The sequence below is a fragment of the Molothrus aeneus genome, chromosome 12 (assembly GCF_037042795.1).
Source record: "Molothrus aeneus isolate 106 chromosome 12, BPBGC_Maene_1.0, whole genome shotgun sequence".
NCBI classification, from domain to species: Eukaryota; Metazoa; Chordata; class Aves; order Passeriformes; family Icteridae; genus Molothrus; species Molothrus aeneus.
This window is the reverse complement of record NC_089657.1, coordinates 3,881,370-3,953,111: the sequence shown is the minus strand read 5'-3', so window position 1 is coordinate 3,953,111 and position 71,742 is coordinate 3,881,370. Positions and strand designations below refer to the sequence as shown.

General features: G+C 45.6%; 3 protein-coding genes across 3 annotated transcripts; 1 reads left to right on the top strand and 2 right to left on the bottom strand.

Annotated features, from left to right (window-relative positions):
- Positions 1-18,402: 18,402 nt before the first annotated feature.
- Positions 18,403-43,058, bottom strand: EIF4E3 (eukaryotic translation initiation factor 4E family member 3). The gene is made up of 7 exons (XM_066558184.1): positions 43,030-43,058; positions 24,633-24,705; positions 22,654-22,748; positions 21,647-21,707; positions 20,341-20,407; positions 19,157-19,312; positions 18,403-18,650 (listed from the first exon to the last, which is right to left on the bottom strand). The coding sequence occupies exons 1-7, from the start codon at positions 43,032-43,034 to the stop codon at positions 18,619-18,621; spliced, it is 489 nt and encodes a 162-aa protein (XP_066414281.1). The 5' UTR covers positions 43,035-43,058; the 3' UTR covers positions 18,403-18,618.
- A 304-nt stretch (positions 43,059-43,362) lies between these two features.
- On the top strand, positions 43,363-45,447 carry GPR27 (G protein-coupled receptor 27). The gene has a single exon (XM_066558026.1). It carries the CDS (start codon positions 43,425-43,427, stop codon positions 44,565-44,567), a length of 1,143 nt encoding a protein of 380 aa, XP_066414123.1. The 5' UTR covers positions 43,363-43,424; the 3' UTR covers positions 44,568-45,447.
- A 10,963-nt stretch (positions 45,448-56,410) lies between these two features.
- PROK2 (prokineticin 2) lies at positions 56,411-64,342 on the bottom strand. The gene is made up of 3 exons (XM_066558166.1): positions 64,237-64,342; positions 60,360-60,485; positions 56,411-57,360 (listed from the first exon to the last, which is right to left on the bottom strand). Exons 1-3 carry the CDS (start codon positions 64,333-64,335, stop codon positions 57,235-57,237), a joined length of 351 nt encoding a protein of 116 aa, XP_066414263.1. The 5' UTR covers positions 64,336-64,342; the 3' UTR covers positions 56,411-57,234.
- Positions 64,343-71,742: the final 7,400 nt, after the last annotated feature.

Here is a 71,742-nt window from a genome sequence, read left to right as displayed (position 1 = left end):
AGTGCCACTGAACAAACAAACTTCAAAGTAAAAAGGAATGTCAGAGCCAGGGAGACATGCCTGGGGGTGAGAGAACTGGGATAATAAACTCACAGCATCACCCTGGTGCCAACATCCCAGTACTTTTTGTGCCTCTCATTTATGCAGTTTCTTGGAATGGTTTCCTAAGCCACCATTTCATTTTAGAGATGAAAGGAACAGGCAAGGGTTAAATTGGAGCCACCATCCCCCACCCCAGTCTATTCACTGCAGAAGGAAATCTGTCCCTCTCCCACCCCTCAGCATCCTGTCTCTGCTGCCTTGGAAAACACACAAGTCCCTCACAGCTTCCTGAGGGGCAGAGATCTCAGCCTGCTCCCAGCCCTCCTCCGCCCTGGTGCACCCTGCAGCATCCTGGTTTTCCCAGGGCAGAGCACCCTTCCTGGAGGGCTCCAGCCACAGCAGCTTCTTCCCTCCCACCTGGCCTGGCCAGAGGAGCTGCTCTAGCAGCAACATCTCTGTCTCCTGGGTTTTATCCAGCAGCTGCTCAAACTTGGCATTGGGTACAGCAGGTATCCTGCAGCTATCACAGCTTTTCTGTCACCAGGGACTGAATAATTCCCAAGTGGCTGCTTCTCCCCTTTGTCCCCCTTTACCAGGTATACCCCACTGGCTCATTTTCTTTTTTTTTCTGTACATTTGATGGGGACAGCCAAAAGGAACTTCAAACTGCTCCCTCAAGGTCATCCCATCCTCATCCAGTGTGCTCCCCACTGGGTGCCAAAGAGTTTCCCCATCCCTGTGACTCCAAGAAGCCAAGCCATACTCACAGTAATCTGAAGGCTGGGAACCCACAGGCAAGTTCCAGTGTTAAACCAAGTCACACAAGCCTCACAAAGCCCCCCAGAGGTCACAGAGGGGTTGCTGCTTTCCCTGCAGGGCCCTTGGCTGCAGCTGAGCACATTTGCTTTTACTGCATGGAAAGGTCGGCTCCAGAGCCTCAAGTCCTCACCAACAGCCTCAGAAAATTGGCCAGTTCAGTTTCCCCTTCAGATACAAGGGATGGGTGCCAGAAGGAGGAGGAGAAGCCAGTCCTGGGCACCTGAGGAGGCTCAGCATCACCTGGAGCACCCAAAGGTATCCCAGGCACTACAACCACACAGCCCAGCACAGCTGGGAGGTGCTCAGTACCCCCACAGCAGCATCACCTCAAGCTGTGTCCATGCCAGGAAGTGCAGTTTGAATTCCAGAATGGCCCTGCTGCCTTCAGTGCAGAGCTGGAGCAGCTTGGTGTGAGCTCTAGGGCTGGATGTTACAGAGCCATGCCCTGAAAATGCTTCCAAAGGGCAGGTACTGCACACTGTGCATCCTCATGGGGAATCTGTGCAACCTAACTAGGGCACTGTGAATTCACACCCTGGCTCTCTGGGCTGGAACTTGTCCGTGGAGACGAGCCCCACATGGCTCCTTCCAACATTCCTGGTCCTGGGGAAGCAGCATGGAGAACTACAGCATTGCCAAATCTAAACATTGAAAATCATGAGTCATAGTTTCCAAAAATTATCCCAGTGGTATTAAAAAAAACCAAACAAACAAAACAAAACAAAACAAACAAAAAACCAACAAAAACCAAACAAACAAAAATTTAATTAATTCCATTTTTCATCTCTCAGATGACACCCAGAAGTTTCCCCACAGTTCTCAGGGCTAAAAACTCAAGGGAAAACAAACACATGACAGAAAGCAGGAGTAGAGATTTTCATGCATTCTTATGATTCCAGAAGCTGGAGTTTTAAAGAAAAAGAAATAAACAACAAAAGGCTTATGATATAAAGATTATAATTTGGCTAGCAACAGAAGTAAAACTTCATGGTTTATGTGACAAACCTCAACTGAACAACTCAGCTCAAAAACTTGGAAAAAGAAGGTGAAACATTCCAGTATCATTTTGGCTGCCAAAATAACAGAAACAATTGTGCAAAATTTCAACACAAGGAAAAAACAAAAATCATTGAGATTTTTTCCACTTTCATGAACTTGGAGACAAACAGATGTTGACAAAAAGATGTTGCAAATAGTTCTTTCTGTTGCTCAGCTGAGCTTGAGTTGCAATGCAAGTGCATCTCTCGTTCATTAAATCATCTCTCTCGCTCACACACAGCAGCCAGTGCAGTGTCTCTGCACCCTTGGTGCTCCTTTACAACTTTTACCAGCACAACAGGGTTAACAGCCTCTTGTCCCATGTTAACAGTCAGAATGAATTATTCTCATTTCTTTTGCAAGAACATACCCATACTGCCCTAAAAGGGGCACAGACCCTGTTTCCGACATATGGAAAATCCCTGCTCCTTGGTAACATCTGCACTTTTTAATATAATTCTACAATTTGGACTACAAGTATCAAAGGGCCCAGCTGGCTCCTGTGTGCTACTTTCTGTCCTCCTTCAGCAGAGAAACAACCCTTAATTGTATTTACTCTGGATTAGACCTGTAGGACCCAACCTAAATCATACTAAGATCCAAGAGGTGCTCTCCTGGAAAAAGCCTTCCAAAATGGATCCCATGTCCAAATTGCAGATGACGCCATCATTGGTTTCATTTCAAGGCCATCCAGATGTTCAGTAAAGTGATTAGGAAGTGGTGTGTATCAAATATAAGATACTCCACATTGAATTAATGCATTTATTTGCTCTGAATGATTTTCCAGGTCAGGGCAGCACTTTGCCTGTCACAAGTAAAGTGCTTTGACAGAACACATGGACATTTCTGCTGCTTAAACCGAGCCAGCAAACAGAATGGCCAGCAAATCCCAAGTCTCAGAAGAGTCCAAAGAACTACTCTCTCTGATATATTTATTTCCTGGCTCACTAAATGCATGAGTTCAGATCCCATTTGTCAGCATCCTTCATAGGAACAGCCATTTGAAAGGAAGCAAATAAACATAACAACGTTATGGTGGGGTCATCGAGTTTTCAGCCTATTACTGGCTAGCAGGTGTGCAGAGTATCACTCAAATCAGTTGATATAGCCCTTTGCTTTGAAGAATGAAAGCCAAGAATTTTTCTTGTCTCTCTGTGGTGCAGCACCTCTGCCCAGACAGACTTGGTTGTTCCAGTGGTGTCCCCAAGCCAGGTGTCCATGCTTGAGGCACAGGGCTCTGGTACATAACCTGACCTTGGCTCTGTAACTGGTACAAGGTCAGCAAAACCTGCCCAGGACTAGCAGGAGCTGCTAAAGCCTTGTCTCAAACTACTGCAGAGTATAAGTGCCTCCTACCTCTCCCACAGTGACCTACTGGAGGTTTTTCATTCCCTTCAAAGAGGAAGAACAAGGACCAAGAACAGCTGAGAACACAACATGGGTGGCTCCTCTGTTTTATTTCCACATTTAGCCATCCAAGAGAATCAGTAGCCCCCTTCTTCCTCCCTGTCAGAGAAGCATTCAGTGGTCATGTTGACTATTACCCCATCTGCCACAGTTTTCTAGGGAGAATTTCAGAAACAAAATTGTCAGGCAATCACAAAACAAATAAATCCAGAGGCATCACATCCTCTGCTAATGGAAAGCATCCATGGACATGAGCAGGATCTCCATTGTAAGGGTCCCTTCTGACTTCAGGCCTATGTCTCTTTTTCTCACTTGGGTTTCTCCTTACACCTTCTGCTTGTGAACAGGGGAGGACTCACAGGCACACGGGGGGGAAGAAAATCCAGATAAGAGAATGCAGCTGGGTTGTAATTTGTAGTTTCACAGTCCTCTGTGGATAAGCCCCAACACAATACATCCATTTGCCTGCAAATTCTGAATTGTGTTAAACCCACAGTAGTTCTAATGTAACAATATCTTCATGCTGAGCAACTTGAAGACTACTGAGAAATACAGCACTTAAGCTGAACAAAAAGCAAATTCCCAGCAGCACCTTCCACCCCCATGTTTTTATTGAGTTTTAGTAGAAAAGAATTCAAAAATACAGAGGGCCTGCAGACCAGACTAGTCATTGTCTGCATTAATTTGGGGTTTACATTACTTTCAGCTGATACTCAGATGAAAAATTAACCCAGCATTCCTCCATGGTTTAGGATTTTGTGAATGAGTTTTATAGACACATCTCTGCTCCCTGGATCTGGTGATCCCAATGATTTCCACTAACATGGGCACTCAGGAAAAGGAGGAACAGCTGTGTGTGTGTATGTTTGTTTGCAAGCCAGTGTCCTGGATGAGGAGGGAACTTGCAGAAGAGTATCAGCTCTGATCCGAGAGCTCTGGGTCATGGTAACATGACTTTTCACCAGCTTTAGTGACATAAAAATCTGGCCACCAAGATCCCCTATCTTTTGCCATGCTGAGACAAATACCAGAAACTGATTTAAGTAGCATCATGATTTTTCATTAGTGCCTGAAGCAGTGGAACTCATATCTTTCTGCTTGTAAGTGGTGTTGGGCTCCTCAGTGTTAGGTGTTTCTTTAAGGTTTTATCTCAAGTTTATCCCTTAAGGCAAAAATAAAAGTTTTTCAGATTATGAAAGTGCTGGGCTTCCAGCTGCACTTATCCCATTAGGAAAATTGAATTCTTAAAATATATAACTTCATAGTTGTTGTTTCATTAGGTTAGGTAGGATGCAAACCAGAAAATTGCATTTATAAAGATTCCTTAACATAACAGTTTACAGTTCCTAGTTTATTTCTGATGGAATAAACATTCCTCAATGTAACAGTTTACAGTTCCTAGTTTATTTCTGATGGAAGCTAAGTTTTAAGCAGCCACACATAAATTCCAAACACATAACACATGAGGCCTTTCCTTATACCTGGGGCTACAAACTTGAGCCACTTCTAAGAACCTCCAACGTCCAAGGACCAACCAACTCTTTCCATACAGGGGAATAAGCAAAAGCTCTATCTGGGAATGAGCAGGAAGAAATCCACGATTGTGGGAGGATAACGGGTCATCAGCACACCCCAGCTGAACAGAGCACATGTTGAGAGCTCCATCCAGACACCTTCAGCAGCAATCCCACCTGCTCCACCATCCTGGCAGGATTCTGCAACACCACTGCAGTACTGCCACCTCCCAGGAAAAGGCTGGTGGCCTTCTCCAGTAACATCTCCAGCTCTTGGGAAAGGGAAACACCACCAAAAAACTCACCGAGTCCCACTGTAATGACTGTGGCCTACCACAGCACACAGATCACTCCTGACTCCATCAAAACTGCCTCCCACTCAGTTTTTCATGATAGCCCCCTCCTAGCAGCCAACCCCCAAGCAGAGCCCAAGGAGAACACCTACCTCCCCACAGCAACACATGAGCTTCCCTCTCTCCTGTGGCTTCATTCCAACCAGCCTTGGTCCATGACTGGCAGAGAGCTGAACCGCATGGGAGCCCCTTCTCAAGGGCCATATTTCCCTTTTTCCTTTCCAAACCACCTCCTTGGAGGGGAGCTTACCTTCCCTGTGGGCTCCTATAGCCTGAGGGAGCTCTGGGAAAACAGCTTGTGCAGATGGAGCAGGTCAGGCCCATTCCCCTCACTGTCTGCTCACAGGTGTAGGCGTTTTCCTCTCCTGAGCAGGAGCTGGAGGTTGCACAAACACAGTGTGAAGCATCTCCCTGCTCTGCTTCCTTAGGTGGGATGGCTGGCAGGAAAAAAAGAGACCTCAGCTCCAGGATTTCTTGTCTGGATACATTCCACTTAAAGGAGCTGGACCTTCTAACTTAAAGGACTAAAAGGCGTTTATATGAGACAGGGTGGCAAAATTAGAATTAAAGCAGATCAAACATTAGGTTTTCAAAAGTTACAGTAAGAATAACATTAGTTGTAAGTGACTGGCAGGAATTAACATGGGCATCCTCACTGCAACAAGGTCTACAAGCTGTAGCACAAAAATATGGGCATTTCTATCAGGCATTGCTTTATATACACTCTGCAAAAGCAAATCATTGGGTGGGAAATGAAAATCAAGGAGAAATATATATGTTTCTGATTATTCTATCCCTAAAGTTGTGTTCTGTCATTATGGCAGATTGCTTAATTGTGCTGCTGATTACTTTTCCTGAATTCTTCCAACAGCTGTAGTTTTCGCAGTGCCGAGAAAACACTAATTAGCAGGAGGAATGTTGCCTTAAATTTTTTACACTATATATACATGTTAAAAAAGAGAATTCCTCAGCATTTACCTATTTGGTCCTGGCTCTCTTGTTTATTTAACCCTTCTCACTCCTTGTTGATCCATCCCTGCTGTACATATGGTTGGTCTGAAGTGGGGAGGTTGCAGGAAGACAAGTCCCATTTCCAGCTGAAGGCAGCTGTTATCCCAGGCAGCGGCAGCTCAACTCAGTCCCCCTCACCCCTCAAAATTCACCTTGTCCAACAATCCAAATGTGCAGTCACTGTGGGATGGGTTGGTCTTTGTGCTCATTTGCTACTAGGAACTACCTCTATACCTCTCAATATGTAAAATAAGTCGTGGGTGTCGGAGCATCTGCACGATGCTGTAATTTTACCACACATTTAGACTCCACATCCTTAATGATCCATCACAGGGATGATTTGATGTTAACTCTTGTTTCTCTGTGGCATGCATTTGCCCTGATTGTCCTGTCGTATATTCCTGCAATATATCCACTCAATAAAGAGAAATGCTCCTTATTTTGTGTGAATTAATGCTGTGGCACTACACTTTTACATTTTTTTTGTCCTTCAGTATTAACTGCTGGTTCACATAACCTTCCTCCTCCTCCTTCCCATCATCCCCTCTTCAGCAGATGCAATGCAAAGAGTGCAGTTGCTCACTGAAAGAATGTGTGGAGCTCTCACACAAGTTATTTTAAGAGGGGTCGGAGGGGATCCCAGTCTTACACTTCCATAAACCCACCAGTATAGGAATGTTGGGATTAACAGAAAAAATTGAGGGGGAGTAAGCAACACATGGCTGCTGTTTGTAGGTTTTACCTCTCTCTGAAGTGACTGATGCATTGACCCCATCTAGCACAGCATTTTTTCTGTTTCTCTTGCACATTTAACCATGGTCTGAGCCTGCACCTCGACTGTGACCCAGGGCCAGCCAGCTCTGTGTAATCAGCAGTTTAAGCCTCCAGCACCAGGAGGTTTTTGCTGGGGTGCTTGAGGCTACAGCTATTCCGTCAGCTCAGTTTGGGTTTGACTCTCTGGGAGCTCGCACAGCCCACACACCCCAGCACAGCCACCCTGCTTCCCAGGAAAGGAAACTTGGGTGGGATGAGAAACCTCTTTAGGCGCCCTCGCTGCCCCGCGGCGTGGCTGACTCATGAGCGATGCCCGCAGGGCTGCCACCTGTCACTGTGAAATTTCGGTGGCTTCAGTGACTTCCCCAGTCAGCCCTGCCCTCGACACGAGAGATGGGTGTTTCGGTTCAGCAGCAGCACCAAAAGTCAAGACAAAGCAAACCAAAAGCAGGTTGGGCTGAGCTGTTTAACAGACCGAAACCCAAGGTGAGGAACAGCTCGACTCAGCAACTGTGGTGGGTAAGAAGCACCCAAAACTCTCTGAAACGGGGTTTGACCACCTGAAAGGAAGGAAATTAATGAGAAATCTGGGTAAAGTCAAGGGTAGCTCATTAAGTCCCATTTGTAAGGAAAAAGCCAACTTTGGGGCTTAGAGCATGTGCTCGAGGAACAGCAGCTACACACTGCCACAGACCTGAAGAGTTACCTTCATGCTTTATGTGCATTCACAAAGACATTCCTGGCTTTTCCCTGCATGTTTTCCCACCACTGTATTGCTTCTGAATCTCAAATGACTTGAACAAATAGTGCTGCCCGCTAGGACAAGGACTTCAGGATGCATCACAGTGACTGAAGCTGGCTGTGCTGCTGGGATGGGCTGCAGACAGAATCCCTGGCATCTCCTGGGCTTCCTCCACACTCTTCAAAGGGCTGGACTCCGCGTGCATGCTGGAGGCACTGGGCTTGCTTTGAGCCTGCAGTGAAAGAGCTTCTGCATGCTTAGCAGGCGAGGTCAGCGTCACTGGACATCTGGCAGCTCCCAACAGGCTGCCAGACATTGGGAAATCTGAGACAAACACAAAAAAAACCTCCAAATCTGCCTGTAAACAATGTTCAGGTGGGTAACCAGCATGTACAGTAACTCTGGAGACTGCTTTGCTTTAGCTGTAACTGGAATGTAACCAGTTCTGGGTTTTGTGGAGTCAAAACCGGGACCTTCATCCCTGAACCCACTCCAAAGCCAAGTTCACCAAGGTATTTAGGTACAAGAATTCATTGAACAACTCAATCCCATTAATTTCACTGGACCTCTGTTCACAGGGAGCAGCTCCTATCCAAAAGAGCTTGCAGATGAGAGGCAGCAAAGTCAGGTAGCACAGATTGTTAAAAACCAACAGCAGACACTGTTTGCAGACTACTAACCCAGTCTCTCCTCCAGGAGAAAAGCAATTTTATCTGCCTATTCCTGGTAAGTACAGAAAGAGGTTTAATGGTCATCATAAGCATTAGGATTGAATAATGTTTGTCTACATTAATCTAAAGTGCATAGCAAGGAATAAGGTAATTTTTCAATCCTTCTGATTATATGTAAAAATTTTATGCAAGCTTTTTGTGGATTTGATTGCAGCAACTTTGAATGTTTCCCAATTTGTTCTTCTCCCAGGACAGTTTTTCTGGAGCAGTTGCTGATGAGCGCTGGTAGAATACATGGCATAAAATATTTGTTGCTTTAACATTTCAACCAACCTAGAGAGAAGCTCACACTCTCCTGGCTCATGTGCAGTGCCTTTGCTGTCTCAGAGGCCCTCTGTTAATATCTGCTGCAGCCGAGCAGCAAGGAGTGGGATGGTCCCACAGCAGGGTGTTGTCTCACAGTGACACATGTGCAAACCAAAATCCATGCTTTCCTGCTCCAGCACTCTCCTGGTGACACCTTTCAGTTTGTTTAAAGCAAGGACATGTTGGCTAAGAATGTCCTCACCCACTCTCTAAATGGCAGAGCACATAAATCACTGTTACCTACAGTCTGTATTTCTTTATCAAAGGAGACGCTGCAAAGTACTTGAAAATAATGTTGGCTGCTGTGAACTGTGGTGCCCAATCAATGAGAGACATGACAGTCAATTACCCCTCCACTTACTGATTGTCCCCAGCAATCAGCCTGGATCAATACCTTCAATCTCAATTGATAGCAGATATCAAATCTGAAATAGGACATTTCAGTGCTTTGGAAATACTGTCAGAGGGTGTGCAGTGGTCACCCCATTTATTTAATCATTCATTTCACTTCCACCTGCTCCAATTGGCATGGGGATGGGCTCTCCAAATGGCTCATGCCCATCCTTTCATCAGGAGTGCCTGGCCAGTGTCAACAAGGGGGACAGCTGGACCACAGCTCACTGCCCCAGTGCATCTTCAGTGCAGAGAGAGCTTGTGGCAGAGAGTAGGGAAACAAAGCTCAGGCCAATGCAGTAGGGCAAAGCGGGAAAATAAGGAGGGATACTTGGATACTGAAGCAAGGAAGGTGTTCCACAAGATGCTGTTCTGCAGCAGCAACACCTAAGCAGGGCACGTGGAGATGGGCTGCAGTGCAGCCACCACAGCCTTGCTGTTGTCCCAGGTGGCATCTCCATCCATTGCTGCCCCTCGTGTCACACCATTCAAGCAGTGACAAGCAGTCACCATTCAAGCAGTGACATTCTCTCAATACACACTGGTAGAGCACTCAGCTTCACAGGAGGGATGGAGGAGAGGAGCAGGAGGTTGTGCCTGTCTTTGTTACAGGAGACTTAGCAAAGCTTCCAAATATTTAAAGAAGAGCTGTGCCAGGAGCTCTTTCAGAGTTTCCTTCAAGTTGCCAGTTCGAACAGGCTTTTGTAATTGAGAAGGATCATTTGCATTTATAAAGATTTAAATACAAACCCATACACACCGGTATGGGTGAGGCAACAGGGACAGGGCTGACTGGGATGGAAATGGTCTGGGGCAGGGAAGAGCTTTCCTGCACTCCTGCCTTCCCATTCAAAAGCCTACTGGGCTTTGATTTTGGCATCCCTCAGGCATCCCTGAGACCATAGACTGCATGACACCTCCCTGCCACTGGCACCTAAGGGAGCCTGGCCCTCTCACCATGTCAGACCTGTCCTTTTGGTGGCCCTTCAACACCTGTCCTTTGCACAGCAGTATAAGTTCCTCCATGGAATAACCACAGCAGCCAAAAACCCCCTTGCCAACTTCCGGATCAGTGCTTCCAGACAGCTCAACTGTGAAGTCAGAGGTCTCTTGCCTGCACCAATTTCTTCCCACAGGTGACTCCCAACCCCATGATTTATCACCATGGTGCTACCAGCTCCTGCAAGCTTCACTGCAGGGAACTGGCTCCTTAAAACACCATGTCCTAGGGTCAGATAGCCAAGATGCTTGGCTTTCCCTTAAAATACATAGGAAAAGTAGGAGGGGTACCTGCTGCATCCTTTGAGTCATGGAGAAAAATCTGGGAAACTTGAATGCAAGAGCTCAGGATATAACCAGCAAAAAGCATGCTCTCTTAAACATGGTTTACTATTGGGGTTGGCTGTTAATGTCGTTTCAATGTCCACATGTGGCAGAGGCAGGAAAGCAGCTGAAAGATAATGGAGATAAAGCATTATCCCTAGGATCACAGTATGGCCAGAAGCCAAGGCATTCCCCTTTTTTAATACACAATCCTTGTCATAAGATTGAATATCCATTTGGGGGCAGAATTCCCCTACTTTACTCTGCACACTCCCCTCTGAAAGCTTTGTAATGCTTTACTTATTGGCATCTTATTTTGATGAATAGGCTGCAATTGGTGCAAAAATCTCCTGAATGGCTTTAGGAGACTCAGCATGTGATCGTTGGCCCATTTGTACTAAGTACCATCACTCAAAGTCTGTATTACTCACAGGATGCTTAAGCCAGAGTATTTTCCTAACAGGCGCAGTCCTCTGAGGGGACAGCTAATCATGTTGGGGACTTCTTTGAAGTAGCATAAAGGCTAATTATTTCCCAAAGTCCCATTTAAAAAACACCCTTAAAAATTAAGTCTTTTGCCTTTGGAGAAAAAAATCCCAAGCCCAAGTACGGCAGTGCCGGCAGGAGTGGCTGCCTGCTGGGCTCAGAGTGGCACGGGAAGGAGACATGTCCTGTCTCTGCTCCTTGTCTGGAGTGAAATGCAGATATTGAGGATAAAAATAGGAAAGAAAAAAGGGACCTCGGAGAAACGTGGGTCAAGTACGAGAGGCTGCTCTTTTTTATTTTTTTATTAATGTAATGGGCAGGGATAACATAGATCATGGTGCCTGGGAAAAGCGGACCTCAATCAGCAGTGGCAGCAGTGAAATCTCTGAGCTCAGGTGGATTTCTGCATCCTGTTACAGCCCTGAAGGAGCTTCTCTGCTGACAAGCTGGTCCCAATAGCAGACTACTCCTTACCAAAGCTCTTTACCTCTCAGAATCACAGGAAAATGAAGGTGCCCGGGGTGGTTTAACATATGACCAAGGAAAAAATCCCACTGCTGGTCCCAGTTACCAATCCCTCCTCATGCTGTGGAGCATGAAACAGGAAACATCACCCCCAGCCCACTCTCCTGGATGGGCTTTGCCCTTTTCTTCAGAATTGCTTCTGACCTGGGCAGCACCATAGGGAAGCCATGGAGATGCAGCCCACTCTTTCTGAGTGCAGAATGCATCTGATGAGCTGTGTTCACTTTCCAAGAGCCAGACCTGGACAAGGGCCTGTTTGAGCACCAAAAGAGCTCGTTCCTAGGTGAGGAGAAGAGAGGGAAAGGCAAACATTCTATTTAGCTCACAAGAGGGGAGAAACCACTCACAGCATATAGAGGCTCCCTCCACTGTGTAGTATTTCTAATTACAATTGATTAGAAATTGTAGCATGCTCCATCCCATGCTTTCAGCCTGGCTTTGAGCAAAAGGGTTGGCAAACATTTTTTCAAGAGTGTTTCATTTATGGTGTCAGAGATGTCACCTGACACCACCAGTGTTGCCTGGACCTTCATAAGGAGCATGCTGCTTTACCCCACTATGGACACAAAAGTGCTTTTCCTATGTCCTACCAGGAGTTCAGAGCTCTGGGAAGAGATCCCATCCCTAAGGAGAAACACCAGGGCAGCACAGCCAGCCCCACTCCAGCTGCAAACCTGCCCAGCCATGACAGCTTCTCCCTGTTCCTACAACTTGTTTCAAACTTCTTGTATGCTCAAAGAAAGGGAGAAATACAGAAGTCCAGAAAAAAAGTCACACCATTACTATTTTTAGCATGCCATTGTGTTCAGAAACTCCCCAGAAATCAAAGACTTTCTGAATTTGCCAGCAACAGTTAAAGAAAATCTATTTCCTTACTGCTATTCATAATTTAACCACCCTCCCCTCTTATTTGCACTGTTTATACATGAATTCCTACACCATTATGTGCTTTGTATAAGCAGGAAAAGTCCAGTCCAGACACAGCTCCATGACAGCTCCTCCTGACTAATAGCAGAATTATCCTTACATAAGTCCTTTCTCTTCCTTGGCATTTTTTCTCCCTCCAGGAAGGTACTTCCCCGCGGGATGGAGCTGCTCAGTTCCATGCCTGATGTCGCAGTGCCATCTCATGGCAGCTCCAGTGCCAGCCTTTCAAAGGAGATCCACTTGCTTGCAGCTCTTTCCAGGTGCCTTCTTGTTGAGCTATTGAGGCCTTAAATTTATAAACTCACAAAAAGAAAAAAAAAACAAAACAAAAAAACCACAAAAAACCTGAAAAGATTACATGAAAGTTTTTGGTAATGACTTAAAAACTTTAGAAACTTAAGAGCCTTCCAAGGAAGGAAAACAATCAGCAGAGATAACTTCTTTTCTTAGAAGCAGGAAGGATGGAGATGAGGACAGTGAAGGTGCTCACATCACTTTTGTAGTTAGCTTGACTCCAGAGGGAGAAACTTTACCCTGATTGCCTCTGAAAGCACAGAGAGGGGCTGCCCTGTGCTCCCGTGGTCAGGCTGGGAGAAACTCCAGGAAAGTCACCAGCTGAGAGTCACAGCAAGAGGGTGACACAAAGCCAGAAGAGTGGGACAGGGTGTAAATGTGGGGAGTGACTAACAAGGTGGCTGGGAAACACTGAACACAAAAAACCCAAAAGAGTCTCCCCGAAATTATTGCAAAGTGAAAAAAGAGCCATCAAGCTTTCTATGCAGACCATGCTTGTGCCACAACACAGATCATCTCCCAGTTAACCTGGCAGGCCATCCTGTCCTTTCACAGACAAATATTATTTTGAAAGGTTGCTAAGAGCCAACAATGCTAATGCATTTGGGTCAGGATTTTCCTACTCCAAACCCCCTATTTTGTGACCAAAGACATGCAGGAAAAATCTCTTCCATCTTTGATGGGATTTACAATATGATCCACCCCATGGCTGTGACAGCTCCAGCAGGGAGGCAGGGGTGCCAGGATGGGTGCTTCCCTGGTGGGAGGCCATGGAACATGATTACCCAGGGAGGGCACATCGTGGCACAGGAATACATGTACAATCCATCACTTGCTGACTGGGTTGTTTTCTCTTTGCACACTTGTATGGAAATGTAACTACAAAACATTCCTCTGAACTGTTCACTTATGTGCAAATATAGCTTTAAATGACTTCTCTAGGAAAGAATCCTCACTATTTTATACAAATTGTCTTGCATGTTTATTACACAGAATCATGATCCAAAAAGAAGGGGATCCATCCCATGCCTGTTCATAACTCTGTTACACATTATGAGCTGAACATACTCCAGGCCCTCTCACATGATGAATGATACCTCCTTCACTTCCAGCCTGCTCCCATGTGCTTATTTATTTATGGAGCCTCAGTGCTGATGGATATGCTCCCAGTTCCTCCATGAGACAGAGCACATCACAGGCACTGCCCTTGCAATGGGCAGTTTGGAGAGGGAGCAGTAAAAGCTGAAACTCTGCTCCTGGCCTCACCACAGTGCAGGAACACCCCAGGACTGCTCCAGAACTGCTGCGTTTCCCCTGACATTGTTCCCAACAGCTGGTAGTTTCTCCCCCACATTTAAAGCCCCTTTTCCTGCCCCTTGACTTGGAGCAGAGCACCAGGCTGGACTCAAGAGCCATGCAGGTGCATGGATGCCCACCTGCCCACTGCAGGAATGCTGTGCCTGGGAGGTACCCACGGGATGTCTCCTGCTGTATTTAGCTTGGCTGGCTTGGCCAGCCCATTCCATTGTCTGCACAGCCTCGGGGAGAGTGGAAGGAAACAATGTACTGCCCAGCCAAGCAAAACACAGGGAGGTCAAAAGCTGCCACACGGCTTCTTGGAGATGACACATGCTCCCGAGGCAGGTCCACTTGTCTCCTGGCACGGGAGCATCCTGCAGAGCCCTGCACCAACACCACAGCTCCCAGCCCTGGCTCCTGCACACACCACCTCCCTCCCAGGGATGAGGTTCTGTAACCTGGGTGGGAGGAAGCTGCTGGGGTGGGTAGTCCCCGTGCAGAGCACAGCCCCCATTCCCCTGCGCTGTGGTACATAGGGCTTCAGAAATAATCCACTGTTCATTACCTTGTCAAATTAAGAAATTGAGAGCTGTCAAATTGTAGCAAAGATTGGAGGTGGCTTTTATAGCAAACCGTGGAATCTCCCACTGTTTGTCTAATCTAATTTCCTCATCCTCATTGCCCTAAAAGAATCATTACAAGACAGGGAGAAGTAGAGAGATGAAGACAGGAACAATTTCCAACGAAGGCACCTCCCCCTTCTATGTGTGTGTGCAGATGAGAGAGTTTATATAAGCTGTGTGGGATCAATAATTTCCCTCTGTCAGATTTATGTTTTAAGACAACTCTTAGATTTCATCCTCTCTGGTTAATCTGCCATAGAAAGAATATAAAAATAAAAATACTCTTTTGTCTGGTGGCAAATACTCCTGTCTTCCAGCACTGGCATTAAGAAGGCAGTGCTAGAGAGAGCAACATGTGGTACATCTCAAGCCCCTTCAGCTGAGATAAAGCCCTAGAGGAACCAGCTGCTGTGACAGCAGAGGGTGAACAAGCTGTCCAACAACAGCAGCAAACCCAAATAAATTAATAGCCAACACTGTCTCTGCTGGGGAAGGAGAGGTTAAAACCATGCCAGCAACTGGTTGGGGACAGGCTTTTGAGGCAAAGCTGCAGTTCCTTGCCTGCTAATTGTAATGTTTTCCAAAGATGTTATCAACTAAGTTGTGTTCAACAAACTGCTATTTAATTACTAGAGTAAAATCCTGTTAATTAGCCAGCCCCAGAAGACAATCCCTTCATCCCTGTTAAGTGAAATTCCCAGCTAATCCCTCCAGCAGTTATTGTGTTGCAGCCCAGAGAGGAATTAGTGATGGCCACAAAGGTGAGGAGAGCATCAAAGTTCTGTCCCCACCTGCTGCCAGTGGCTGTCTTCAGCCCTGGGAAGGTGCAGACCAGCACAAGTGGAACACTCAGAAGTAAAAAACTGTTCATTCCTTTTACCAATCCACGGCTCTCCTTCCTGGCTCCAATTGCCCAGGTGGCTTCAACCACAGCCTGGCCAGCCCCTCCTCTTCCCCTGTGCTCCCCTGGGCTGCATCCTCTTCCTTCCTCTGTGCAGTCCATGCCTGTGCCCATGCAGGAGCTCCACACCACCTTCCACCCTGCAGCACCCGAGCTTTCCCCAGCAGGATGCAGTGAGCACTTTTACAAGGTCCTACAAACACTTCTAAACACAGCCAGAACTCTCCTCTTAGCTCTCATCTCACCTGGCTTCCCAGGTGTATCAAGGATAGTTCCACAAAATTCACAAAACAGCCTGGATAAAAGTGACAAGTGCTCCAGTTACAGGAAGATCTTCAGCCCTTCTGGATAGTGCCCAAGGGCACCATTCCAGTGTGGAAAGGATCAGCCAGGGCTTGTTCCCACCCCAAGACAGAAGCAGGTTTCTTTCATTTCATTCTTTCATTTCATTCACTCTGGAGTTTCTTTGGAAGTTAAATGTTTTCCTTTTATATTGAAATGCCAGCAGAAATTAATTTTGATAGGAAGTTATAGGCGCTTCTCTGACATCCATTTAAACAATTTAGAAGATTTTGAAGTACTAGGGGGCTCATTTAATCAAGTTCAATAAAGCAAATCTCCAGGTGAAAATAATTAATATTTAAAAGAGTATAAAAATTAACTGTTCAACATGATTTGGTATAAATACATCCCTACAGATGTAGGGATGAAAGGACAGTTCAAAAATTCTACTAAGTCTTAAAATCAATGGTTGCAAAATTCCAATATGCAATTTGTCATGTTCCTGTGAACTTGCCCTGCCCAGTTTGATCCAAGCCCAGTCCTGGATTGTGGCATAAGAGACACTGAATTTCAGTTGAAAAGATATCCATCAACCCTTATTCTAAGTAATACTAACAACTACTATCAGAATTAAGGCATCTGGAAAAAAATAGAATCCCTGATTTTATAGATTAGGAACTTAGAAGAATAAAAAATTTACAACAATTTAAAATATGGACCTTGATAGTCAAGACCTATTAAATTTAGTCAGGACCTTATTAATTTTAAATATGGACCTGTAGCTACCCTACCCTACAGCTAGAATGATGTCTCTAAGTCTTTATCCAATGTTGAAGCAGAGAGGTTTTTAGTATTAAAGAGGCACACAAGGCAACAACATAGAAATATTTGCCTGCAGTTGGATGAATAAAGGAATACCTTAAACTGGAAAGTTCCAGTGACATCACCAGATCAGCCCTTCTGCCAGCAGCTCCAGCTCTACCGGAATCAACATCCGTCCTGAAAACAAACCTGGGGAAGAAATAAGAGGCTGTGGCTTGTTTCCAAAAGTAAAAGGAAGCAGAGTGAGAGGTGCATGATTAATTCTCCATTAGTATTCCACTTACATTTCCTCCAGAGATAGGGAAATATTTCAAGTGAGAAATCTTGCTCATCAAGCAGTTGAAAACATTTCTCCTCACTGTGTTCTAACTTCTCTGAAGTCACCTTTCCCCTCCATCACACAGGCTTGGAGGCTGTCCAGGTACATCCCTGCAAGTATCCACTGGTACTTCACACTTCTTCACTGAAAAAAAATTAATCTAAGAACAAAACAGCTTTTAAGAGAGTAAGTTTTAATGTAAAGTACACAGGTTTGAAAAAGCAGGACTAGTAACATTTCATCCCAGAAAGCAATTACAGAAGCAAGACGCTTGGATTTTCGAAAATGTGTTTAATTAATAATGCTCATTAACTACACAGTTTTAATCCATAAATACAAGTTAAAGTCGTAAGTACAAGATAAAGTTGTAAAAAAAAAAATCTCAAATGTGTGATACTTATTTTTAAATTTATTTCATTTTTATGGCTGCCTCTTAATATACTAAAGATGTGGAAATCAGTGCAACTTAAAGAGCTACCAGACAAAAACCTCTAAAGGATGAAGAAGGGATCAGCAGAGGGTATGTTCATCTCTACCTTGCACCTTCTTGTTAAAGGAACCACAGCAATCTTTGGTAGTGTATTAAAACACCTCAGATAGTTCATAGAGACAAACATTTAAAGGTTAACACTGTTTATATTCCTAATGAATCTGCAACACATATTTCTTTTCTGTATTTTTGTTTATTTTAAAAAGGACACTTAGGACGTTTTGAGGGCTTGAAACTACAGACAATGGGATCTCTTCCTTTGCACTGAAGTCAGCAGCAATTCTGACACTGTCCTAGTAGGTGCAGACATGGGCCTGACACATTTAAGGAAGTGGGAGGAATGGATCCAGTTTGTACAATTCATTAGAAATGATTCATGACACTTTTTCATGGATGGACAGAAAGATACCATAAGAGAGCATACAATATAAAACCATAAACACCCTATCACCCTTAAATAAGAAGTGTTGAGTTTACAGGGTTTCCTACAGAGAAAATTCTCATTCTAACCTGAACAAGGGCTTTCTGAAATCAATACAATCAAAAGACATTAAAATCATCCTACACAGGGTTAGTCCCAATATAAATGTGTTCTCTTTAATTGCTCATTTAAGGTACCTTTTTCTATTTACAGTATGTGCTGCTGTCACCGTAGGACCAGATTACACTGAACATTAGAATAAATGCAGTGCAATTTCTTTCTCTCTTGGGACAAACTAGTGAGTAAACTTTAACATGATAGGAATGTTTCAAAGTGAAAATTGAAAGCACATTTCCCCAAGCCAGGGTTTCTCTATGTACAGCACATTTAGGAAAAGCAGCACAGCATCTCTGCGTGTTTGCTTTTCACTAAGTACAGCACAGAAGAAGAAGCCAACTATCTTTAAGAAATGGGAACAAATATAATCAGGGTGAACAAACAAGTGGCCAAAATATTTTTTTAGAGAAACAACTAAGAACTAAAAACACCAACTCAACAGAAGCAATGAATCACGTATTTAATGGTCAAGGCAACTGTTCAGGGTCTTTTCATTTTCAGTAGCAATAGGCCAGTGTGAAATGTCAGAAACTCAAAAGGGCCAACCCCATGTAGCACTTCTGTAGGGCTTCCACCATCCTCCTCCTCGTCCAGACCATCTCAAAACACCAAATAACAACACATGATCTTGGCATACAATGCACTCAATGCTTGCCACATCAGCCTTCAAAAGCATGATGCTCTCTGTGGGCTAGGGAAGAGAGGAGGAAGAGAAAGGAAGAGAAGAACATGTAAACTCTGTCAAGGAGTTGAAAAGATTAAAAAAAGGGAAGATAAAAATGCATAAATCAGTCAAGAGAGAAGACAATGTGCCAACAAGGGATCTTTCAGAATAAACTGATAATACATTTAGAGAGAGCCTAAAATATGAGATCCCTTAAAATCCTGATTGCAAATGCTTCCTCTAAATTAATATTTAAATTGGACAGTATGTAGCCTTGAGCGTTATTAAGAGATTTGTTTAATTTGTTTTGGGAATCAGGCACATTAAATACAAAACAGATTGTACAATGAAATTTAAAATATCTTTTGAATGATAGCTAACTTCTACATTGAAGGGACATAATTTTAATGCAATGTCAGCTGCTACATTCCTAAATGATTAATGATGAATCAGGCAGGATATTTCCATAGAAATACCCTACCAGCATCTTGTTTTTCTAATGAAGGTAGAAATAAACAGTACAAAATACTTACATTTATAAAAGACTGCTTTAAAAGACGTGTGTGGAAGAAGTTTATGAATCTTTTGTAAAACTTTTGCTCCACTTGCTGAAGAGGAATTCATGTTCCAGACTTGCACAACATCTTCACGGTCACAAACACTGACGCTAACCCCTATTACTTCATCATCTGCACAGAAGGGGAAGAACCATCAAGAAATACTTTAAAAGTGAGACATGTCTAATTTGCTACTTATGTATTATGAAACAGTGCCCAAAAGCTGGAAAAAAAATAAAGATGTGAAAAAAAGAGCAATCTCCAGTGAGGAAAATACCAATGTTCAAACCAGACAAAGTAGTTACCAGAAAGAAGTTATTGGAAATATTACCTCATGGTGGTTTTTATGAAGTGCCATAGGATTATTCATCTTTGCTATTAGCACTCTTAGACTTGATTAGAATGGAATCACAAGATTCCCTCCAGTAAGGTCAGCAATATGAACTACTAAAGACAATTTACCCACAATGATGTCTACAAGCGGAAATGGGAGGATGAGAGTGAAACAACTAAAACCCTAGGAAAAGTATCTGGTGGAGATCAGACACCAGCTTTTCCAGACTTTGCTCTCTTTTTCCTTTATATTTTGTCAAGGCAGCAACAGAAAAAAAAAGAAAACAAAATTAATGAAATTAATAAAGCCCCAGTCAGGCTGCTGCTGCTGCCAGTGCTGGTAACTCAGTGCTACACTGAAGAAGCCCTTTCTGGTGTGAAGTTCTCAGGATGCAGCTTTGTGGAGAGCTCCATGGCCATGCCACAGCTGGGAGCAGTGGCTGCTCCAGCTGTGAGTTCCATGGCACAGCTGCTCTGTGCACCCCAAGGAAATGGTCACTAACAATGCACAAAGGTGGTGTCAGAAGCACAAGGCCAAGGGCAAGAACCACATCTCTGGACAGCAGAAAATCATATGTTTGCTTGAAGTCACCTCAGGACAACCCTATCAGTGTATAAAGGGTCTGAGAGTCTATTTAAAAGGTTATTTCTGAAGTGCTCTGTAAACTTGAGAAAGGCCATTCTTTTTTGTGGAATAATAGCCAGTGAAAGACAATTCCTACCAGGATATTCACTGTCACTGTAACAGCCACTTTTATCAGATATTCACGCTTAGAAGAGAAGCAAATATGGTGAAAAGAATGATGGAGAAATGTCTCAATCATTACCTGCTGCACAGCAATCTGTAAACTGCTCTCCAATAGTTGCTAGCAGTAGCTCTTTCCAAGCTGCAGCCTAAGGAGGTAGAAAAATATTACATCACATTATTATTTCTTAAATTGAAAGTTAGGTTTTCTAGCTCAGTTTTGAGTGTCCTCTCTTTCTGAGGTTGTCTAGACAAAAAGGAGTATTTATTGTAAGTGCATGCTGTGTTATATAATTAAATGTTGGGTCTGTACAAGATGGTTCATCTTAGCCAAGGAGATGCTGTGCCCACGTTTGATGAAGAATGAAGCAAAATAAAAGAGAAACAGGCATAAAGGTGTTATTTATGCTATTTACAAGGCACTGAAAGCTGGCTGAAGTTCACCTTCAAGCAAACCTTTCAGAAGTGACTGAGGCCATGTGGTGCATAGTTGGAGAGATCAAAAGTATCTTCATGTCAAAAAGGGGCTGTCATTCAGCCTCTGAAAAACAAGGCCTCTGGGGTCCCTAAATTCACTGCCCAGTAATTCAGGCTCTCCAAACCACTTGTCACTTCTGACAATCTTCACACCTTGGATTATAGGAGGAAAAAGACAATTTCAATTTCAGTCTTTTGTGACCACTTGGGACTGCGGGGGAGGAAAGCTGCAACTCACAAGGAAAAAGCCCACAGGCAAAAATCAATTAACTTTTGGCTGAAATTTTGACTACCATCTTTCAGCATTTAATGCCTTCTGCAAGGCTGTCACATTTTTCTGACACTTCACTTTTTCTGTTTAAAGGCCTGATCCAGAGCACACTTACACACATAAACACCATGTGTGAAGAGGTCAAATCTCCTTTCTGTGGCAGTTCACAGAAGTTACTCACATGCATTTGATTAGAGAGGCAAAGAGAAACACAGTTATTTCATTAGAGCTCAAGGATATGCCTGAATAGGCTTAATCTTTCATACTTTTAAATGAAAATTTATATAATGTAGCATAGATTATCAGGAAAAGGTCTTTCTATTTTTTCTTTGTATGCCTATAAGCAAACAATCTCAAGAACAAAGGTGATTAGGAATTACCATGTTCCCAAATTGAAACATTGTAGCTTTTATTATTATTTGTAATACATTGCCAAATGTTATCTAAAGCAAGGGATACGTAATTATTGGAAAGTAAACTTCTGCTCTTTGACTTAAAAAGGTTATGAAAGTTAAAGTAGTGTTTGGTTGTTGTGTTGGGTGATGTAAGAAGTAAAAACCTTTACAACAGCTTTATCAAACAGAGTTTAAAGAAACTCCCTTATTAAACAAGGTTTGAGTAAAGAGTCCATGTAACATACCGTACTTTCTTTAGGGACCTTCATTTTCCATATACCTCCTTTGGCATTGCTTTTTTCTTCCCTGTTATGGGAAATAGATTAGTGAAAATACACATTCAAATCCACATCTAGATAACCCTATGTTTGTGGTTTAATTTTCCCAGAAAAATCCCATCTGAAATGCAATTACTAACTCCAGGCAGCATGACTCTGACTTCTGACATCAGAGATAATTCTTTCATTGTTCATATGAAGTGTATCTCTCAACACCTAATCCTTTTCCTAAGTTTTGTGAGTTGGAAAACGCTTGTATTTTCCCTGACTACAGACAATCTTTGAAGTGGCTGCACACTGCATGGGAACAAGCCACAAAACAATTTTACATTTTACTATGGTAACCTTTAATTTTGGAAAACCTCTGGCATATTTTCACAGAAGCAGCTTTTTACTCTTCCGTTTATTCTGTTTAATAAAAGAACATGAGCACACTTCATTTCAGTTTTGTGACAGCTAGAAATTAATTGCCCTTATTAAAAAAAGACTGGAGCTGCTGCGGGTCAGGGCAGATGTAACCATTAAACTGCCTTGTAATGACAAAGGCACAGAGCACTAATCTGTGAGCTTCTCAAGTTTATTCTGTCACAATGCTTTTTCTAAGACTTTAAATTAGGGCTTCTAGTTTCCTGTGAAGGCCATATTAAAAGAATAACCTAAAAATTTGTCTTTGGATTATCTATACCCAGTGTGATTCCTATAGATTCGTCAGGATCAGTGGTCTCCCATCAATCCTGACAGATTGCACATTTACATCCAGAGGTGGACAGTGAAGTTATAGTCTGTGTTTTAATAAAGACTCTTTGGTACAAGTCACTTTTAAACTGAACAAGAACCTCGGGGTTTCTTTCATTGGTCTCTTGAGTTCAGGTGTTTGCAGCCAACAGAAACAAGACCCTCCTGTCCCAAACCTTTCACTCGTTCAAGTTATTCCAGTGCCCATTCCCAGAAACGTCTGATGACAGCACACGTACCAAAGCAGGCGTCTTTCTCCCCGCATTAAATGGTAGCTACATCTCAGAGGCAAGTTTGTCACAGGAGGAATGTTGTTGTAGACACTCCAGAAATCCTTGAAAAGGAAAAATATTAGCTGCATTAACATAAGAGAGTGTTTCATGCAGATTTATTTCCTTGCTAATTTCCTCTGAACCAATTACACATCCTTCTCCTGTAGAACGGGCACCTTCTATGTTATAATAAAATGCTGTGAAAGGAACTTCTTACAGAATCATTTCTACTTTTATTTTTTTTAGATGCCAATCCTGCATATGTGAAAGTGGAAAAAAAGGGAAGCAGTATAAATGTGGATTATCCTTTTGAATCCGGAGGGAAAAAATCATCAAAACCAGAGTTACAGTGACTAGAACAAACCAGTACATAAAACTTCCTTAGCATATTAAAAAGATATATTTATATCAAATATCCACCTTGCTTCACTTAAGACTTCACTTAAGCATCATTATGATTATCCTGAGTTACAAAAACACCACAAAAAATAATGCTGGTGAACTAAATGTCTAACCAGCAACCAACTAGTTTATCTGAGTGAAAGGTTTCAACCAGATGCAAAGAACCTGAAATGCACATGTTAATACAGGAGTGGGGAAGAAATGCAAAGATTCAAGTTACCAGGAACCATTGGATTATTTCCCAATGTTTCTGCCGGTAAAAGCAGAAGCTGTCAGGGAGGTTTGGGGTGGATAAAAAGGCACCCAAAAGCAGAGTGAGCAACAGGGAGGGATGATTGAAAAGATTCCAATCTCTTTACTCTTTATCTAACAGTTGGGAATAGAAAGGATTTTAAAGACATAAATTGCATCAACACGTGGTGATGCTATATTAATCATTAGTGCAACTCATTAAGTATTATCTAGACATAATATGTAAGTATTAGCTAATACATTAAGTAATATCTAATTCTTAATCACTAGTACAACTTTAGAAACAAGGATTGCAACATTATGTGATAAAATTTTGTGGCCCTTGGCAACTCTGCCTAACAGCCATTACCTCTACCCAGCCACAAGAAGAAATTGAAGACTACTAAAAATACAAAAACTTGGTATGAAATACCCATTTCAACTATGGTCTTACTCTTAAATGGTTGTGTACCCAAACCCTAAAGCTACTTGCAGAAGAGGGAGCAGAGAGTACACTGGTACATGGCTGTGGAAACATTTGAGAGCTCTTTTTGTCCTGAACTAGGGACATGGTTTGGAAATCTCATGCAGTGTACAAAGTTGTGCAGACCTTCATGAGAAAGCCTTATTTAAAACTTCAGTAGACTGCTACAGGTGTGCTTCTCAAAGAGAAAGGTCTAGCATTACCCTAAAATTTCAGAGATATAGTGAAATAGTCAGCTTAGCACTAAGGTGAGACAAGTGCCACTTTGCTACACACGTCATGCTAACTGTGGTATTAAAACAGAAATACAATTTTATTTGCAAGAGATACCCACTGCTAGGCAATGGCAGATGACACAGTATGCAGAATTTCTTACTGCTGCAAGTATTACACAGTTTAAGGGTCCTTTAATTCAGTTTGCTAGAATATTTTTTTAGACATACTCAAGGAAAGAAACCCCACCCCAAAAAAGCCACATGCTGCAATTTTTAGTCTTTGTGCAATTAATTTCTGTACTAGAAAAAGGAGAAAAGGCTGGAAAGATATTTAAAATACATCAAAAATTCAATGTACTAGCAGAAACACATGAAGGTTTAAGAATCTACATGCCCAATCCAATATTCCTCCTCCTTTCCCCATCCAGAAAGCCAAATGAAATGCAAACACTGACTCAGAAATACAAACACACAACACCAGGACCACTCACGTTTCACATCTCAGGTAAGCAAAGCCACAGGTGTGACTCATCCTAGGAGGAAAAATGAAACTTGAGGTGTGAAGTTACATTAATAGCATGTGGCAGCTCCTGTAGCAGAGCCAGGCGCCTTACCTGCACTGTTTGTACTGTATATATCTTCTTCAAATTTAATGCACATTCAGCCGCTGTTGTACCAGGAAGTGACCTTGAAGACAAAGCACTGATTAATTAAAATATTTATTTTATCAAGGAGGTGGAGAAGGGAGATGGAGAAGGAATGTGAATTGCATGAGTGTGAAGTTGAAATGTTCACATGTCAAAGGGGAAGTCCAATTCCAAATTATCACGAATCATTTAAGCATAGGAGTTAGAGTTCTTTAATACTTGTGAATAAATTAATATTTTCCAGACAATTCATAAAACTAAACAGAAGTATCAGGAATTTTAGCCAAGCAGCACAGTGCTACCCTCAGAGCTACCACACACCATCAAAGCTCTGCTGTTCACAGGCTACCAGAAGGGAACCGCATTATCATACCCCGGAATTATTTTCAATTGCATTTAATACACCCCAGCCCTCGTTTTTAGCATTTTAAGGCGCTGCCGGTGCTTCACACTTTGAAAATGAAGCTCATCCGCACGCCTTGTGCTGCCGGGCCCTCAGAGCGGGCCGCTAGGTGGCGCAGGCGCACAGCCAGCGGGGCAGGCGGGCACGGGCACGGCGGGGCGCGGGCACGGCGGGGCAGCGGGCACGGCGGGGCACGGGCACGACGAACACGGCGGGGCGCGGGCACGGCGGGGCAGGCGGGCACGACGAACACGGAGGGGCGCGGGCACGACGAACACGGCGGGGCGCGGGCACGGCGAACACGGCGGGGCGCGGGCACGACGAACACGGCGGGGCACGGGCACGACGAACACGGCGGGGCGCGGGCACGGCGGGGCAGGCGGGCACGACGAACACGGAGGGGCGCGGGCACGACGAACACGGCGGGGCGCGGGCACGGCGAACACGGCGGGGCGCGGGCACGACGAACACGGCGGGCACGGCGGGGCAGGCGGGCACGGGCATGGCGGGGCAGCGGGCACGGCCGCACCTTCCCTCAGCCCCGCACCGCCCTCACCAGCGGTCACACCCGCCACGAGCTCCTCGCTACCCCTGAAGGGTGGGACAGGCGCATGGCCTGAGGGGAAGCACAGGCCCCACAGGTCGGGCTATGGCACCCAACGCACCCAGGGAACCTCCACGACTCCAGGCAGTTCTTCCTCACTGGCACTGATGCCTTCAAGCCACATTTACCATCAGCATGCCCTGTAAAGCCAAGACATCCTTGAGCATCCAGTGAGACAGCCTTGGGCTGGTCTCATTGCCAGACAGCCTGGTACACCAGGCGTGGTTCAGCTTCTGTAGCTCACCCTCACATTGACCATCACCAGCTCCCACCTGGAGCTGCTCCTCTCCCTCTAGGGCCTTCAGGGGAAGCCATAAGAGGAGTGGTTGAGGTCACTTGGTCTGTTCGGCCTGGAAGAGACTGAGGGGAGATCATTGCAGACTACAAGTTCCTCGTGAGGGGAAGCAGAGGGGCAGGCACTGATCTCTGTGGTGACCACTGACAGGACCCAAGGGAATGGCTGGAGCTGGGCCAGGGGAGGTTTAGGCTGGATATCAGAAAAAAGTTCTTTCCCCAGAGGGTGGTCAGGCACTGACCTGGTTCTCCAGGGAATGGTCACGGTCCCATGGATGCCAGAGCTCCAGGAGCACTTGGGCAATGTTCTCAAGCACAGGGTGTGCCCCTTGGGGATGGTCCTGTGCCGGGTCAGGAGCTCAGTGATCCTCATGGGTCCCTTCCAACTCAGGATACTCTGTGATCCTTTAAGCACACACAGCACCAGCTGCATCCCATCATCTGAAAGGTCTTTTCCAACCTAAATGGTTCTATTTATAATCTTTTCCATGATTCTTCAGTGTGTGAGACATGGGACGGTGCCTCCCACACCCCCAGAAATCCCTGTGTTCCTGTCACTGCACTAACATCCTAACACCCACCTTACAATTCCCAGCACACAATCTCACAGGCACAATTTTGGGGGAATGAGGTCAATATCGCTAAGGCACATTCAATTTCTTAGAACTAGAAACATTTTTCTTTCCCTTCAGAAGCTGAAGTAGGATTTCTAAAGAAAAACGAAGATCAAAGACAAAAGCAACCTCCCATTGTGTCTCAGAAGAGGAAACAAAAATGTGTAAAATTACTAAATCTGGAAACAGAAGCAAGAGAGCAGGTTTAAGGAAACAGAAGAAAACGCAGCTGTTGCTTGGGTACCAGCTGAAGAAAGGATAAAAGCAAACCAGATCTCAGCATCCCTCCCTGATACATCTGATCAGCATGAAATATGTCCAGGGAAACACTGAAGTTACTCTCAGTTGTTACAGATATAATTGAAGCTCTAGGCAAACCCTAGATATTCATGTAGAGGAAGAAATTTAATATGCAAAACTCCTGAAACAGCATCACATCTTCAAAAGTCTAATAATAGCTCTAAGGTTTTTTCAAGGCTCCTATTAAAATAAGCTGCTTTAAAAATACATACAAAACCAGCAGAAAAATACCTCCCAAGTTTTTCAGTATAAAACAGGCAAACTCACATCTGCTTTACTATTTGCCTGTTAATTACCCGAACTAAGAGCACATTACCATGGTGGAATTGGCAGGAAACAAACAAAAAAAATCAACAAGAAATTGCCATGGCACAGCTGGTAGTCCAGTGGCTCATGAACTATCAGAGCTCACATGAAAAAACTGATAAAACCAGCAACAAATAAAATCTGTCATCGACATGATAAAAGGAATTATCATAGTAAGGTTTGGAGGTCTGGGATTTTTTCATGTATGTGTTTTGGCATTTTTTATGTACACTTTACACTCAGCATTAAAGAGCAAAAAGATAAATTTACAGTATTTTACAGAAACAGAGCCAGTCAGATTACTTCTGAAAGCACACAAAAAAGGTAGTAAGTTCAAACAGGCTTTAAAATTTATCAAGTGATCTAACTATTTGTCAGTAGAGAGAAGTGGATTTACAACCAACTACCTCTTGTTCTTTTCTTGCTAACCATACTAGCACCTCTCTACTAAGGCTTTGTTCCATGTAGAATGGAACACAAACAGGCAAAACCTGAGAAATTTTGCCTCTTTTTGTCTCACCCCACTGCCCAAGAATTTACCTCTCTTCTGGACTATTTCTGCCACTGGTGGCTTAGCAGTCACCAAGGCATCTGGCATTACATATGCTGTACAACAGACACTATCATCACTTGATATCCTGGTGCTGATACTGCCACTGAGTTGCTTCAATAGTAAGGTCTACTCAAACAGAAGATTAAAATGTATTCTCCAGCCATAGCCTTCAAAGGTTACCTAGATCATCATGGTAGCCATTTAACAAATTTAAAGCCATTTAAAAGAGCAGCTAAGACAGGTAGACAGAATGTACCACTTCAAGGTTATAAAATGGTTCATTTTGATAGTTGCAAATGATGTTTTCCAGAGAAACTGTGACCAGCTGGCAGAAAGCACCAACCAACCAGAAAATTACCTATTTTAAAAGTTATGGTGAGTGACCATTTATTCCTAGTACCCTGTCTGGTAAGTGCTCCAGGCCCACCAGATTACAGTGTTATTTCAGCCTTTCATTCAGCTCTGGAAAGTGTAAGTCACTTATGGATATGAGCATGAGCACCCAAATGTTTTTATCTGAAAAACAAACAATCAAGCAAAACCAAAATCCTACTAAAACAAACAAAATTGAGAAAATTATGATGCATCAATTTAAAAGTTCAGGATCATTTGCTCCAGAATTTACACCTGCACAAATTTGGTTGAATGCATGAGTATAAGGCAAGGACAGTATTTTAATCAGACAGACAGAAGAAAAAAGCATTGACTTCCCTACAAAATTCCAGACTGCTGACAAATCTGAACTGTAGTGTTTCTGTTTCATCCAGAAACTCAGCAGATCCACACAGATGACCACTCAGAAGTTTTGTGCCTTGAAACCCATGAAATTGGGATTTATTTTATTTTTAGTTGAGTACACATTTTAGGTTAAGTTTAAATTAAGTTAGCAGAAATGACAGATAATTTTCAAGTGACAGAATCTGTAGAAATTCCTATTTCTGTAACTCTCCATCAAAAACTTGCACTTTAAGGTAGGAGCAGTGAGACGATTGTGAACTTTACTAAAAACCTCAGTACACATGATACTACAAAACAAGACCCTGCAAACATTGACCCTCGTAATGAAGCCATTATTGGATTCTTCCCATTCAGATAATACTGCCATCAATGATACAAATAATCCAATATGCCCTACTGACCTGTCAGTTACTGCCATGGTGAACAACTCATTTCCAAGAACTCAACAGGCCCTGCTAATCCCCACGAGCACAGGAACAGGAAGGAGCTGGATCACGGCACCAGCCTGGCACTGACAGATCCTCTGGGGGTGGAAATACTTGTTCTGTCACCACTTCACCTACAATTATGCATCTGGGTTTCCCATGGAGAGTCTGCACATAAAATATTTCTGTGCTTCTCCTGGTCTGCCTGTTTCGTGCCCTGTGATGTTACTGCATCGTCAGAACATTTATAGGAGAAAATTTAGTGCAGTATCAGGACTAATTGAGCTGCCTAATCAGGCCAGACCCACTGTACAGCATCTCGTGGTGAATCACACAGGAACATGGAAAGAGAAATAATCTCCACAAAATGAGTCCTAATGCCAGCTTTCTTTGCTACTCTTTCATTATTCCAGCATGAATAAAGAACAAAGGATACAAAGATAAATTCCATTGTTTTATCCATGAATAAACCTCCAGGTGGTTACGCTTATGTTAATTTCTGATGCTGAACTGTAGCTTTTCTTTTTTTCTGAAAAGAATTAAGTATAGAAGTTGTTTCATATGTGCTCACACTGGCCTTTGTTTCCCAGTGGGAATCTCATCACAGCTTTAGCGGAAGCTTTAAAAGCTGCCAAGCAGTTTTGAAAATACCCCTGTAAGTGCTTAGCCACAACTGCTTTTGGTATAAATAAGCAAAATATTTATTTACAAAGCATAAAGTCAAAAACATGCTGTGGCAACTAAATAAATCTGGTAATCCATTCTGAATACAAAGACTGATTTCAAGCCATCAAAGCCTGTCAAAATGCACTTACTGGATTGAACATTCTTATAATATTAACCATCATTTTTCATTGTAAGCCACCTACTCATAAGCTGTAATAGATGAAATAGATGATCCTAGATAAATAAATTTTGCTATAGGGAAGAAGGGAAATTATTAAGTTTAGTTTCAAATATCTGATGTGTTCAGTTAGGAATATTAACACATTATTAAAATGGTTCAGTTATCAAAATGTATCTACTCAGCTTTATAAAGATTTCATCTACAACATCCAGAGAGAAAAATCAGCACATAAGGGCAATACCTTATGTAAGAATATTTTGTCTTTCCTGGAGTAGACAGATAACACTGCTTGTTTGACAAAGTTTATATGCACATACTTCCCCTCACAAAGATACTGAAGAGTTAAACTATTCTTGCAAGAGAATTAAGATTGTCTAAAGGGCATTGTTTGAAGTCAGGCAAGAAAACAGGGCAAGCAGGCCATGGTCCTGCAAAATAAAACTGGGAGGAGACACAGCCAGGACAGCTGACCCCAGCTGACCCAAGGGATATTCCAGACCATCTGACATTGTGCTCAGGATATAAAGTGGGGGAGGAGGAGGAAGGAGGGATGCTTGGAGTGATGGTGTTTGTCTTCCCTAGTCACGTGGGATGGAGCCCTGCTCTCCTGGTGGTGGCTGAACACCTGCCTGCCCATGGGAAGCACTGAATTAATTCCTTGTTTTGCTTTGCCTGCATGTGCAGCTTTTGCTTTCCCTATTAAACTGTCATCATCTCAGCCCCCTACTTTTCCAGCTTTTACCCTTCCAATTCTCTCCCCGATCCCACTGGTGGGGGAATGAGCGAGCACCTCTGTGGTGCTTGGGTTCTGTCAGTGGGGTTAAACAGCACTATGTGATACCCAGGCTAAGTGACACTTGGGATTTGCAAAGTTTATTACGTAGGATATTTGCATCATGTCTACATGTACATCAAAAAGTATAACCATCTTCACAGCTTTGTATTTGCACAAATATCACACCCAGATCCACAGACCCAAATCCCATCAAGGGATGGTTTCAAGTGCATAAGGTGGTTTGTTATCCAGCACAGCCCAGTCTTTGATGGTCATGTCACTTGACTTTTCCTTTTGTGCAATCCCAGTGTTGATTGTGCTACACAATATAGTGACCAGATTAGTGATTCTCATATTTTGTTATATTCAGTAATGCATATTGACTCTTCATTCTAAAAAATAACTATAAAGAAAGACTATACAATGTAGAAAACCTAAGAAGGCAACCTTTCCTTTCAGAGCCAGAAGCCACTAAAAGCAGAACCAGTCTTCCTGAGATAAGCACAAGTGTAAAGAGCTACCAGCATGAATCAGCCTCCCAAGGTGGCACCAAAAGCCCCTGCAAGCTTGCTGAAATTCCCCCTGCTCCCTAACATCACTGCAGGCAAGAATCCTACCAATGAGACATGTGGGTACAAACGTGGAAATCTGTAGAATGGACAAAATAAATAGTAGATCTAAACTCGTGTTTTCCAAACTTCTATCACTTGACCTTGGAACATTTTAAAAAGGAAATCTCATTTATCTGAAGAGTAAAACACCTGCCAGCTTCTCTGCATCTTCTTTGGAACTGCTGACCTGCAAGCATTTGAGGATCACAGATAGGATCTTTTTTTTGTCAAACTGGTGAATAATATTCCCCCAAAGCTTTCATCATGCTCATTTTCCCAAGGCATTTACAGGGTAAGATAGCAGAGAGCACTATCAGATGGTTGCTATTTCAGACACGGATACCAAGAAAGGCTTAGCACTAACGGGAAATGCAGATACCCTGTGACACGTGTGGGATGATGGCAACAAACCAGGACCTGGCCACAGGATTCCAGCCTCCAGATGTTCAGCCTGTGCCAAGGAGTTCACAGAAACAAGTGCTGATGTAGATAAAATAAAGGCATTTACTTCTAAAGCAGGAGATGGATCCAGTGCTGCTATGATAAAAGCAAGGCCGTGAACCCCAAGGGTAGCACATCACGAGTTGCTACAGAAAGTACCACTTAGCTGATGGATATTTATTTTAACAGCATGACTTAATGAAAAGATATGTTTTAGAGATCTTAAAATTGTATGTCATGGATCTCTCTTACAGTAATTTAATAGAAAGAGATAACTATGTATCCATCTCAACAGCTATTTATCTTTAAGTGTCACTTCTTCCTGCTTTTCTCTGCAAGTACAGGATAAAATGTAGCAGCAGTCAAAAATCAATATCATCTCCTGAGGAAACAGCACTGCTCCACACTAGGTACTACTGAAGTCAGTCAAAAAAGTGCCCACAGTTATATTCTACAGAAAGTCCAACTGATACAAGCCTAAGCCTTCATCAAATCTCTGTGGATGTACCAATAAATGTCCCAGCCACTTCTGTGGGGCTCTGCAGAGAGATGGGAACTTCCACAGACAGCAGTAAATTAAGATCATGGTTCCATTTCTTATCTGCTTTTTAATACCTTAAATGATTTTTGAGTGTATAAAACATGTCAAATTTGCAGTCATTCTTGTTTCCTGTCATTATTCTATCCCTGTTACTGGTAAAAAAAATACAGTTTTGTGTATTTATGGTCCCCCATTTTTTTTCTTATATATACACTCTTGGATTTATAAGTTAAGAAACAGTACTAATTAAATGCATTTACATGTGATATGAAAAAATAAAAAAATGTAGAATAACTGAATTTTAAGCATCTAAAGCATTGTGGAATTCTTAAGAAAAAGAAATGAGAGGACTAAGGAACTCAAAATGGATTTTAACTGCTGACACTGATTATAAGAAATAGACATGTTTATCTCCACATGGCTTATGTAAACAAACAGACCTGGTTGGTAACTTGATTAAACACCAGTTCAAATGATGCTTTTTAAAAACAAAGAAGCAAAAATTCAACTTAGATCCTGAACCTGACCATAACTGTGTCACAACTGCAAAAGGAATAATCAGAAATAATTTGTGGGTTTATTTATTAGATTTGATTTGCTGGACCTGAGTTTTCAACAGTTCCTTGTTATTTCTCTGTCACAAGTTGGAAAGTTACCAGAAAAATAACTTAAGAGGAGAATTTTACCAATAGCATGGGGGAGTATATTCAGTGGCAGAAAAGCTGATAAACTTGCCTTCTGGAGTGGGGAGAAAGGAGGGTTAGAGTTAGGGTTAGGGTTACACCTAGGGTTAGGGTTTTTAAAGCAGAAAGCCCCGAGCTCCAGGCACACTGCAGCTGCGAAAGGAGTAAATGCATATTTTTTTTATATATCCAAAAAATAAATTGAATAGGTCTTGCTCAACTTACGTACTAAAAATAAGTCAGCTTTGGCCAGGACACTGTAGAAACCTTATCCTGAAGAGTGAAAACAAAAATGAAATAGAAAATTGGCTCCAAAATTACTCTCATGGAAACCACTGTGCAGACTTTCTGGAGCAGCATCCAAAGGAAGGTGGTTTAACATCTCCCAAGGGACCAAGATTCCTGATTGCCCAATAGAAGCTGAGCATTAACAAAAAGGCAAACAAAAGTAAAACCTTACCCTTAAAGTTGTTACATAACTGAACATTCTGTAAAATGCTTCATGGGAAGGAGATGGCATCTCACGACCTCCTGTGAAAATGGAACAGGAGCTTGCTAACTTCTGGGCCAGGTGATCCTAGATTTCTCCAGGCTTTCTAATTACAGTTAATAAAGGAAAAAAATTGGTCCAATAGCTCTTTTGGTATATTAAAAGCAACTGCCAGTTATGAGCATGAAGAAGGCAGTACCTACCCCAAGGTAATGTATAAGTTGGAAAGACATCAGTCTTTCCAGGATCCTTGATGCATTCCAGAATCACAGCTCTCTCTGGTTACCAGCACTTGTGAAGGAAGGCTGAGCCTCATCCAAAACCCTTTACAGTTAAATAAGAGCAAAGATTGACTTCATCATGCTTTAGATTAGATCTTTATTTCTTTACCTAGCCATCTTTGGGGAGCTGAACTGGCTTAACCCAGCATCCAGTCCATGCAACAGGTATTAGGAGACTGGAATTTCTTACTTAGCTTTGGACCCTGGGCTTCTGCTTTCATCCTTCCCTGTTCCCCACACTTGGAAAGCACTGGGGCTCTCTGAGGTGCTGAAGAGATACCCAGCAAAGGTGAGGTCAGGAGTATAAATGAAAGAAACCTGACAGGTCTCAAAGTTACATGTTGGAAACAAACTCCAAACATCTTGCTTTTCCTGATTTCTAGTAAAATATCTGCAGTGTTTCACTTAGATATTGCTTCCCCAAACATGAGGATCCCAAAATAGCACCATCCTCAATGCTATTCTGTGTCATAATGTTATTGGCACCACATCTGGCACTGGCTTTGATGTGGAACATGAGCTTAAATACTGATCTCTTTTCTACAGGCTTCCCAGTGTACAGCTGAAGGAAACAATGTGCAAGAGTCACATGCTACACACTGCACAAACCATGTTAGCCTGGACTGCAGAGTGAGTCTGGGATGGAAACCCTCCACTACTCTGGATATTGTAAAAAATAAGTACATTCTAACAGATTAAAATTACAGGATATAGTGTTTTTATACGAGCTCGCTTCTCTATGGTTCAGCTCACAGGGATCATTTTCTGCATCACACCAGCACATTTGGTACCTGTCCAAGCCAGCAAAGCAAAGGCCCCCTCTGGAAATAAACCACTAGAGGGAGACTGACTTCAGCAATGGAAGACCCACAGGGAGAAAATCCTGCACATCCATTAAGAAAACCGACAAGATTCACGTCACATTTGCTCTTTGTGTTTCTTCTTCACACGTAAAAGTGGCTGAAATTAAAGGGTCAAGTTTGGCTTCATCAAGGTAAACTGAAGGAGCATCATGTAAATGGGATCAGGCAGTCACGTGTTCTACTGTTTGTAAGAGAGGTTAGGCCAACTCTATTTAAAAAAAAAAAACCAACAAAAAAACCACACCAAAAAATAACCCAGCCACTGAAAATACTAATAGCTGTATCCTAGCAACATCACAGATTCCATGTGGACTTTGTTCTGGAGTCTACAGTCCTATTTCATCAAAATTATTGACTTTCTCAAAGTCTCTAAACGACCATCAAAAAAACTGTTAGTGCTTAAAAAATACAAACATTTAATTAGTCACATTAATAAGAAAAAACTGAGAGCAGCATTGCGTGCTAGTGCTCCCTTTTCATGGAGCTCAATTTAGCTTCCTTTGAAATCAGTGTCAAAATTCCCACTTTATTCATTGGTAGCAGAGCCTCTCCTTCGAGGAGAGAAGCTGGAAATGGCCCTGCAGAACTTGGCAGATGAGGTTTGTTTCCAGGCTGAGCTCACACATTGCACGGATAGAATTCATACAGCTCTCCCTGATCCTCCCAGTGATCATGTCCTTATTGCAAAGGTAAATCTATTGGCATGCCAGTGGCACCCAGAGCCTTTCCACAAGGCTTCTGTGCTATGCCTATAACCAGTGTCCTTTTTTCCCCCTAAGCTTTGTTTTTGTTTAACCCCAAAAAACTTTTTTAAGATCTCAAAGAATGTGGAATCCTGCTGGGTCTTCCCAAAGGCCCAGGCCCTGCTTCTCTCAGGTATGAAGATTTCAGGTTCAACACAGCTCTGAGAGGTTTTTTCTCATCAGTCCTGCATCACTGAAGTGAACTTTGTTAAATAAAAAACAAAGGAAAAAGGCCAAATAAATAAAAAATGAAAGAATCCAGCCCTTCCAAAGAAAAGCCCTTTGCACAAAAGGAATGCCTAAGAATAAACCCAGTCCCAAAGAAATAAGCTTTTACCCTTATCAACTTGCATGATGATCCAAGGAATCCTGGGCATTTTGGCATATAACTCAGGGTTTAGGCAGACTCAGATTTTGGTCACAATTTTCACTCAGATCCAAAGTACATCACAGCTTTTCTGACAGTTTTCATCTGTTATTCCGAGCTCTGCTTCAACAAGTTAGCAACACCTTTTACCAGAGAGAAAGCACTATTAAAAGAATATTTTTCTTTTCATCATTCTGCCTTAAAAGTTCAGTTGATAGGATAGTGTGGTGAAAAATATTTCTAACGCTTTACTTAGCCCACAAAGTTGGTTGAGACCCACCAACACTTTAAAACTGCAAAGCCTTTTAATGTGCTATTCCTACAGTTCAAAGTGAAGTGACAAGAGAACGCCTTTGTTGAAGAAGTGATTTAAATACAGAAGGGTCAGTTAATGGCATTCAGCTCATGAGCATGAATCTGGTGATGGCTGGATTTGAATTCCAGGCATGGCACTGCACTGTCTGTGCTGCTCCAGCAGCGGTGGTGGAGAGCTTTGAGCTGACCTCACGGTGTCACAGGAACACTGCCAGATCATCACTCCAACACCCCAGCAGGGGTGTTATCTCCACAGACAACACCCATTTAACTATGAATTTAGCATTCAAGCAGTGCTCATGGACTCTCTGGTACAGTTAAATCTCACCGTTTTAGTCACACCAAAGGTTTTACTTTGCTCATCCTTTCGTTTCCGCCAGCTGTGGGGGGAAGGGGCCATAGGCAAGGAGAGGATATCCATTTGCAGTGAGTGCCAAAATAAGGGAGTAGTTCTGGTTTCATCTAAGCTGTGCAGTGTAAACCAGCAGGAAAGGTAACAAATAAGGACAATGGAGCAGCAAAGAAATAATATTTCAGATTTTATCTACTCAAATTAAAAGATGGTATCAGAAGGTACTTCCAGCACCTCAAATAACTCTCTGTGATTACCAGATTAATTCCAAAGCTGCTCCAACAAGAGCAACTGAATAAAAATTTGAGAGTTGCATGCCAAATTCTGCTCCTAGTTATGCCTTGAAAGAGAGCTGTTTGGCTACTTTATACCTGGGTTAAAAGGGAGGGAAAAAGTAAAATACACAATAAGGATAGAGATGCTTTGACTAGCCAAGCAGCTTTGAAGGCTCTCCCTAGCATTTTGTAGGAGTAGCAACCTCAGCCTGTTGGCCATTTGCAATGGGATTGCTTTTGATGGTAGACACTGCAGACAATGAGTGGAGAACAGCAAGGGCCAAATTCATATGTAGAAAATAAAAACTTACCTTCAAACTGGCTTTGCAAGTGAACTTTCAGTTGTGCATTACCTCCATTTTTTTTTTTTTAGCCCAGTGAATTTTCTGGACAGATACTCACAGTAGGTCTATTCAAAAGCAAAGAGAGGATAGCAATGGAAATAATTTGGCTCACGACCAACATAGCCACCTTTTGTTCTGAAGCTGCCCACACTGTCCATGGTAAATTTCCTGTTGGGTGCCAAAGGCCATTTCACTGTGATGAGGGTGGTGGATTCATCCTGTACAGATGAGACAGCACAGCCTCAGTGCAGGGAATGGAATGTGCTTTGTGAGGGTTGAAGTCACACACAGGCAGATGTGACAGCCGTGTGTAAAGCCTGGTGTTGCCTGCTTGTCCCACTGCCTGGTTTTACCTCACCCTGTGGAGAGGCTGCAGTGGGCACATGTATACATGGAATCAGGAACACATTTATTTCAGGACTTCACAGCCCTTGCTGCTAACGAAGAACTTGGGCCCGAGAAGCACCGCAGCAGCAGAGCCAAGGGCTGGCAGTGCTCCTGAAGGCAATAAGCTGCTTATCTCTGGCCTAAGGAGTTTATAGCACCCATGTATCCCCAAAAGCTCATTAGCTCTTCAGCAAGCAGCTGAGACATTAGATGCACAAGCACAACAGCAGTGGCTTGAGTTTGCTAGAGCACAGATAAAACTTCTGGGCTTGGCTAGTCTGCAGCAGGCTGCTTCAATAGCCTGAAGCAATCCCACTTGTGTATAAACTGGAGAAAGCCTGATCTTGTGAAATGCTCCTTACTGTCTGGCTTTGCTGGTAGGAGTGTGTGTAGCTAAAACTCAGCCCTGCCATGAGGCTGCATCCGCCTCCCTGGTACCCACCAAGAGCCAGAACTGGCATCTGGCAGCATCCCCTGCCACGTGCCCTGCCACAGCCTCACATTGCATCTGCTTCTCACTCACCCTGCACTCCTCCATCACTCCCTGCCGCTGGGACTGAGGGGTGGGAATGCAAGCCAAGCAGCTGGCCTGCATCTCATGGAAGACAACTATAGATACAGGAAGAGAAGGACAGGAAAATCTGTGCCTGGGGAGATTTTAAAGGAGTGGTTTCTCATAACTATCTTGGCATGTCCATGGGACTGGATAGCAGCTATGAGCTCCTGTACAAAGCCATCATGTCAGGGATATTTCCTGCCTCACAGCAGCTATTCCTCATGTCACAGGGGAGGTCTTCCACAAAGGAGCTGCTTCTGAAGAACAGTGTGTCACCAACAATTCAGCAGGTTAAGTTTAGCAGAGACAGTGATAGAAGTGAACAGGAAGGAGCTATTCTTCCCCTCTGCTTTTCTTCCCTCTCCATTGAGCAAAGCCTTTAAAGACCAGGTCACTCTGCAGAAGGCTACAGAACTTTCAGCAAGTGGCATGCATGGAGGCTTTCACAGCCATGATACCTGTGTCTGGTTATTTCCAGTCAAAATAATCTCCTACTCAATTATGGAGAAGAATAGAGAAGCTCAGCCTGACTCACAATCACATGGGGGAAAAATGAGAGGAGTTGTTCAAGTTCAAAACGTTCATCTTGCTGTGGAGGAGGATTAGTACTGCTGTGGAAGGAGGCTTTCTCTCCCCCTGCAACAGCACAGCACTAAGGGATGGAAAAGACCCGGGTCCACTTCCCTGCTGTGCCAAATATACTCCTCCGTTCTTCCCTCCTCCCTCCCCAGGAGAGCAGATGAAGTATTAAACAGCCAGGAATAAGCCCTTGAAAAATGTGATTGCTAGCTGTCACAGATACCCCTCTGCCACAGATGCAGCTCTGGGACTGCTCGCCTGCACATCCTCCACTGCCATCCAGGAAATCAGGATTCAACAGTGACATTAATAGTCCCATCCACTCTGGAGTCATCTGTACATTTTGCACTGCTGTGCTAATAATTATGGGAACAAAACCACACCCAAAATCCTTCATTAGTGTTTTGCTGAGCTCTGCTGGCCCATGCCCTTCCCAGCCTGATGGTAGTGCCCCATCCCCAACCTGGCATCTGGATCCTCTGTAAGCAAGGAGCAGGGTGGAAGTTTTCCAGCATTGGTTTAAATCTGTCTTCATTTCACTGGCAAGTACCATACCTGTGCCCTGGTTACAGAGGGCAAGCCTGGCTCCTGTGCAGAGCAGTTATTTTGGGTAGTACTGTAAATGTTGCAGATTTTAATCTCCTCACACTGTTTTCACATTACCCAGTGCCCAAACATTACCTTAATGTGTCATCTGTTCTGTCATTGCCATGAAGTATTACCATGATCCTTGTAAACACCCACAAACCTGCCTCATTAGCTCCTGACACTCCCTCCTCCCCTTCCAGGGATGACTGATGGCCACCCTTATGCCAATGCCATTCCCTAGGCTGCAACCTCGTGCTTTGCTCATTCTCCCCCTTCTCTAGGGCTCGTATCAGCTCTCTCTCCCATTGCACTGTTGGATTTTAAGTTTCCTTGGCAAAAGGACAGTTTGTGTAGCACCCTGGTCCCTGACTCACTCCACTAGGTGCAAAGATAACACAAATAATGAGTGTCATCCAGAGAACTTTCTGGGAATTACAGGAAGCTGGGAAGGAGGACTTTTAATCTTTTTCTGCCAGATCCAACTGAAGCCTCTGTTATCCCTTTTTGCTCCAGCCTGACCTTTCCATCTCCTTGATTACAAAGCCTGAAAACTTTTCCTTGCCTGAATTATCTGTGACAGCAAAATTGCTTTGGCTGACTGCTCTCACCTGTCCTGCTTCCCTGTGGTGTGTTAGCCATGGTGGAGCTCAGGGATTGTCCTTCAGGCATGTCCAGACATTTCCTACTTCTTCCTTTACATCACACCAGGGACAACACTGATTTCCACTACACTGTTACAGGGCTGCAGGACACTTCTCTTTCCAGAAACGTTATGCAGAGCTCCCAGCCACAGGAACATAAATAAAACCACTAATAATAAATAGACAAGGATTCAGGAAGCACACCAGTGACTGATAGAAAGAAGGCAATGTGCCACAGTATTTGCTGCAAGAGTCCCTATTTCAGCTGTCTTTCCCATTCAAGGCAGTGAGAGGAGAACATGAAGAGGCAGCCAATTCAAGTAAAGCACACTGAAAGGTCAGAGGAATCCATCTAGCTTGTGCAGCACCATTTTGTAAGCAGAGAATAGCTCTTCATTAAACTCGTTTTGTGAAAGTGATTGAAGGGAGAAAGGAAAATAGCTTAACACTCTCATTACAATCTCTGGGAATTACCTGTTCCCCACAACTGCTTTGATGGGTCTGGCTTTGCCCAAATCAATAGACACACAGTGTTTCCAGCCCCCAGCAGGGCACTGAAGGAAGGAGCTCTGTGTTTCAGTGTCCAGGGTACACCCATGCACAGAGGTGTCCCAGCTTGGCTGGGGGCTGGACACCTGGCAGGACCAAAGATGAAGGCTCTGCCATGTGGATACAGGGACAGTCCCTGCTGCTCCTTTTGACTCTCAGTGGTTGACACTTCCACAGGCACTGCAGTGCCTGCAGGTGAGAAGAGCTCCTTGAGCACCCCAGCAAAGGGGTTACAAAATACCCTATTTCTATTTTATAGTCAAATACTGTAAGTCTGGCACTAATGTCCAAGCTGAGACTGAGTCTGGATGAGGAACTTGTTTGAAGCTGATGGGTCTGATGCAACAAGACATGAAGCAGCCTGAATTGGTGTTGGGCTTGCCTGTATGGGGTCACCCAGGTGGGGCAGGAGGGCTCTTCTCCTGGTAGGGTGTAACTAAGAGGCAGAGTTATCCTGGTGGGTCTAATACCAGGTCAGCCCCTTTAGGAGGTGAGGAGCCTGCTCATATAAAGACTGTTAACCTCCTACCTGCCCTTTATTTTCTTCATTCCTTCTGCCTATCCCTTTAGTTAGTGTCACATCTCTCAGTCGGCCGAATTCTAGGCTCACACCTCCTGTAGCACTATATAACAGCCTCATCAGGGAAGCAGCCCTGGGAAAATGGATGAAGCACCATTCCCTGCCGGCTCTCTTCTCGCTACAGGTGGAAGAAAGATGAGCTAGCAATTTGCTGCTGGCCTGGCAAGACAGCAGTGAATTACGGCAGCTCCTGAGCCAGCTCAGCTGCGCTGGCGAGCGTTCAGGGAGAGGAGAAACCCTTCCCACAGGAGCGGAGGAGGGAAGCAGGTGTGTTATTCCCTTTTGTTCACTTGATGGCAGAGATCACAGAGCTAACACGGGCCAGAAGGGATCCTCGGCTCCTCTGAAAAGCCACATGCCCCCGAGGACAATCGATCCTCGTACTCGTGTTTGGCAAAGCACATTGTCCTGGCAGCCTGCCGTGGCAGAGCCCGTTCCTGGGCTGCACCGGGGCCGGCGACACACGCGGTGTCCCGGCACCTCCACAAAGACAGAGGTGACAGAGGTGCCAGAGCTGCCAGGGCTGCCGAGGGGACACCGCGAACCCGGCGCTCGAGTCACTGCATGAATGTGAGAAACGCCTGGAAAATTGCACAAAGCACTGAACAACCCGTGGGCAATTCTCTGTCACAGTAAAACTTTGGTGCAAATGAGAAACCTAACAACTGAAAACAGCTCAGATGCAATGGTAGGAAGCAAAAAGCAGCCTCAATTATCTACCACCTATGGGTTTTTTTTCCCCTCTCAGGATTTCTTTAGTCTCCTAACACTGCAATAAATAACGGACATAAACCAGATCCTGGGGCAAATTAAGTCCTGTGTGATACAGATTGCCCTCGACACATCTTTGGGCCAAAGTCTGGCTTTAGCTCACCACTGTTAAAATGCCAGGAGTTCAGCAGAGCTGCTCTGGACATCTGGTGGCATGATCAGGGTCAGAGGCTGGTCCCTGCTACATGCAGAAAGACTTTCTGAAACCAGCCAGAAAGATCTGCTCAAAAGATGCTCCACCAACCTTTGCTTTTGGGGCTGATGCAGATGATTTAATTGCTACAGTTTCTGGAATAACGCTGAATTTACTGATGGCTTTTAATAGAATGCTCAAAAAGGATTTCAGACGTGTCCTTCACAAGAGGCCATGAAGGAAACTCAGTAATAGTACGATAATTGCATTAGCATCTCCAGCGAGCCCAGGGCCGTGCGTTGGTGCGTGCCTTACAAGGCACGCAGAGAGGCCTTGCCCTACATACACAGGGATGGCAAAGTGGGAGAGAGAGGACAAGGATCTGCGTCTCACTGGCCTACATTAAACTGCCCATTAGAAACCTGCACCAAAACAGCACAGGTGCATCAGCAGATGCTCTGTTCTAGTCAGGTCAAATGGGGTTTATCCAGCTCACAAAACCTGCCCAGCCCTCCGCGGGTCCTGTGTAACTAAGCCTGGGAGTTGGCAAGCCCCTGAACAACACAGAAACATGGAGAGCATCCTTTTTGATCTTCTTAAGAGCCCTAGTCAGACCCCAAATGACAGGTTCCACAAGGAACCCAAATGTCAGGCTCCTGACTTGCAGAGGCACCTTTTCCTTGATGTTCACACTGAAACATTTGCCCTGTAAGCTTGCTGCAAGCCTCCTTCCCCTCCAAACCCCCCTGCCAAGCAAGGGACAGCACACCCAGATGCTGCACTGCAACAGGTGCTGCTGGACTCGCCTTGCTTGCGAGCAGGAAGTTAAATGGCCATTTAGCATGGCCAAATCGAGCAGAGGCACACTGGTGACTGTAACACGGGTGTATCACTAATGTGTGGCTATACTGAACCAATACATATGCCATAGGTACCGGTATGCGTGTATATGGGATTACACACACTCACTCACACACACACACACACACACACACACACACACACCTGTTTTATGCCCAGATACACTGTCTCCATCAGCTGTGAACGGCATCACGCTCCCCGGAAGGGGATGCAGGGGATCCCCGCCACGGCCGCTGGAGCCGGACACCTCACCGCCCCCCACCGGACCCCGCGGCTGCCCCCGAGCCCCATCCCGGCACTCGTCCCCGGCGGGAGAAGGGCGGGGGCCGGGGGTCCGGCTGCGGGCGGCTCCGCCCAGCCCAGCCCAGCCCCGCTCCCAGCCCCGCTGCGGCAGCGGGACCTCCGCGCCGCTCCGCGCCGCTGCGCGCCTGCCTCAGCCCCGCGCTCCGCAGGGGCCGGGCTGCGCGGGGGGCGGAGGCGTGGGCGGAGGGACGGAGGAGCAGCAGCAGGAGGAGGGAAGGGAAAAAGGAGGGAGAGAAGGGAGGGGGATTTACCCCATTGTCCTCGGCGGGAGCTGGGCAGAGCCGCCGCCGCCGCTGTGCGCAGGCTCGCCCGGCCCCTCGCCCGGCGCGGAGGAGCAGCAGCCGGCGGTAAGGGGAGGCTCCGCTGCGCTCCGCGCCCCCCCCTCCCCCCCAGCGCATCCCCGATGCCCCCGGGGCGGCGGCGGAGCTAGCGCGGGCGCGGGAGCCGCATGGCCCGCGGGGAGCGCGGCGGCAGCGCCCCGCCTCGCCGGGGCGGCCGGGGCGGCGGCGGCAGCGCGGCGGCGGCTGCGGGCATGGGGGCGCCGGGCGGCGCGGCCCTCGGCCCCGGCGCGCTGCCGCGGCGCTGAGCCCCCGGCCCTGCCCGCGCGGAGGAGGAGGAGGAGAGGAGGAGGAGGAGGAAGGACCCGATGGCGAACAGCAGCGAGCTGGGGAGCAGCAGCAGCCCGCACCTGCCCAGCGCCGGCGGCCTGCTGAGCGCCTCCGGGCTGAAGCTCGCCACGCTGGGGCTGATCCTGTGCGTCAGCCTGGCCGGGAATGTGCTCTTCGCCTGGCTCATCCTCAAGGACCGGCACCTGCACCGCGCGCCCTACTACCTGCTGCTGGACCTCTGCCTGGCCGACGGGCTCCGCTCGCTCGCCTGCTTCCCCTTCGTCATGCTGTCGGTGCGCAGCGGGGCCGCCTGGCCCCACGGGCCCCTCAGCTGCAAGGTGCTGGCCTTCCTGGCCGTGCTCTTCTGCTTCCACGCCGCCTTCCTGCTCTTCTGCGTGGGGGTTACGCGCTACATGGCCATCGCCCACCACCGCTTCTACGCCAAGCGCATGACGGGCTGGACCTGCCTGGCTGTGGTGTGCATGGTGTGGACCCTCTCCATGGCCATGGCCTTTCCCCCCGTCTTTGACGTGGGTACCTACAAGTTCATCCGGGAGGAGGAACAGTGCATCTTCGAGCACCGCTACGTCAAGGCCAATGACACGCTGGGCTTCATGCTCATGCTGGCGGCCGTCATCGCCGCCACCCACCTGGTCTACATCAAGCTGCTCTTCTTCATCCACGGGCACCGCAAGATGAAGCCGGCCCAGCTGGTACCGGCCATCAGCCAGAACTGGACCTTCCACGGGCCGGGAGCCACCGGCCAAGCGGCTGCGAACTGGACGGCTGGCTTTGGCAGGGGGCCCACGCCGCCCACCCTCGTGGGCATAAGGCAGGCCACCCACAGCCAGATCAAGAGGCTGCTGGTGCTGGAGGAGTTTAAGATGGAGAAAAGGCTCTGCAAGATGTTCTACATGATCACCTTGCTCTTCCTGCTGCTCTGGTCCCCCTACATTGTGGCCTGCTACCTGCGGGTCTTCATTAAGGCCAGCTCCATCCCCCAGGTGTACCTGACCACCTCCGTCTGGATGACGTTTGCCCAGGCAGGGGTCAACCCGATCCTCTGCTTCATCTTCAACAAGGAGCTCAGGGTCTGCCTCCGAGCCCACTTCCCATGCTGCCAAAGCATCCAGAGCACCCAGGGCACCATCCTTTGCGATCTCAAGAGCTTTGGGATGTAGGGGGGCTTTTCTCTTTCTAAAAAAAAAGAAAGATGGATATAAATTTCCATGTTTCTGCATATGAGCTCAAGAGAATGTGACCTGTGGGGGACATACTAAACCACCACCCAGCACCCAAACCTTAGGCTGTAAGAAGCTATTTTATTTATTTTTCTATATTTTGCGTATGCTCTCTTCAGAACATAACAGGTTGCTGTCTATGGGAACAGGTACTTGAGCAGAACACCCCCAAACCTTAGGCAGTAAGAAGCTGTTTTTTTCTTTGTGATTGTGTGGTTTTTAAAAACAAAACAGGGCTCCGAGTTTCTGGTCTTGCTTCTAACGTTTCTAAACATGATTCCAACAGATACGGATTAAGGCCATGACATTTTTTTTGTTTCCCTATTCCTGTCTGTTTTGATAAAGGCTTAACAATTTTACTCATGTAATATTTGATAAGGGCCAAGACAATTTTATACTAAAGTTATTTTTGATGACCTCAAGAGGTGTTGTTTTATTATTATTTGATTTTAAGTGAAGAACATGAAGAGGACGTTCCTAATGTGGTCAGAAGTCAGTTTTGGTGGGAGCTGTTGGGTTCATTCATTCTCAAATGGTTTGAGTATTTGAAGCTGTTAGTTATAACTTTTGCTTGACATGCAAACAGTGTAGAACTAATTTCAAATTTTCTTGTTGCACTATTAATTTGGTAATATTTCAGAACTATTTGTGAAACGTGATTTTAAAATACCAACTTTAAAAATAAGCAACTATAGCAGTTTTTAAAACCTAGATTGAAATTCATATTTTACTGCCTTTATAGGAAGTTATCTACAAACCTGGGTAATACTTGTACATTTTGACTGTTTTCTTTAATAAAATATTGAAAACCTTTACTGTATGTAATTGTTTCAGAATGGCAGCATTCTGCTTTGCTGACAAATAACTTGTGTATGTGGAAGGTTGTATGTCTTGTGTCTGAGTAGATTTCACAGCTAAGGTTATTATGGACAAGCACAATCCTTATTTGCTGTTAGATCTCAATTTAGGTGTTTATACCAATAAAAGTGACTAAAGCTATTTTTAAGAAGACTTAAATTCATGATGGGCAACAGGTTTAAATAGCACAATTCTTTGTGTCTGCTGAAACCAAATTTCTGTTGTAGCTAATTGCTCCTCTCTTAATGATAGAAGAGTGTGTAATTGTGGATGGCTAATTTTAGTTGGCAAAGCAGTTTTTTAACACTGTGGCTTGGTCAATACCATACTCATTTATAAACTATATTCTTAATGGGAAGCTTACATTTATTAAGCATGGCATTTTAACCTGCTCTATTCTACAAAAATGTCTCTGAAAGTATTTCAACCAGTAACCTGATGGCAGGATCCTGGCCCAGCTTCTTAGCTATCTCAGAGGAAGCTGTCCCTGAGGTGCTTCCCCTCTCTGATGGATCATGTAACAGTTCACAAACCTGTGCTGGAGCAAGTCTCACACAAAATAGCTGGAATACAGTCTGCATCTGCTGAGTATTTCCGTAGAGAGTAGTCCAAAACTGGTAGACATCAACTGAGACATAGTTGTCCTGTGACTATGAAGGGAGCACAAAAGAAGCATGGCAGATCAGAGGAGGGCAAAGGTAACAGCTTCAGATTGAGGCAGGGAATGAAATGAGGTGGGGCTCCTGGTTTGGTTTAAATCTTGTTTCCCCCCCCAATTGGGATTTGGACACCAGAAAGGCAGCATTTCCTGCAGTGCATAAGGAGAAGGTTGCAATTTGAGTTTTTTGGTACATTGCAGTACCAATGCTGCCAGAACTGGCCTCAGAAATATGACCATGGATGGGGTATCTTTAAAACAAAGCAAGACTTAATGATCATTTCTAAAGCTTCTAAAGCATTTTGAAAATGCACCTGGGTACAGAAGGAAAGCTGTCACATACTTCAGATCACAGCAGCAGCTGGTTATCTGTGCTAATTATATTTTCAGGCTGGAAAATAAGATAATAGCTTAGTGAGTCTTGGAGAGTAATGGAGTAGAGTTGTTTTACAAAGACTGTGGGGCAAGGCATGGATGCTGTTGCTGGGAATTGTGTTCCAAGTATACTTTATACCCCTGAATTACTTTTAGGTCTTTTCTGCAGGGTTCCAACTTTTAGAACTTTTCTCATATCTCATATTCCTCCCAGAAGCTGCCTACATAGTAGGGACCTAGAACTGTGATCTGTAACTCAGATCTTGCCACCTTTTTCCTAATCCTGCTGGTAACCAAGCCAATATTTTCTTTCTCTTTACTCTATTAAAAATGTCTGATATTTTGGCATCCTCTCTCTCTTCCAGGCTATAAGTAGTATGGTTATGAGTCTATTTAAACCACAGAGATGGGAAAATAGTTATTTTAAAACCTCCTTAAAAGCTGCAAGGACCAGATTTTTCACTTCTAGGAAAAAAATGAACACAAGTTGTAGAGTCAGTAGTATATGTGGGGGATGAACACTCACCTTTGGGTGACCTGATGGTTTTATTTAGGCTTGGCTTATCAAGCAGTGCTGCTGTATTGAATCCCAGCCTCTGTGCAGAGGCATCCCCTGGCTCATTGATGTCCTCACAAGATGGGTGATTGGTTCTTATCTGGTGAAGATAATGTGTGCTATGCTATTACCCATCAGTGGCAGCCAGACCCAGCCTTGCTACAGCACAAGCATACAAAAAAGAAAAAAAAAAAAAATTATACCATGTGTTTTGCTTGCACACAGCTTCCAGGGCTGTCTCAGGACTCCTGATATACTCTGAGGGCAAAATCATTGCTGTTTGAAGTTAATTTTATATTTTAGGTACTTGTGATGTTAGTCAAATTATGATCCAGGCTGTGGTAGTGCAAAAGAAAAGGAGCTCCAGTTGCTTTAATTCAGGGTTTAGATAGGTGTTCTACAATAGGGCTTAATTCCAAAAGATGTGAAACTAAATATCAAGGACATGGCAGAAAATTAAGGAGTATTCAGTGCCAGTACACCAAAACCACTACTTTGCTGGCTGAGAGTGCACCAAGAAAGTATGGAAAACTAGCAAGGGCTGGAGAAGCACCAGAGGATAAATATTCCTTCTGAAATCTGAGAAAATATAAAAAAGTTGCAAAAGGAAAAAAAAAAAAAAAAGGCACTTCCAAAGCACAGCATTCACATAGCAGCCTTTAGTCTGCATATGGGGAAAGTGGGTCACAGAGATTAAATGCTTTGACCAAGATCAGAGAAGGGGTGTCGGGGAGGATAAAAACCTGCTCTGGATTAAAAAAACAAAAAGAGAGAAATAATGTTGGGGAGAATGGAATGAGCACAGGGAGAGGTGGTTGCTGCTGTATGGACTGTGAGGTGTGGCTGTGAATCCTCCATCCTGCAAAAACCAGAGCGCTTTCAGTCTCACTCACAAGTGCCAAGGGTTGAAACTCCATGAGAGCTGAGCGTTAATAATTACTCCCACATGAGAAGTTAGTGCTGCTTGTACAAGTCCTGGGCTCTCTTACAAAAACTCAGGTGGTTTGAGCCCCTCTCCCCATCCCCACTGACCAAAACACAAAGTACCTGGGAGGTCTGGTGGGCTGCAGAGCAGCAGGGCTCTCCCATCGAGCTGTGCTTCACCAGAATGTACCTTCAGTCTTCTCTGCACCCCTCCAGGCAGCTGCATGGTACTTTCCCATATTCTGGGCACCACAAGTGCTGAGTACCACAGGAAATACCAATATCATCTCCCCCAGAGATTCTTCACAGTCTGGCTCAGAGGTCACAGCATGCTGCCTCTGCATATCTGTGGTGAGGGATTGCAGTTGTGCTGAGAGCTGCTCCAGAAAAATCTTGATTGCTGCTGGCATCTTCACTCACTCCCCAGGTATTGAACACACTCCTTACAAGCGTTTCCAGCCAAAATCTTCAAGTCAGTGGAGGTTTTTAGTATAGACTTAAATGTCAGGCCAGCTTGAAAAATGACACTGGTCTGAAACCTCAGTTAGCAGCTAAGATGATCTCTGATTTGCAGCACTCAGTGCCTGCAGTACTCTAGGGTGCTTATAGCTCTGCTGTTAGATTTGGGAAGGGTTTGCTAGGAAAGGAGCTGAAACATTTGGCCTCAGCCAAATTATGTTGTTGGGTAAAGGTCTCGTTCAGTGGTTGTGCTAGAGGTGAAAGATGAGCAGGGGATGTGTAGCCCACAAGCTGTCATCATTTGCTTTTCCAGTACCAGCTCTGCACAGAGGAGGCAAAGCTGCCTCCCAGACTGGTGTGAAGCCAGTAGCCTCGAGGAAAAGGGCAGGAATTTGGCTCAGTCTGATAGCAACAGTTCTTTCCTGAGGCTCTACCTGGATGTGGTGCAGCTACATCTTCAGAAGGCTGCTCTGCCATATGCTGTGGGACTGCCCTGGGACACACTGTGCAGAGCTCAGAGGAGAGCAAAGCTGGCGTTTTCCCTCTTTTCACAGAAAAGGATGTGGCTGGACCTCTGCCACTCACCCCACATGGTTAAGCACAGTCACCTTGCTCCTTGGAAGCACCTGCACTTGCTCAGAATTGCCAACAAACCGCCCTGAGGGGAGTGGCTCCAGAGTAACAGACAGATATTGGCAGAAGGCAAAGCTAAGTGTCACTTCATTAGCTCAGGTTGCAGATTGGATCATTCCCCACAGTATCAGAATACCCCAGAAACCTTATTAGACAGTTATGCTGCTAATCAAAAAAGTATTAGAAACATGGCAGGGGGGCTGTTTTCTAATAGAGGTTTCCTAAAGTCATCATTTTTTGCACAGCTTCCTTTGTAGTTGCTCAAAACACTGCACGGGCTATAATTAACTCTATTGTGATAGGAACCAGGAAGCATTTCCCATGCTATGATGTTCTTAGGCTTCAGAATATTAAAAAATACATGACGTGTTGAAGAAATGCAGCCATCCAAGAAAGACCATCCGTGAAGATGGTCTCCTAAAAGCTGGTGCTGAATTGTGCTGGGTTGGGGCTGTGCCTATGGATATCTTACCCCAAACCTCCTTTCATGCTGGTGACCTCTGATGCCATGTCATTCCTGAAGGATTTGTATGGGGTAAATCCTTATCCATCAGTTGTAGAACTGGTGACCAGGAGCTGATTTTCCAGCTTGACATCTGTGGCACTCTGACTTTCCCTAGAGCTGCTGATGCTGAGCATCTCCAAGCCTATTTTCACTTGGTACAAATCATTAACTGCCCCACACCTCAATGCTTTATCCCAAGAATGATTAGTTATTCACCTTTCTAATGCAGAGAACCACTGATGGCAAGATTATTATCACGGGTGAACAATTGCTGACTACCAAGCTTTCATCACTTTAAAGTCAAGCTCAGCCTTTCATGCACGCTGTTGCATTTCTGTATTTCTATTCATGTTTAATGACCTCAGCACTTGCACTCTGTCTTTGATCTCGAGTCATGCATGGCCGTACTGTGGATCTATTTATTGGAAGGCCACTGCATTCAGTGCCACATTTTTCTCATCTGTTGTGACCAGGTTGATAGCACAAAGCACTTTGTGTAGGAGGCTTTCAAGTTCAAAGCTAGTCTTGCAAGGGCACGGGGAAGCTGTGAAGTCACAGCTAATTTTAGTCAGTCATCATGGCATTCACAGAGTAGGCAGAAATCAAGAGATTGCCCGGTGGAGAGAAAGCCCATCCTAAAAGTTTCTGAACGTTATCTACTGGTATGTCATTAAAAAAATAATCCTGTGTTTGTGTGAGGATGATTAACCATTGGAACAAATCATCCAGAGAAAAAAATGGATCTTCCATCTGTGAGCCGTGCAGTGTGAGCCTGCGCGCCTGCCCACGGCACACCTGCCCAGAGCCTGCTGCCTGCCCAGCCAGGGCCCCTGCACCACGGTCTGGGGCTCAGCCCCAGCACACAGGCAACAAAAAGAAATCAGAAACACCAGGAAACAGCACCAGAACCCTCTCTGTCTCAGGGTGATTCACTCCTCCCTTTTGCTAACTGTTTTACAACACCCATTTTATCACAGCGTATAAACAGCAGTGCTTGCTTCTCTCGGAAATTTTAGCAGAGGTAGAGCTAAAATGGCTTTGTCATTAAGGAGGGAAACACAGGAAGATTCAGAGGAAGGGCTGAAGTCTGGGTGCCTTCTGACAGTGAGAGAAAGAGGAATGATTTAGTGGAATATTACCTCACTGCATCGAACCACTCAATCTGTCCCCATCTGTCACTGAGCACTTGCAGGAGGGTGCTGGAAAGGAAATGTTGAGTGGCTAGATAGTCGAGTAAATCAAGTGGGTTTTTTCCTTTTCCTTTCCTTCCCCTCCCTCATTAGGCTCTGCATGCTCACAGTACACAGCAGGTCCCTCAGTGTGCTGTGCCAAGGGTGAGGGGACAGCCCCTGGGTGCCTCAGGGCTGCAGTGGCCCTGGGGCACAGAGACCAGCTCGGGGTGCCCACAGGGCTGAGCTGCCCCTGTCTCCAGCAGAGCCCCAGGAGACATCTGGGTGGGGAGGAAGGTGGATGAAGAGGGAATATGTTCAGCCAAGCTGCAGTGACTGCAGGGGGAGAACGTGGGCACCTGAGCCAAGGAGCCAGCAGCATCACAGGCAGAGGTAGAGCTGGAGCTGAGGTGTGACAGCAAGGAGGGACATGTTTGGGCTGAGCATCACCAAAGGGTGGCCCAGCCTCCTGAGGGAGGCTGCAGGAACCAGGCTCTGCAGGACCTGCTACAGAGCTGCCAGTGGGGATAGAGAGCTTGGCAATGATTTTCCTCCCCAGTAGATTCTAAATACTCAGCAGGACAGACTTTTTCTTACTGTTTGTGCAATATCTGTCTGAGCCTAAGTGCTGATGTAAACCAAATCCAAATAGTTGAAGGCTCTGTTGCAATGTGTGAAAGGTTTGTTAGCGACTTAGGAGAATTTAATGAAAGGGTGGGGAAGGGAGCTGGAATTAGGACACCACCACAGTCAGGAAATTTTGCTGTTGGATTTGAAGGGGTGGGGGACCTTTCTGTCAAGGTTTCATCCATGTGAGAAAAGAAATTGGAGAGGAAAAATTTAAGAACCTACTAATTCTACAGGATGTGGTGAAATTTTTGGCAAGAGTGAGAATGCTGGCAGCTGCCTCACTGATGTCTTTCCCTGAGCTGACCCTTCTGGACCCATGAAAGAGGTCAGAGGTGTGCTCTGCTGCCTGGGCTCTCATATAGCCTGAAGGAGTAAATAAAGGGTGAATCCTGCACCCCCTGGAATTAATATCAGCTTTGCTGGTTTGCAAACTCCTTGCAGCAAGAGCCACATCTGCCTGTTTGTGGTGAAAGAGCCCACAAATCTCTGCATGAAATGACATGAGTGCACTCACATGTGCAAAAGAAAAAGTAAATAAAGACTACCCAGCCCTGCTTGCTGGGCTGGAACCAGGCCATGTTTTTAGTCTGCTTCTGCACTGTGTTACTGCCTTGGGTTTTACAAAGCCACATTATGCTTTAAAAGCAGATTTAATCCTTTCCATGTGTTACGATGCTGTGGCAGAGGCACGGCACCAGAGTTTGGGAGACCTGGTGGAATTCCCAGCCTAGGAAGGGAGACACTGCCCAAGCAGTGCAGTGCAGAGCTCTCCAAGGTCCATGGCCCATCCTTCCTGTGCCATCTGCTGGGATGCAGTGATTGCATCCCAGGCTGGCTCAGGCTGCAGCAGTGCAGGTACACACTAAGTACAGCACAGGCACTTGCTTTATGTGGTCTGGGAGATCTGTGAACTTCTGGGGACAGGGACATGCCTGTACCACTCTGATATCTGGTGCCTTAATTTGATTACATGCTTATTAGGAAAGGGGAAGCAAGGTGTTTGGGGTGGACCATCAGCCTGGGGTGCTCTGGGCACTCCTGGTACACAATTAATATGCACAGTCTCCCAGGTTTTGCAGAGGAGACTTTCTGTTCTTTTGGCATTGTGCTTGCCTTCATTTTCTGCCCCACTAAGCTGCTCACATTCAGATTTTTGGGAAACCCCTGCCACAGGGGGGTTTACACCTCTCCTCTGTGGTTAAATTGCTCTTTCCTCCTCTCCTGCACACTTTGCTGTCACCCTACGTTGTACATCTTTTCACACAACAAGCTGCCACCCATCCTTCTCCCTTCAGTGCACCAGGATTGCTCAGCATCAGCCTTTCACATCCAGCCTTTCCCAGCCCTGATGACCAGGCAGAGTGACCCAAAGGCTGCCACCATCCTCCAAGGAGGACCTGGGGGGACCTGCCCTGCCAGATCCTTGGAATGTGTCCTACTGCACTGGGCTAGGTCTGCCTGCACTCAGGACTCTCCTTGAGAAACCACAGGTGATTTGCTGATGTGCATTAAACTCATCTCCATTCCTGTGCTCAGAATTATTGATCAGTCTAATGACTGCACCCCTGCTGGTTTGCCAATTCATATCTATGTAACAGAGAAAGGCACATTGATTTTGCTGTTATCAAAATCCTCTTGCATTTGCACAGTCTATTCTCTTCCTGCAATTTTCTAATTCCTTCTGGAAAACATGTTACACATTGTCAGGATCAAACTCCTGAGACATCTTGTTTAAATCAAGGGATTCTTAGCACCTTCTGTTTCTTTTGAATATCCATCTGTGCAGAAAGAACAAATCCCAGAGCTGCTGGGGTAGGGAGAGGCACTGGCAAGGACCTTGGTCTGGGGTCACACTTGCCGGTGTCATCCTTTGCTTTGGTGGATTGTGCTGATGAAGAAAATTAGCTCAGTCCCTCTTGACAAGGAATGTTACATCATCTTCAAACACACAAGAGCTTTGGGGTCACAACAAGACTACTGTTTCCCACACCACTACAAACTAACAGTACCAACAATTATCACTTTTCTTACCTTAAAGTGTTCTCCATAGAGGTATGCATTATTCTCTTTTATCTTCCCAAATACCATGATGATCTTCAGCCAGTTCAGCTCCTTTCAGTTACTAATTCTGTAAAACCAGTATTTGACCTGTCTCTTCTGTATGGACCCACTCAGATTTGAGTCCCCCTTTCCACAAAACCAGAATAATTTACTTTACCTCTGTAACACTTTTTTTTGAAGTAGCAAAATTTTCCAGGGGTGAATTGTGGGCAGGACAGTGCAGACGAAGATGAGTTTCAGCTGGGCTTGCTGCTGCTCAGGAGCAGAGCCTTCCCTGCAGTCCCCCCCCACTTATAAGTGTGTGCTGGCTCAGCCAGCTGTGCACCCTCAAACCCCAAACACCTTGCTTCCCCTTTCCTAATAAGCACCTAATCAAATTAAGGCAGCAACTCATTATATGTGTTGGTACCTTTCCTGCAAGGCCTCTCTGCTCACCTAAAATCTGGCAATAAACATAGAAATGCCTCCAGTGTGGTGGGATATCAACGTTATTCTATAGCATATCTGTAATATCAATATTCATATAATATTAAAAATTAATGCACACGTTTCTATTAATAATGAAATTACTGCAATATTAATAAAGTTAAAACACACGTTGGCACAGATCTAAGTGCAGTGAATAAAGGGAAGTGTTTAAACCAGCCTGTCTCTTCATAGGCTGTGGGTATGGGGAATGAGGTTTATCCCCTGCTCCAAGGAGGTTCCAGGGCTGCACAAGTTCTGTTCTGTTTTCTCATCTGATTTCTCCTGCAAGGACCTCTCCCTTTCCTTCCTTCAAGGCAGGTGAGGAAGCTGTCCCTGGCCTGAGATACCTGCCAGGGTGATTCTGGGGCAAGCACAGGGGACTGCAGAAAACTTTTTTGTGTCAGGGTTGGCTTGAGGCTGGCCACCTTTCCTGTGGGGCATCCTGAGTCATTTGCTGTGCTCCTCAAGACAAAAGCTGGCTCCAGGGAAGAGCAGAGGGGACTGCACTGCATGGCCATTCACATTTGGAAATACTTGTGGTCACTGGTTTGCCTATTATCCATGTAAAGCAAAGGTAAAGGGTGCCCTCCCAGCCCCTTCCACCGCAGACAGAAATTAAAGGGCCTTTGCAGGTGGACTTGGGAGAGGAAATCTCCCCTAGGATGGGAGAAAAGATAATTGATTAGGGCAGAGTTTAGGAAATAATGGGGATGCAAAAGCTTAATCTTCCTTCCAGAATGATTCTCTCAAATCAACTAACCTCCATTGTCAGTGTCAATTAATGGAAATTAAATTACTAAAAGGGGAATCGTAATAATTATTGCCAAGTGAATATAGTGGGGATGTAGGACAGTGAGGTTTTGCCTTTATCTCTCCTACATCACAGGGAAGGTGTGGAGAAGCCCCTCAAGGACGAGTATGGAATAAGAAATCCCTCAAAGCTGCACCATCCAAATTCCCTGTCCAGGAGTGTCTGCAGGACACAGGAGCTTCCACTGCTACAGAGGGTGTGAACTCTGAACCCGTGTAATTGGGGCTGTTCTCATTACCCAGATAAATGCTTAAAGCCACAAGTTAATTGGCACAAATTATAACTACAAAGTTGCTCTCCTCTTGTCTGATAAACTCTCCTAGGATCTGGCAGGTCTGAGGCAGTCCTTAGGTATAATTCTTTTACAATGTCCACTCTTTTACAATGATACAAACCAGGGCTACTGCCTTCAGTAGGTGAATTAGGCCAGCAGGAGATGAGGAGCAGGGCTACTGTTTCCTCCCATGGTTCATTTTCTGTGCTCTGATTTTAAAAAATGGAGCAAGAGATGGGACACAGGCACATTTGGAGTGCTCCTATTTTTCTTCTTGATTATGTGTAAATTGAAGTCCGTGGTATTGAGCTTATTTGATGGGGACAGACATGGACAGAAAAGCAACCCCCACATTTCCAGAGTGCTCCTCATCTGCAAAGCCAGGCTTTGGGGGTGCACAGGGTGTTTGGGGAGCTCCCCTATTTAGTGACAATGGTATAATCAGGCTTGGGGGTTGGTTTTAAATCCAGGTTATGGGAATTTCTGCCATGCTGGCATGTCACTTTGAACTCAATAAATGACTTAGCCTTTCACCAGCCCTTTGGGTTAGTGTTGAGCCCCTCTGAGACTCCAGATCTAATACAGGCACTTTGTACCTGATCACATTAATGCAAACCAGATGTAAAATTACCCTTCAGTGGCACTTCAGTCCTTTTTTTTTTTTTTTTTTCTATCACCACTGCAAAGGGGGAGGCAAAATTCAGAGGCACTGGAGTGGGTACCCTGGGGATGGGCTGTTTTCAGCCAGGAGGATACAATCTCTCTCAAGACTTTTATTTCCCTAACATATGCAGAATCCACGAGGATCTGGCAATAACTAATGCAGCTATTCTTTTCTGTCCCCCAAGGAAGGCTGTGGAGCCCAGTAGAAGGTGCCTGGTAACTCCCAGGGATGTTTCTCCTCTCAGTTTTACAGGTCTGGCCTGGACACACTGTGCTCACTTCTTCAACCCCCCCCATCTCCACCAGCAGCAAAGCACCGATTGTTGAAAGATGAATGACTTCACTTTTCCAGTTCTAGCATATGTTTGCATGTCTGAGAGCAAGAAACATGTGAATCTCACACAAACTGTTGGAATTCCAGCTCTGGGGACTGACAAGTAAATATGAAGTCACACAGTATTTCATAGAAAACCCACAAATCTTATGTTTGCTGGGCTAAAGTTGATCCTTTGAGGCACCAGCCAAGAAAAACCTCTCATATTATTTACACCAACATTCCTCCAAATTCTGAAACTGCAGCTTGATTGAGGAATTCATGCCTTGTAAACTACAAGTTTCCCAAAAAACAGCCAGAGGCACATAATCTTTTGCTAAGCTAACCATAAGGAGCTCTGCTAGCTTAGGTGGTGAATCAAGTGTGGGATAACAGATTACACTGAATAAAAATGAAAAACCACAATGACAAAATAATGTTATAATATTAAAATAAATCAAATCATACACTGCCATTATTCTGATACAGAATTTTTGCACAGCAAATTTGATACATATACAAGAGGTCAGGGAGCCTATTAAAATAAACTTCAGGGTTCCTTTTTTCTTTAATATAAACTACATCTTAATACATAGTTTGAGATGATCAGGTAGTTTTACATCAATTCATGTAACAACAACTTCTCATCTTAGAACACTAAAATAAGTAAATATTTTAGTGCTCTGAATACTGAAATGTTTTGTTTCCATGTGCCACTTTTTAAAAGTGTAAAAACTACATCTATTGTTTAAACTTTTACCCTAGAGGTGTGCCTAACTTACAAATAAAATTATATTAATAAAGATATGAAATGACATGTAAATACAGTTCTTTTGGCAATTGTCATATGCTTCACACTATGCAGTTATCCAACTCTCAGTTCAGTTCAGGTCTTCCAAAGTGTCAAGACGTGGCCAAATTTTTCCAAAACTGGCAATAACTTGGATTTTTTCATTCTGGGGTTAAACTAGAACCATAAAGCCCACAAAATGATTCAGGAATGTCAAGCCCCTGCCCTCAGAGAGAGTTTTGCTCTAGTAAATGTTGTTTGGCTACCCCAAAATGAAATCATCACCATCTGTGAGTCCCTCCTGAAAACCTTGGCCACAACAGCAGTGTCTCATCTCCAGCTGATGTTGGTGAAGCAGGAAAGTCGTGCAGGGTTTCCCCTGGCAAGTAACCCTTTTTTGGTCACAACAATGAGAAAATGAAAACACTGAGCGGCTCTTTCGAGTGCAGAACAGTTCCTGCTAAAAAAAGACATCTTCTTTTCTGAAGTCTGGCAGACACCTGAATCTGCTGGGAGCAGTCCTGAGGCAGGCCAGGCCCGGCAGGCAGGGGCAGGTGTGGTGCATCCGCCGCCCGGGGAAGGGCACCTGGGGACAGAGCAAGCACGTCAGCTGCGTTGGGGTGGTTATTTTTTCCTTTTCACAAACAGGATGGGACTGCTGGGATACATTCCTTGAGCTTTATTTGCAGCATCAGCCTCATTACATGGCTGAGACGATAGGAAGATGGCAATACACACAGCCAGCAGCAGCCAAAGATTTCTTTGTTACAGAGCTTAAAAACTTTTTAGCTAACAGCATATTTACTATTTCCTACAATCAGTGACAGGGAGAGCCACAGCACTGGTGGCTGCGGGGATGAAATGGAGGAATATTGGGGATATGGGGAATGCTGCCCAGTTCCCTCCCTTCACAGCCAGAGCTCCCCACGAGCTGCAGCACAGAGCAGATGGCAAAGGCAGCCCCACTGTACACCCAGTCCAGCCACAGTTAAGAACAGGATGTTAATAGCCATGTTGCTGTGTAAATCTACATCTGTGACACATGTTCTCCATTTACTGCCATTTCATAAAGGAGTTTGTTGTGAAACTACACTGGCCTTTAACATCACGTTTTGTGGTGCCACTGTGCAGGGTTTTCTGCGTGTCCCGAATCCTGCCTTGTCACATGGCACAGAGCAGGACCTGGGAACCTTGGGATCCCGTGGTAATCAGGCTGGAAGGGACCTCTGGAGTCACCTTGCCTGACCTCCCTGTGAGCAGGATCCTTTTCACCACAGGGCAGAGGTTTCTCATTTCATCCCACCCTCCTCCAGCCACATTGTGCTGCAGGGAGCACATATGGAGTACATTAGACAAATTTAATTGTGCCATGACATGCACACGCACTGACAATCTTCAACAACTTGGTCACAAGCTCTGTCTCTTACAGGAGCCAAAAAGGACAGCCCTGTGGGAAGTGTCTGGGAGCTGTGGTGCTGCCAGCTGGCAGCACACACTGAGCATTCCCTGGATGCAGCAAAGGAGGCACAGAGGTGCAAAGCCTCCGCTACCAGCCAGGCAGGCAGCCCTAAATTCCCTCACTTCCAGATTTCTGTGTGGTTGAAGCCTAAAATTATAATATTAACATTCCAAGATTTTCTTGTGTCAGTGTACAAATTTTGTCTTTAAGAAAGTCCCACACAGTCCTCCATGCACGGTGGCAAGCACCAGCCTGACTCCAGTGACACCCTGCTGGAGGCAGGAGGTGGGCAGAGGGCTCACATCCCCTGCAGTGCCCTGGGCCAGCACCATCTGAAGAGCAGCCTCAGGACAAGAGATGTTGTGGGTTTCCCCATGCCACCCACCACAGCCCCTCTGCTCCAGTGTGAGCAGAGGCAACAACCTCCCACACCTGCTGGGGATCCCCATGGGAATCATCCCTTAGGGTGCCCACACCCAGCACTGCAGCCAAACCCAAAACCTGAGCTCTCAGCCTCCTGACAGCTCAGGTGATTTATTCTGAACATTTCACTTGCTGCAAGGAAATGTTCCTTTCATTCCCCATGCTGCCAAACCTCACCTGCCTGCAAACCCTGCCTGGCCCTGCCTCAGACCTGGCCTTGAAATTCCAGCTGGGACTGCTAATGGCATCAGTCCATCACCATCTAGTTGTTGAGAAGGAAACTAGAAGGTGGAACCCCAGCTGCCAAGCATCTCCTCCAGTTATCTCCTGGCTCCTCTGGATGTCCCTGGGGTGCCATGGCCATGGTGGTGCTGGATTTTGGCCTATCCTGCAGCAAATGAAAGGTTTTGGTGATCAGGTACCCAGCTGCTCCCTACACAAGTATTTACCGGAAAGGAACCACTGAGCAAACCCTCCTTCCTTAAAATAAACTCATTTCACGTTCTCCAGTAAATCAATTTGGTTTGTGTTTCTCAGGAAGATCAGTGGAGAAATTAAAATTAACCTCATAAAGCTTATAAATATCAGTGACTTAGTGTTTGGGGTGGACAGGCATCTACTCTGATTGTAATTATGCAGACAGTCAGCTTGAAATATATCAGACAGTTTAAATTATTGCCCAATAACAATACGCTCATAAAACCCTCTAGAAGACAATTCCTCTTATCCTAATTCCTGGTAATGGAAAGAGCCCTTACAAGAAGAACCTGCTACATCACATAGTAAAAATGAACATTTGGTCTCCAATATCACAGCAGAAGTTTTAAAAATTTAACTGCAATAAAATAGAGCCTTAAACCTCCTAAAACTGAGAAAATAAACTGAGAAGCCAGGCCTTGGATGAAAGTGAGAGAGGCAGCTAACTAGCTGCACATTTATGATCTGAATTTATTGCTTTATATCTTCCGCTTGTGATGACTCTTGGGCTGTGCTCTTCCCTGAGGATGACTCTGAAGACCATCAGGTTCTCAAGCTCCCTGGTAACATCCCATGCAATCTCTTGTGTTTTAAATAAGCAGCTTTTTTTCATACTGCATAAGAAATACATAATTATATAGCCTTTAATAAATGCACTTGTTAAAATCATTGTATTAATAATACAGTGTGTGTGTGTGTATATGTGTATATACATAGATATTTAAAATTAATAGGTAGAACCGAGACAAAGAGAGCCTGTGGAGACTTTTCTCAAGCCCAAATGTGTGTCAACACTTTCTCAAAGCACCAGCTGTCCCAACACCAACTGGTGACATTTTTATGCTTGTGACAGGATCTTGTCCACTGCCACTGGGGTTGGTGGCACTTGCTGTGCTCCTGCTCACACCAGGAGGGATTGGCAGGGCTGGGCTTGGGAACTGCCAGCGCTCCTTTGGATCAGGCAACAAAACAAAACAGCAACGACAAACTAATAAGAAAACAATCTGGGAAGCGTGTAGTGCTTTCATCCTCTGATTCCCTTCAGCATAATTCTGACACTAATGCACTTCCTTACGCAGGTGCCTCCATCTCTGCTCCCATACAGATGCAGGTGGCTGGATATTGTAAGGAATGGGAAGCTTCCCTGCCTTTCCACCACGTCTAGGCTTTATGCCATGTGCTGCACAGCTCAGGACATTCCTCCAGCCCCCCAGTGAGGTACTCACTCTGTGACTCAGGGGGTGGCACTCGTCTCCCAGGTTTCCCATGGGGGTGCACATCCTGAGGCTGCGGATCCAGAGGCTGACGGCGCAGCACATTCCGGCCCCGCACTGCTGGTCTCGGTCACAGGCCTGCAGTTCAACACAGCATTAAGCAAATTACATGAATAATAAATGTCGTCCAGAAATAGGACAGATCAGGTGCTCAGGAGCTGCCTCTGGCACCCCTAAGTTACCATGGCTCATTAAGGTGGATAATAGGATTTAAGGCTGGTTTGCAATACTTGTGTCTCCCATGGATTGGAACGTGCAGGCTCCTGGCACATTTTGGAGTTGGGACCAGGTTGTTTAAAGCCAGGACCATACACAGAGCTGCTCTGGGCCAAACCCAGGACTGTCAGTGATTTACAGTCCAAACTTCTGAGCACTGATAGACCTTGGCATGTGCCACTCACTTTCCCAGCTCCCAAATCAGAGCCTGAGTGAGCTCAGGCAGGAGCAAGGACCAACCACACTAAACTTGTCACCAAAAGAGTCACCAAACCAGTCTTATGGAGAAGCTGAGATAGGAAATCAACCATCAATTTAATGACTTTTAGGTAACTATTCCTTCTAACTTCACATGATAATACAATGGTTGTGAGTGCCCTTGCAACACTGCAAGAGTTTTGTTAGAGAAGCCCAAGTGGAAGTAGCTAAAACAAAAGTTTAAATGTGGACTCTGTGGTTGTTGTCTAGAATTACACATAACTAAAAAAAGGTCTTAAGAAAAGCTTTGCATAAGTTCTCACCTCCAAAAAAATGCTGCTGTGGTAGCATTCCACTTCACAGGAGGCAAAAAAGTATTTTACTGCTTACCCAATACAGCTTAGATAAGCAGAAACCAAAATGCAGACTGGTGGGTATGTCTTTAAACCCACAAACCATGAAGAGCAATTGACACATTAGGGTTTGAAAACATGCTACTGTACATCTTTCAGTTACTTTTTAATCAAAAGCTTATATAGATTTAATGCAAAAACCAGTCTCCTTTCTCCAGTGAGAATTGCCATCAGTTAAAGGTTCTGCTTACATCCTGAATGTAAGCTTGATTAACTTACTGCTCTGGGTGTCTGGCAGCAGCAGTGAGAGATGGAAGGCACTGGTCAGCACTACGTAAATGGGAAACTCATAAAAACGTACGTAAATGTTGATAACAGCTCTGGGGAAGGCACATTCCCAGAGTAAACATGCTCTTGAGGGGAAAACTCACTGGTCTTACCTTGGGATTTACATGATAAATGGCTTTAGACTCTACTCACTGGGTAAATATTGCACTGACCAGCAGGAGCCAGATCAAAATACAAGTTTAAAGCTCAGTCAGTAGTTTAGGAAGAAGCTGTTGCATTAGGATCACTATTAAATAGTGTGTGCGACCCAAACAGCTCCTAAACACAGAGCTCTGTGCTGCAGGCAAGCCCAAACACAGAGCATTTGCTTGTAAGACTAATATGGCCATAAATCTACCACTCCAGCCTGCCAGGTAGATTATACTCACTTTCTGACCTCTCTCTTAAAAAAATAAAATAATAATAATTTGAAAAGTACTCTAATGATATTATTTTGCCCTTGTCACAAATAAAAATGCAGGTACAGTAATTCTGGCTGCCCCCAGCACACTGCTGAGGTGTCCACTGCTCAGCTGGAATCACAGGCTCTGCTATTTCTTTGTTATTTCTTGTCTTGCAGCTCCCTTTTTTTCTTAGTTATGTATCTCAAAGTCCATTCATCTCTGTGGGACTGGTCCTGGGGTGAAATACCACTCAGCTGAAAAACCCACCTGGGTGTGTTCTACCAAACAAGTCCTGAATGTCCAGGCTGAAGAATTTCTTTCCTGACCTCACACACACATTTACATTTGGCAGAACTTTTAAGGCTCCCTTTCCAAAAATGTATGACAAGTTTTGAAAATATTCAACCCAAGTGTTCCTGCCCACACCTTATCTGCAATTTGTAATTCCTGCTGCTACTCCTAAACTTCCCCAAACACCACATGAGCACCTCATTTAAACACAGTTTTCCAGAAAACCAGCCCAAGAATATGTCCCAGGTGAAATGCCAGCTGCAAAGGCAACAGGTTTCAGCACAAGAACCACCACTGAATTAAGGAAAGCTTGAAAAAAGTCCTTAAATTGGAAAGGAAAAACACCTTTCAGGCTCAGGGGTTGGGGAACACCTACGTCATCTCTCATCTGAGATTTGCCTGTTCATCTAAAGCCAAAAATGCATCACAGTGGTTTAAACAGAAATGCTCTGCAATAGTTAATAAAGTAACATTTTCTAGTTCTAATCTATTTTTACTTTTTGAATCTGCCTTGTCCCTGATCTATTATTCAGTGCCTCACAATTACTTTATTTAATGGGTTAATTATGCTTTCAAGGTGTAGCCACAACTCTAATAACAGATAAATTGCTCTTCTGTTGCTGGGAATGTTTCTACTTAAAAGAATCTTGAAATCCTCAATGATTAAAAATTCCTTCACATTCTCTGCTCTAAAATAAATAATCAGTCCTTGGAACTGATCTGACTTCCAGGGAAATGCCCACAAGTTGTTTCATGGGCTTGAGGGGTCTGGACAGGGAGCCTGGAGAGCCACAGAGAAATCCACTGCTGTGAGTGCAACTTCTGATGGTTACAAAAGACATGTGAGATCTCAAAGGAATGCAAATGCTGAGTTATTAATCCAAAGCAAACACTTAAAAAATCATTTAACTAAAAAGTGATGCAACGCTTTGGGTTAAATAACGTCTTTAGGAAAAAAAGTATTTTCACAGCCAGAGTAAATCTTGAGCCTAAAAACAACAGAGACTTGTTTGCAAGGAGTGGCTATTGAGAGGGAAAACGATCACAGTCATAGACAAAGAAAAAAAAGAAGGAAAATGGAGTTTTCTGAGGATTCTAATCCTGCCCTGTACATGGAGGGGCTGGAGGAACTTGGGGTGCACAGTGAGCAGTGCAATGCCCTGAGCCAGACCCTCTCAGAGCAGATTTGGGGACAGCTGGGGCTGCATGCAGGGAGATGGGAGACAGCTCCAGCCCTGGAAAAGCAGCAGGATTCTCTGCACACTCCCGGACCAGCCTGGAGACAGCTCCCCCCGAAGACATCCCTGCCCCCAAAGGAACAGACCCCACGTTGTGGCATCCCCTCACCTCAGAGGCCCACGGGTCTGGCATTGCCCACCGCCGAGACTGACACATCCTGGCATCACTCACCGCAGAGAGTCCCTCGGGCTCTGATACCACTGAATCCAGACCATCCCTCATCCCTAGAGATGCCACGGCCGGTACCACTTATCCCAGACGGACACCAAGCCCTGTCACCTCTCATCACCTGGCACTGCTTTCCCTCCCACGTCCTCGTTGTCACTTATCCCAGCTCCGGCCATCCTTCACCGCACTCGGCGCCGCTCTGTGCTGGCACGGCTGAGTGCGGACAGACCCCGAGTCTCGGCAGTGCAGAGAGCAGAGATGCCCAGGGAGCAGCCCCGGCAACAGAGCGCTCCCCTCTCTCCTGGCATCCCGCACGGCAGCAGAGCGCTCCTCTCTCTCCTGGCATCCCGCACAGCCGAGCGCTCCCCTCTCTCCGGGTATCCCTTACGGCAGCAGAGCGCTCCCCTCTCCCGGGTATCCCGCTCCCCTCTCCCCGGGCACCCCTTATCCCGGGCGGTTCCCCCAGTCCCGCTATCACTCCCTGCGAACAAACCCCAACTCCCGTCCCGCCGCCGCGGCGGAGCCCTCTGTCCTTCTGTCCCTCTGTCCCTTTGTCCCTCCCTCGCTCCCCGCCGGTGCCGGCTCCCGTCGGTGCGGTCGGTGCCGAGCGGCGGCGCTCACCCCGGTGCTCACCCCGGTGATGACGGCTCCGTGTCCCGCGGCCAGCAGCAGCACCAGCAGCACCGGCAGCATCGGCGGCAGCGCCGGCGGGGCTCCGCGCAGGCTCCGCATGGTGCGGCGCAGCGAGCCGGGCTCGGAGCCGCCCCGCCGTTATAAAGCCGGGGCTGAGTCACCCCCGCCCGGCAGCGCCGCGGCCGCGCACGCACCGCGCACACACAGCACACCGCGAACACCGCGCACACACCGCACACACACACACCGCGCACACCGCGCACACACCGCACACACCGCACACACACCGCACACACACCGCACACACACCGCACACACACCGCGCACACACCGCACACACCGCACACACACCGCACACACCGCACACACACCGCACACACTGCGAACACCGCGCACACACCGCACACACACACACCGCACACACACCGCGCACACACCGCACACACACCGCACACACACACCGCGCACACACCGCGCACACCGCACACACACCGCGCACACACACACCGCGCACACACCGCACACACACCGCACACCGCACACACACCGCGCACACACCGCACACACACCACACACACACACACCGCACACACCGCACACACACCGCACACACACACCGCGCACACACCGCACACACCGCACACACCGCACACACACCGCGCACACACCGCACACACACCGCACACACACCGCACACACACCGCACACACACCGCGCACACCGCACACACACCGCGCACACACACACCGCGCACACACCGCACACACACCGCACACCGCACACACACCGCGCACACACCGCACACACACCACACACACACCGCACACACCGCACACACACCGCACACACACACCGCGCACACACCGCACACACCGCACACACCGCACACACACCGCACACACACCGCACACACCGCACACACACCGCACACACACCGCGCACACACCGCACACACACCGCACACACACACCGCGCACACACCGCACACACACACCGCGCACACACCGCACACACACCGCACACACACACACCGCACACACCGCACACACACCGCACACACACCGCGCACACCGCACACACACCGCACACACACCGCACACACACACACCGCACACACCGCACACACACCGCACACACACCGCGCACACACCGCACACACACCGCGCACACACCGCACACACCGCACACACACCGCACACACACCGCACACACACCGCACACACACCGCGCACACACCGCGCACACCGCACACACCGCACACACACCGCACACACCGCACACACACCGCGCACACAGCGCACACACACCGCGCACACCGCGCACACACCGCACACACCGCACACACACCGCGCACACACCGCGCACCCACCGCACACACCGCACACACACCGCGCACACACCGCGCACACACCGCGCACACCCCGCACACACACCGTGCACACACCGCACACACACCGCACACACCGCACACACACCGCACACACACCGCACACACACCACGCACACCGCTCCCAGGTGCGCGGCTGCGGGTAAAGGGCGACCGCATCAGGATGGTGACAGCCCGGGGGAACATCCCGCAGCACGCTGGGGACATCCCGCATCAGCACTGGGGGACCGGGGCTTAGGGGGTAACATCACACAGCGGTGTTGGGGGAACGTCCCAGGGCTCGGGGGAAAACCCCACAGTGTGGCTGAAGGATTGACCACAGCAGGGGTCGTCCCAGGGCTGGCTGGGGTACACCCTGTAGCAGGTATGAGGTTGTCCCACAGGAGATCTAGGGATTCATCCCAAGGCTGGCTCTGGACATCCCACAGCAGATTAGGGAGTAGGGAGGCATCCAACAGCAGTTTAGGGGGGAAACATGCCACAACATTTGGGGACATCAGGTCAGAGCACATCCCACAGTGGGGCAGTAGTAGCCCACAGCCACTGGAGCCAGCAGGGACCAGTGCCCATGTTCCCTCTTCTCCCTGGCCAGCAGCAGACCCAGACCCAGTGTCACCCCTGCTCTCTCTGTGAACAGAAACCACCTGTAGCCCTCAACCCAGCCTCTGCTGATACCTGGCAGAGCTGTGGACATGGCCATGAGGGACATGCAGGCTGTATTCATCTTGTCTGGGACAGAACAGCATCAAAAGTACCCCACAGTCTGAGTAAGAATTGGACCAATCTCAATTCCTGCCGGAAGCCCAGAACCCCTTTGAATTCCTGTTCTCCCGTGGTTCTCCCCTCCTTGCCATGGGCAATCTCTGCCTCTGCTGAAGCCCTCCCTGCTCCCATGGCCGCCAGGGCCACAAGAGGAAAACAGCTCCCTTCTTCAGCAGGGCTGGCTCCCACCAAAGATCCATGGAAAGACAGAAGCAGGAGCACTGGGAGCAGAGCCCCATTCCAGAAGCTCTGGTTCTTTCCAGCACAAATGCCAGGGCATGCTCTCGTGGTCTCAGTGAGCACCTGTTCCTACATGCACACCACTGAAATTCAGCACAAACCAAGGCCTGATCATTAAGGGTGGTACCTTTGTGCACCGCCATCCTCTGTGGGAGGAGGACATCAGTGAAACACATGCAGTATTTCCTTCCCTTCTTCTCTCACTCCTTTTCTTCTCTCTTTTCCTTCCTTTCCCAACTCTTTATGCTTCTTTTTGCCTTTCTTCTCCCTCCTAACTTCCTTTTTTTCCCTTTTCCTGCCTCTCTGTTCCTACTTCCATCTCTCTCTCTTTATTCTACTCCCCTCCTCCAGTGTGTCCCGTTCTCACAAGTAGGTCCCGTTTTCACCAGATTTTTCAATTTATATTTTTGTTCCAACAGGGAAGGCTGAGCCTTTGCAGAGCCCACATTTCCCTGAGCCGTCAGCCAGCCTCGTTCCTTGGCTGAGGTGAGTCTGAGTGTGGCTGAGGGGGAGCAGGGGCACCGAGCCCCTCGCGCGCTCCCGCTCGGTTCAGTCCCGGTCAGGAGCTGTCAAATCCATTCCTTGGTGGCCTCCCCTCGGGGGCTCACTCTGTCTGGAGGTGTTTTCATTACAAACGTGGCCTTTTTGGGTGCTTAGGGTTATTTTGTACAAGTGCATTCAAGACAAATATGGGCTGGGTAAATAGGGTTTAGTCCGAGGATGCTTTAAAAGAAAATTGGGATAAGCCAATTTTGACGTGAAAGGATTAAAAATAACTGGGATGTATCCTTAGCTGTTGTAAACTCATGTTGCTGCATGAAGCACTGGCAGTTTAAACCAGGTGAAGGGATTAGCTTATTTTAAATTCTGTTTGTATCCTAGAAACTAAAAATGAATGTAAGCCAGGAATGATTATTTTCACAATCTCCAGGTGTCCAGAACTTTTGAAAACAAATAATCACTTTCTGCTCTAAACCTCCTGATCCTCTAAAAACACTATAGAATTGAGGAGAAATAATAAGGAGGAAGGGAAGAATTTTGTGCAGGTTTGTGTAGACTCAGTCATTTCTTCTAAAAGACATTTGACATAAAAAGTATCATTTATGAAAGGTTGTCAATCCTGAGCCTGGAAGGGCAGCATTATACATTACAATGGAGATGCTACAGGCTTACTAGAAGCCACCCTAATGTGAATATTCTTACTACCAACTTGAGCTAAAACTGGTTTGCTATCAGAAGAGACCATTCACATTTGTATGGCCTTTAGGTGACTTCAAAATGAAATATTAATTAATTCTGATTAAATCGTTCCTCTTCTTAAAAAAAAAGGTGAAAGTTGAGGAGATGAATTTCTGAATTTCAGTGTCACTACAATTGTTTTACTGCAAAAGTAGTAAAAATCCACAATGTGTCTTAAATGTAAATCCTCACAGTGCCCATCTCATGAATGCAGTTGGTGGGTCTCTCTGGCTCTTCTCAAAGCCTCAGTTTTACTGAAGACTATCTATGAGTAGGCATTCAAATAATTATTTGGCATATTCAAGTGATAATGCACTACAGAATTTACAGAATTTTGAAGACTAAGAATGTGAATACATCAGCTATCTAAAAAGATAATTTTCTCATAAAAGAATTGAGAAGAAGCATGTAATGCGAGACAGGAGAATTATCTTTTTGCCCTAAAAACTCTCTTAATAATGACAGTATCTAATTTGTCTAATCTTTGTCACTGTATATCCAAAAATGGTCTTGATTCAGCAAAATGGTGAAAACTTGCTGACTCTTGTAGAGGAAGAATGTATTTATTTATATCAGATATATTAAAATGATTAGTCTAGGTGTAAAGTTCACCCAAGGAATGAAAGACCTCAAATCAGTTGCCTGTAGTGCCTGAAATGACCTGAACACACAAGAATAAATAAATAAATAAATAAATAAATAAATAAATAAATAAATATTCATTCAAGAATAAATGTTTAAGCTGTACCCTGAGTTGAGATGTAGTCCAACATTTCTGCTTTAGGTCAATAATTAATGTTCATTAATTAAAGCAGAGGTTGACAGACAAACAGCCCAAGACTCTTCTCAATCATTTGTCTTCTCCCTTGGGGTCTGTACATGAGGCAGAACAGACCATTTCTGCTGACATTAATTTGGGTCCCCAGCATTTACACGACCACCATTTATGTTTTTTTGAGTTGCAAATATTTCTGTAAATGACTTCTCAGTTTGCTGCCTCTCTCTCTGATGTGGCTGGAGTTGGCCAGTGCCTTCCCAAGTTACCAGCAGCAGTCTGGCAGAGAAATGGAGGCTTCACACCTGCAGCTCTCCCTGAGCCTGTAAAAGCCAGCTGGGATCTGAGGTGTGAGTGGCTCAGCAAGCCTGGGCACCCCCTGTGTGGGGCTGGATCACACAGTTTGCATCATGTGGAGAAAATGAGGGGCAGTTCGGGCTGTGAGACGCAATTCTCACACGTGGCATTGCCCCTGGGGACATCCATGGGGCTGCTGCTTGCGGGAACTTGCAGCACTGGCTGAGAGCTCAGCATGTTTCTGCCCCAGGATGGGAGGCAGGTGAGGAGAGCAGCAGCGTCCACGCACCTCATGCTCGTGCCTGGCCTCTTCTGACGTCAAATAAACTAATTTCTAAAAAGTCTAAACACAAATGCTGATGTTGGGATTAGAAGAGGCACTCTTGTCTGAATTCCTACCAAATCAATCCATAAATTTCACTGGTGAATCCAAAATGTAGAGAAAAATTGCGTTTTAACCTAGCACTTAAGAGATACCAAGCACTGGCTGACAGCAATGAAGACATCTTCCCTCAGCAAACTACTCTAACTCTTAAAACCTCGTTTCCAGTTTGAATTTCACTGATTTGGACCAGCATATAATATTAAGCCCTCTAATATCAGGAGTTTTCACCTTCCATGTGTAATAAGCTGGGAAAAAATTCCACAGTACCTGTTTCACTACACAGCAACAATTTTGCCACCAACAAGTGATTCTGGTAGCTCATCTCCATAACCTTTCCAATAGATCAACAAACTGCAAAGTCTCTGGCACAATTTCAGGAATATTGTCATCCCCTGGCAATAGCCACACCGTTCTATTCTTAGTTATATAATCTTGCAGCCCACGTCAACAATCAGTGTATAAACAGAAATGTAGTGAATATCCTAATAAAAATGAAACAGATTGACAAAGAACTTCAGCAATAAAAAAGCATCCACAAGTGATTTTATTTCTGGGGTCAGACAAGAAGTAGTTGTAATGAGTTGCTGTTGCATGATCTGTTCCCAGTGCTCCCGGTGCCTCATTACGCTGCTTTTCAGCACTGCTGTTGTCATAGTAGTCCCTGAAGATCCTTATGTAAGGACTAAGATGATGGTTCTGCAGTATGTTAAAAAAGAGCATTTAACAGATAAGTGCTAATGTTCTAGATTAGGGGTTCTCACTCCCTTACTCTGCACTAGCTCATGTAATTGCATGAATCACTTTGATTGCAAAGTACATGCTCTCCTGTCAGCTTAGAGGGATTGAAGTGGAATATTACAGAGTCTGCTCAGGAAACAGTGCTAGAATAAGAAAAAGCCTGCAAACATACCACAAAAACTAACAATTCCTAGTTACTCATGAAATTTGCTTCTTTGATTTGCTCACAGATTTTATTTAGACTTTAGTGCAGACATGACTGCGTTGGCAAAGTCCAGGGCAGCCCAATTCCAAGTGATTCAGCAGGAACTGTGGATTTATGTGATGGGCAGGGACTCCATGCCTTTCTGTAATTTTCAGATATGTCATTTGAAAAATGTAGAGTTCCTGCCAAGAAGATACAGAATTGGTTTGGGGAGTTCACTGGACTTTGGGGAAACATTCTTTCAGCCTTTTTTCTTCTGCTGCTGATTGCTTTTGGTGGGAAACAACTTTCCCCTACACACCAAAATGGGCCATGAGCTGTGAGCTGTGGGCAGAGGATCCTCTGGTGGAGCAGGGTCTCTCCCTGCACACCTAAGCTGGAGAGTGAGGACATTTTTCACTGAAATGGGACTTACTGGGCCATGGGGGCAGGAGGTGGGGAGGTTTTCATGGCCACAGAGATCTACCAAACACCAGAACTGGAGAGGAGTCATTCAGGAGGGCATCATTGTAGATCTGCTCCCACCCTGAACAGGCAATTTATCCTATGCCTCAATGGGATCTGGTGAGACCAAAGCCAAGCAGGTTTTTTAGGCTCATATTCACTAAACAAACCAACCCAATCTTCCTCCCTGCCATGCTCCTCATGGGTCCCTCTGGTCCCTTCCAGTTCTGCCTTTTCCACCTCTCCAGGCACCACACAAGTCTCCTCTGTGTCCCTCATCATGGAAACCTGTGGGAGCACTATGAATGCTGCTAATCCCTGGCTTGCCACTGTCTCCAGAGGGACCAAGAAGAGGTCACTTGTTCAGTTTTTATTTACTGAATTGGTGCCATATGGCTTCCTTAGATTGCCTGCAGGGAACAGTTTTTTGGTTTTTTCTCCTTAACACACAGTTTAGTTTCTGTTTTGTTTTTGTTGCTTTGCTTTTCCACTGCTTGGCTGGAATGTGGTGGAGGCCAGCGAGAGGATCCAGGGCAGGTTGTGCTCCTGCCCCTGTTAGCATATTGGGTCTGGAAAGAATTAACCAACGAGGCAATGCCCAGAGAAAAGAGTCAGTTGTTGTGCAAATTGCCAGAATTTCACCACTAAAATCCCTTCTTCTGCACCGCTGTTCTGTCCCACTGTCTTCCCAAGGCCAGTGGCAGCTGTAGCTGTTCTCCTGTTCATTTGGGGTGTGTATGGCAGCTGGGAGCAGATCTCTGTCCATTCCACAGGATGGGGCATCCCCCACTGCTGATGTGGGACTGGCAGCTCCATGGCTCTCCAGCCTTCCCTGGCCCTCTGAGCGTTGGTCATCCAAGGCAGAAACAGGGAGGGCACGTCCACAGAGGATCTCACCCACTTACCCATCTGCCTTGGCTTTCAGGCCCCCCAGGAGATTTTTTTAAATTTTAATTTCTCTCCCATTTTTCTCATTTCTGACTTTTTCCTTTCATCCTTGTAGTTTGTGCTGCTTCATCTGTCACTGCCATGGG

Bases quoted from the DNA above. Each gene is read 5' to 3' on its own strand.
- EIF4E3 (XM_066558184.1), bottom strand. The intron at 22,749-24,632 runs GTAAGGCGCCTG...TTCCTTTTCAAG, and splicing joins ATACAGTACAAACAGTGCAG to GATTTCTGGAGTGTCTACAA. The intron at 19,313-20,340 runs GTAATGATTGAG...CCTTCTGTGCAG, and splicing joins TACAGATTGCTGTGCAGCAG to ATGATGAAGTAATAGGGGTT.
- GPR27 (XM_066558026.1), top strand. From the start codon at position 43,425: ATGGCGAACAGCAGCGAGCTGGGGAGCAGCAGCAGCCCGCACCTGCCC.
- PROK2 (XM_066558166.1), bottom strand. From the start codon at position 64,335: ATGCGGAGCCTGCGCGGAGCCCCGCCGGCGCTGCCGCCGATGCTGCCG. The intron at 60,486-64,236 runs GTGAGCACCGGG...GTTGAACTGCAG, and splicing joins ACGGAGCCGTCATCACCGGG to GCCTGTGACCGAGACCAGCA. The intron at 57,361-60,359 runs GTGAGTACCTCA...CTCTGTCCCCAG, and splicing joins GCCACCCCCTGAGTCACAGA to GTGCCCTTCCCCGGGCGGCG.